This window comes from Schistocerca gregaria, unplaced genomic scaffold (assembly GCF_023897955.1).
Source record: "Schistocerca gregaria isolate iqSchGreg1 unplaced genomic scaffold, iqSchGreg1.2 ptg000454l, whole genome shotgun sequence".
Taxonomy (NCBI): Eukaryota; Metazoa; Arthropoda; class Insecta; order Orthoptera; family Acrididae; genus Schistocerca; species Schistocerca gregaria.
In genome coordinates, this window is record NW_026061873.1 from 607786 (window position 1) to 679874 (window position 72089).

Genomic DNA, 72089 nt, shown 5'->3' on the forward strand with positions numbered 1-72089 from the left:
CATCCTCTTTCATTTCCATAACATTGTCCTCAATTACATTGCCCTTGTATAGACCCTCTATATACTCCTTCCACCTTTCTGCTTTCCCTTCTTTGCTTAGAACTGGGTTTCCATCTGAGCTCTTGATATCCATGCAAGTGGTTCTCCTTTCTCCTTTCTTCCTGTAGGCAGTATCTATCTTACCCCTAGTGAGATGAGCCCTCTACATTCTTACATTTGTCGTCTAGCCATCCCTGCTTAGCCATTTTGCACTTCCTGCCGATCTCATTTTTGAGACGTTTCTATTCCTTTTTGCCCGCTTCATTTACTGCATTTTTATATTTTCTCCTTTCATCAATTAAATTCAATATTTCTTCTGTTACCCAAAGATTTCTAGCATCTCTCGTCTTTTTACCTACCTGATCCTCTGCTGCCTTGACTACTTCATCCCTCAGAGCTACCCATTATTCTTCTGCTGTATTTCTTTTCCCCCATTCTTGTCAATTGTGCCCCTATGCTCTCCCTAAAACTCTGTACAATCTCTGGTTTAGTCAGTTTATCCACGGTCCCATCTCCTTAAATTCTCCCCTTTTCGCAGTTTCTTCAGTTTTAATCTGCAATTCATAACCAATAGATTGTGGTCAGAGTCCACATCTACCCCTGAAAATGCCTTACAATTTGTCGGCCTGAGTGGCCGAGCGGTTCTAGGTGCTACAGTCTGGAACCGCGCGACCGCTACTGTCGCAGTTTCGAATTTTGGCTCGGGCATGGATGTGTGTGATGTCCTTAGGTTAGTTAGGTTTATTTATTTCGGATTTCTAGGGGACTGATGACCTCAGATTTTAAGTCCCATTGTGCTCAGAGCCATTTGAACTTTTTTTTTTTTTCATTAAAATTTAAAACCTGGTTCCTAAATCTCTGTCTTACCATTATATAATCTATCTGATACCTTCTAGTATCTCTAAGCTTCTTCCATGTATACAACCTTCTTTCATGATTCTTGAACCAATTTATATTCACTCATAGGGGGAAATATTTGAAATATTAGAATGATTAGAATTATTTAGATTTTCTGTAAATACTTCTCGCCGTCGTTTACGAGAGCTTGGAAAATTTTGATGGTGACAATGTAGTTCGGAATATTTAAACAATTGTGGCGCTTTATTATCCCAATTGTGCAAGGAATTCCATCAACATAACTCACCAAGCGTTATTACACTGTTGAAAATCCTTTTCATCAACCTCATAGCACTGTGCGACCACACCTCCAACCACTTCGCGAGGCTGGCCATTTCGCCTATTTCTTCATGCGGAGGCTGCACTACTCCCACTCAGGTCCATGACTGGCTACTGGCAGAGCGGAAGTTGCACTAATCCCTAAACAAAAGCTTCAGCTGGTGGCAAAGTTTCGATATTTGATACCTGAGAAATTCCTGTTGAAGCACATGCTCTCTCTCTCTCTCTCTCTCTCTCTCTCTCTCTCTCTCTCTCTCTCTCTCTCTCTCAAGCAGTCACGTCATGTAGTGTGCCACTGCCAGGACTGTACGCACCGTTACCTGGTAAACCCCAGGTGTGGATGTCTTGGAAATATTCCCGCACTCTATCTGACTGATTGAGTAATTAATTACATCGATACCCTTTTTGTGGACAGTTTTTCCTTGCTTCCTATTGGTGGATAATAGAACTGGAATATTTGATGGGATGTTATCCTACAACCTCCCAGCCGGCCGGAGTGACCGAGCGTTTCTAGGCGCTTCAGTCTGGAACCGCGCGACTGCTACGGCCGCAGGTTCGAATCCGGCCTCGAGCATGGATGTGTGTGATGTCCTTAGGTTAGTTAGGTTTAAGTAGTTCTAAGTTCTAGGGGACGTCCTGAGCTGTTAAGTCCCATAGTGCTCACAGCCATTTTTACAACCTCCCAGTATGCAAACCCTACTGTTATTTTTTTCACTTGCCTCCTATCGGTCGATACTAGTACAGTTACGTCATTTGGTAGAAAGTCCATTAAGTTGAAGGTAACTGAAAATTTCGAAGTTCAGTTCAGTTGCACGCTATGTCTATAAACAATCTGTGGAGGGTTTGTACTGGTGCTACAATGAGATGGAGATGGAGGAGAACGAGAAGGAAGGGTCTACTGCCTGATATGATAGAGACAACAGCAAATACCACTGAAAGACAGAGATCACTGTGATGTATTGAGAAGCACTAAACCTGACACACTTAAACCACCTCCTGATCGTCCACACGCAGCGCACCTGTCCCGTCGTACACCGCCATTGCCAACGCTCAGAGGCCAGAGAAAACTGTAGCAGCCATGGATGTGCGTGTATACCAGAATGCACCATCCAAGCCATGGGCGGCGTCCAGGGATAATTGGAGTGGTAGGACTTCGGATTTCATCAATGCGTTCAGGACCAACACTTGGCAGTGATAAATACTGAATTGTTCAATTGTCCATGGAGAATACATGCAACACACGCGATCGAAAAGACAGCTCAACTCGTACTGAGTATCAGTTCGCTATTCAGCTATCCAGAGGGCATAATCGCCGGGAGCTGTCCTGCAGCTGTGCGCAAAAAACGACTAGTCCGCTGGCCTGAACTTTTCCTTGTCTCTACCACTCGCAAGAGCTTTTAGCCAGCAAACCCATTTGTTCTGGCCACAGTCTACCTCTGCCACGTGCTCCTCATGACGAACTTTGTCGTCCTAGGAAACCAGCGACGTATTTATCACTGTAATTACAATCACATAGTTCGATTGCAGCCCCAACCTGATAAGATTAAAAAGAGATCGAAGTAACAGAAACACCTCCTCCTGAAGACTGTGGCTCTGGAAATATCAGTAACCCTCTTATGACTGGGCACCTCCTTATGGCTATCGATGCCTTGAAACTGCAATCCCCCATGTCAAACCCATATCTCCCTTATGACTGGACACAGCCGTTTTCTTTGTACATGTTGAAACAATAACCACAGTCACTTCACACCCCCAAAACTAGCTTTATAAACCTGCCATTCACACCGCCTACTAAGTACAATACTTCGCCAGTAACTGAATGCTGTTGGCTCCAAGCAATATTCAGTGGAAAACAGCGATGGATCGACATGCCTCATTTGTTTACCTTGCATGTGTGTCTTAGGAAGAGAGGCATAATCGTCCTATGAGCTACCAGATATTAAAAACACGATCGCAAAGATCGTGTTATTGTAACCCCGCATAAAAATCGGTCTTCGTTCTACAGACACCCAAGTATCAACAACGATATCCATGCTGAAAAGTATACCTTCCTTATAAGTCGAGGTATGCTAGTGCTTCTGAATAAAGTAGTCTTCCGCACAAATACCAAGATATTGAACGTGGATAGTGATTGCGGTTTCTGTATTAACAGACCGAAAGTGTAGGTGCACATTGCTAGCGATGTAAGCCCGTAATAAAATCAACACTATCACCGAATTTAGAAAGTGATGCAGCTAAGAAACATGGTACTAGTCCAATATTTGCAACTGCTTCTTGCAGCTGCTACGTATTTGTCACACTAACAAACAGTATTTGTAGCGTCTTCTATATCGATAGTATGTAGACAGTGTAACAGAGGTTCTGCGATATATCCACGTGGTTATAGGGGAGGTTGATGGTTGATTGAGAATGATCACATACAGTGGATGGTATGTTATATGAGCAATCACTTAAAAATGCATCACTAGATGGACCTCATAAAATATGTATAAAATCCCATGACTTCTCAGGTCTTTAGTGTCAAGCTTTCAGCCAGAAATGCTGTCTGGAATTTAGTACCATTCAGCCACATATTTTGGGTGCATCCTATCGCGTTGTCTTAATGATTACACCGTCCAGTCCCGGTAGCTGAGTGGTCAGCTCGACAGAATGTCAATCCTAAGCGACAGGGTTCGATTCCCGGCTGGACTGGAGATTTTTTTCCGCTCAGGGACTGGATGTTGTGTTGTTCTAACCATCATCATTTCATCCCCCATCGACGCGCAACTCGTCGAAGTGGCGTCAAACCGAAAATGTCGTCCTAACCGCCGTCTGCTTCACGTCTGCTGTGCAGCGAGCTACGTTATTTAAGTATTAACTGTATTTTTCTTACTTGTCACTTCTTTTACCGTGTGTTTTTTCTTTTAGGAAGCTTTAATAGTCGACTGCTATTAATAGTGTTCCATAGATTTCGTGTTAGTTTTGAATACAGTCAGAGAGAGTCCCTTTAGTGAGCCATAGTGCCAGTAGTGCTAGTGTTTGTTTTCAATACAGTCCAGAGACGGGTAGTGCTATTTTCATTGTTTTCTACAAGAAGTGGCTAGCAATCACAGTTTAGTCAATAATCAGCCGCCTTTAGTGAATTAGCAGTCTAGTTAAAAGTTTATTAAGTCTCTTCAGTAAATTAATTCCTTAGGATGGATAGGATGTGTGACTGCTGTGTACGGACGCACGAGGAGCTGGCCACTCTTCGCGAACAGCTGAGCGTGTTGATGGCCGCGGTCATCCGACTTCAGGCTGCTACCTCGGAGTGTAGCGGCAGTGGGGAGTCTGGAGCGTCTCAAGGTACACCCCAGGTGTTACATGCTTCACCCACTGTCCCTGCTGTCAAGATATCTTCTCGGGTACCGGGCGCGGTTGGGCCACCCTCTCCGCAAGGGGAGTGGCGGGTTCAGTGGCGTTCGCGGCGCACGAGGCGGAGGGTCAATGTGGAGGCTGGCCGTGTGGCATCACCCGCTCTGTCTGTGAGTGGACATGTGGCTGCTCCTTCAGCAAGGTCCGAGCAGGCACACGGGGGGAGGGGTTTATTAGTTATTGGGAGCTCCAACGTTAGGGGGGGGGGGGTGATGGAGCCCCTTAGGAAAATAGCGGAAAGGTCGGGGAAGAAGGCCAGTGTTCACTCTGTCTGCTTGCCGGGGGGTCTCATCCGAGATGTGAAGGAGGCCCTACCGGCGGCGATAGAGAGCACTGGGTGCACCTGACTGCAAATTGTTGCTCATGTCGGCACGAATGACTCCTGCCGTCTGGGTTGAGGGGTCATCCTCAGTTCGTACAGGCGGTTGGCGGAATTGGTGAAGGCGGAAAGCCTCGCTCGCGGGGTGGAATCTGAGCTAACTATTTGTAGTATCGTTCCCAGAACCGATCGCGGTCCTCTGGTTTGGAGCCGAGTGGAAGGCTTAAACCAGAGGCTCAGACGATTCTGCGGAGAGCTGGGGTGCAAGTTTCTTGACCTCCGCTATCGGATGCAGAAATGTAGGGTCCCCCTGAATAGGTCAGGCGTGCACTACAGGCCGGAAGCGGCTACAATGGTAGCGGAGTACGTGTGGAGTGCACATGGGGGTTTTTAGGTTAGAGAATTCCCTCCCTAGGCCCGACAAGACGCCTCCTGAGACGCGGCAAGGTAGGAGTAGGCAAAATGCAACAGGGAATAACAATATTAATGTGCTAATAGTAAACTGCAAGAGCGTCTATAGAAAGGTCCCAGAACTGCTCTCATTAATAAACGGTCACAGCGCCCATATAGTACTAGGGACAGAAAGTTGGCTGAAACCAGACGTAAACAGTAATGAAATCCTAAACTCAGATTGGAATGTATACCGCAGAGACAGGCTGGACAGTGAACGGGGAGGCGTGTTTATAGCGATAAGAAGTGCAATAGTATCGAAGGAAATTGACGGAGATCCGAATTGTCAAATGATTTGGGTGAGGGTCAAGGATAAAGCAGGCTCAGACATCGTAATTGGATGTCTCTATAGGACCCCGGGCTCAGCACATGAAGAATAATTTGGAAAACATTTCGAGTACATTTCCCCACCATGTTAGAGTTCTGGGTGGAGATTTTAATTTGCCGGATACAGACTGGGTGACTCAAACGTTCATAACGCGTGGCAGGGACAAAGAATCCAGTGAAATTTTTTTAAGTGCTTTATCTGAAAACTACCTTGAGCAGTTAAACAGAGAACCGACTCGTGGCGATAACATATTAGACCTTCTGGTGACAAACAGACCCGAACTATTTGAATCAGTTAATGCAGAACAGGGAATCAGCGATCATAAAGCGGTTACTGCATCGATGATTTCAGCCGTAAATAGAAATATTAAAAAAGGTAGGAAGATTTTTCTGTTTAGCAAAAGTGACGAAACGCAGATTACAAAGTACCTGATGGCTCAACATAAAAGTTTTGTCTCAAATACAGATAGTGTTGAGAATCAGTAGACAAAGTTGAAAACCATCGTACACTATGCGTTAGATGAGTATGTGCCAAGCAAGATCGTAAGCGATGGAAAAGAGCCATCGTGGTACAACAAGCGAGTTAGAAAACTGCTGCGGAAGCAAAGGGAACTTCACAGCAAACATAAACATAGCCAAAGCCTTCCAGACAAACAAAAATTACGCGAAGCGAAAGGTAGTGTGAGGAGGGCTATGCGAGAGGCGTTCAATGAATTCGAAAGTAAAGTTCTATGTACTGACTTGGCAGAAATCCTAAGAAATGTTGGTCCTATGTCAAAGCGGTAGGTGGATCAAAACAAAATGTCCACTCTGTGATCAAAATGGTACTGAAACAGAGGATGACAGACTAAAGGCCGAAATACTAAATGTCTTCTTCCAAAGCTGTTTCACAGAGGAAGACTGCACTGTACTTCCTTCTCTAGATTGTCGCACAGTTGACAAAATGGTAGATATCGAAGTAGACGACAGAGGGATAGAGAAACAATTAAAATTGCTCAAAAGGGGAAAGGCCGCTGGACCTGATGGGATACCAGTTTGATTTTACACAGAGTACGCGAAGGAACTTGCCCCCCTTCTTGCAGCAGTGTACCGTAGGTCTCTAGAAGAGCGAAGCGTTCCAAAGGATTGGAAAAGGGCACAGGTCCTCCCCGTTTTCAAGAAGGGACATCGAACAGATGTGCAGAACTATAGACCTATATCTCTAACGTCGATCAGTTGTAGAATATTGAAACACGTATTATGTTCGAGTACAATGTATTTTCTGGAGACTAGAAATCTACTCTGTGGGAATCAGCAATGGTTTCGAAAAAGACGGTCGTTTGAAACCCAGCTCGCGCTATTCGTCCACGAGACTCAGAGGGCCACAGACACTGGTTCACAGGCAGATGCCCTGTTTCTTGACTTCCGCAAGGCGTTCGACACAGTTCCCCACAGTCGTTTAACGAACAAAGTAAGAGCATACGGACTATCAGACCAATTGTGTGATTGGATTTAGGAGTTCCTAGATAACAGAACGCAACATGTCATTCTCAATGGAGAGAAGTGTTCCGAAGTAAGAGTGATTTCAGGTGTGCCGCTGGGGAGTGTCATAGGACCGTTGCTTTTCACAATAAATGACCTGGTGGATGACATCGGAAGTTCACTGAGGCTTTTTGCAGGTGATACTGTGGTGTATCGAGAGGTTGCAACAATGGAAAATTGTACTGAAATGCAGGAGGATCTGCAGCGAATTGACGCATGGTGCAAGGAATGGCAATTGAATCTCAATGTAGACAAGTGTAATGTGCTGCGAATACATAGAAAGATAGATCCCTTATTTATCTACAAAATAGGTCAGCGACTGGAAGCAGTTAATTGCATAAATTATCTGGGAGTACGCATTAGGAGTGATTTAAAATGGAATGATCATATAAAGTTGATCGTCGGTAAAGCAGATGCCAGACTGAGATACGTTGGAAGAATCCCAAGGAAATGCAATCCGAAAAAAAAGGAAGTAGGCTGCAGTACGCTTGTTCGCCCACTGCTTGAATACTGCTCAGCAGTGTGGGATCCGCACCAGATAGGTTTGATAGAAGAGACAGAGAAGATCCAACGGAGAGCAGCGCGCTTCGTTACAGGATCATTTAGTAATCGCGAAAGCGTTACGGGATGAAAGATAAACTCCAGTGGAAGACTCTGCAGGAGAAACGCTCAGTAGCTCGGTACGGGCTTTTGTTAAAGTTTCGAGAACATACCTTCACCGAAGTGTCAAGCAGTATATTGCTCCCTCCTACGTATATCTCGCGAAGAGACCATGAGGATAAAATCAGAAAGATTAGAACCCCCACAGAAGCATACCGACAACCCTTCTTTCTACGAACAATACAAGACTGGAGTAGAAGGGAGAACCGATAGAGGTACTCAGGGTACCCTCCTCCACACACCGTCAGGTGGCTTGCGGAGTATGAATGTAGATGTAGAAAGACTTGCACCCGGCGAACACTCTACCCGACGGGAGGCCATAGTGACACGAGATTCACATTTTCATGATTACAGCCACTGGTAGATTATATTCACGGCACTCTCCTATCTCAAAACTAGTTACCTCTTTCGATCCTGTCTGCTAAGGACCCTGTACGGCAAAACTCCATCGTGATTTTAATCAGTCCCTCTGCACCTTGTAACTCTCCCTCGGTCTCTGCCACGATCTCACTGCAGCCTTGTCCATGTGGTCATCACAGTTTGAGTCGTAACTGAGCCGAAGTTGGAGAGACAAACACGGAGAGCTGAGTTAATGCAACGGGACCATCTTTTTACCGTCTGGTGGAAATGGGAACATTTTGTCGTAGCTCTGCTAACCGGGTGCAATGTGTAAAGCCAGTGCCAAACAAAGCTTTCTCCTGCGACACAAGCTAGTAGGAAAGACAGTACCAGCAGTTACAGTAGTGTTTATGAGGAAAGTTAGGTAGACTCCACATAATATGTGAACTAGAAGATGGACAATGATTTTGCTACAGCTTTGAGGGATGTTTTCAAACTACAAATGGTTCAAATGGCTCTGAGCACTATGCGACTTAACTTCTGAGCTCATCAGTCGCCAAGAACTTAGTTTAGTTAGGTTTAATTAGTTTTAAGGACATCACACACACATCCATGCCCGAGACAGGATTCTAACTTGCGACGGTAGCGGTCTCTCGGCTCCAGACTGTAGCGCCTAGAACGCACGGCCACTCCGGCCGCCAGCGGCGGACTTAGCGCACAGCATCCCTCAGGGTGCATTTCTATCTGTCACGAAAACGTTATCTCTATCTTCGTTATTTTGTACCATCCAATAGAAAGAAACTATGAGCTATAAAAACTTCACTCTCACCCAATAGAGAATTTGATAAGGTGTTACTGTGTTCCTCTCTTCCGATATGTCAAAAACAAGTACCGTCTGTGTGCTATGTGGAGATCCTACTGAAAATATACAGGTACTGCTCGACTGGAGCAGGTAACCAGTGATCGAAGTCGCTTCAGGACCTGCACTGTAGGACCACCATATCCCACAGACTATCAATTAAAAAAGAGTGTCATTGGGCCTTTGTTTGATATATTGCTTTCCGCTGTAACACATCGAAGTAGTATATGTCTGCAGCTTTGTACACCGCCATACCTTTTTTTTTTTTTTTTATCCACCATGACTTCAAGGTCTGTGTCAGGTGTTAAACCGACATAAACACATTTCGATCCATTGGCTCTCACAGAAAGCTGGACATTGCATGGTGTAAACTATGATGCTGTTCTCACAGCACACAGGATGGTAGAAATAAGAGAGAGGCGGTGTTTCTTACTGACAAAAATGTGGAAAACATCACAACATGTGGAAACTGGAAGAGTTTGCGGCATTGTGGAGCGTTTCCAAACAGGTATACAGAGGTGATGACCTGTACATTTAATCTCATCTTCAATAGTGATGGGGGTAGCAGACGTCTTGGTGTTCCATTATGATTGAAACAGATATCACGTACATAGCTGCAATATAAGGAATCAGTGCTGGTCATCCCTGGAACGTGTTGCTCTCATAAAGACTCTCTCCCCCTCAAACAGGTGGAGTCGGTCAATCATTATGTGGTAATCAACCATGTACCAGTAGATGGAAAAGATGCCACCGATGCACTGTAATAAGCACCACAGTTGGTGGTGCTATCAATTTCAGCAATATTATCAGTTTTTCCATAATGTCAACGCGGACCAGTGACATGGTAGCATGTTTCCCAGGTTCTGCATCATCACTAAACTGCCCCCCCTCTACTTTTCGAGTACCATTGCGAATGTAGATAGATGACTGGTGCATATGTACAAGAATTATCGATGAATGGATGTACTGCACAAAGTAGACCAGACAGCATCTCTACTCATGAAGTTAGGTTACCTACATATTTCTAGCAGTTTGATCATACTGCGTAATTTAGTATTACGATTGCCCATCTTTCCCTGCGTGGATGTGGGTCACAGACTATTCTTGCATTGATTAGATAAAGTTGGATATTGAAAGGTCTCCTTGCACTGTCTTTGACCAACCCTCCCTAAAAACTGGCTCCTATTTAATTTTCAACTGACTAGAAGTAGGAGGTTATTATACCCATTAAACCCCAGGTCTCGTGAAGGAACAGAGAGAGCTGAATCCGTAACAGGTGTTCAGGGAGACTATTCACAACCAATCGTACTCACAGCGCATCTCCAGATGCAGACATGTGGAAGAGGTTAGCACCCCTTATCGGTGTATGGTAGATATGAAAGTGTTGTGATGATATAACAGATGATCGTAAAGAAGAAATTTGTGCATGATTGAGCTCCAGACGAATGTAGTTTAGAACTGGTAGCACAGTAGATTCATATAAAATATTCCAAATTATTGGTCCTGTGTTTGGCGCCCATACAAGTAAGGTATCAGAAAGAGAGAAATGATCGTGGAACATAAACACATTCCAAGGACTACATGGTCCTGCACTAAACACGCTATATTGCTAGAGCTGTGCTGCTTGTGACTTCTGAGTCGTGTGGAATACAACGCTGTTAATATTCCAGTGCAATAAAGCGCATGATATACATTCTTCCTGTGAGTTTCTTTATGGTGAACTATGGTGACGCACTGTAAGGTGCTAAAACTACTACTTATCACGCCAAAGAAGGCATTAATTCTTTGTAAAACAAACACTCCAACTTTGTAAACACCTGGTGTCATACACCTCTGTAAAAGTATGAAGGCCAATTACAGTTCAGAAATTGTGATCTTTTCACAACAGTCCCATAAAATGGTCGTCAGCAGGCAAAAATGCATACGAAGGAACAGCGACAGCTTACAAGGAAATAAGCACTACAGGCAGTGCCAGAGAATGTGTAACAGTCCTACAGTTTACCATAGCCCCTTGTAACCTTCCTCTTGCACACAGATATCATGGTTCGATCTTAGGTTGTATTGCTCATGTGCACGATAATATTGCCATCTCCGCTATTAAGGTGTCTTTATGTAGCGCCATTCTACCACCCTCCTCCAGAATATGCAGTCCTATTGATTTCGCTAGCTTCATATCTCATGGCATTCTTCTCTAATTTTGTATATTTAACTAGTTTTTCGTGATTTTACATATTTTATCGCATTTCCCTCAATTTCAACGTATTTCACATCAGTATTTCGTGATGAAATCGGTAAAATTCGAGAAAAACCTCGTATAATGCGTTATTCAATTTTTCGTCAAAGTTTCCCATAGGTGTGGTCGTAGTGCTGACATCCCATGTACTGTCTGATATTCTACAAGAATATTTGCGTTTATTGTACACCAAACTATTAAAAATCCCAAGACTTGCCCTTTCCCTTATGGTCCACATGCATGAATTTTGGATAGGCCGATCATTAAAAATATAGTAGCAGTCGATTAGTACCTGTATGAGACTCCACTACATCCATCATCCGCGCCAGCCGTTGAAAAACAATTCCATGTGCTGATATGATCCATGAGAGAGGCTGTCTGCAGACTCATGTAGTGCAGCTCCCGTGGCTTTAGATATTGACTTGTGTTGTGCAACAAATCGCCTCCTTTGCTTTTTCTAATGTTTAGAATTAGCATTCAGTGTAATAGATAGTCTGAACACAAATCAAATGTGCTAATCAGACCCCTGCTGCAAGTATCGAGTCTCAACATCTGCATCTCTTGTAGATGCCCTGTGACACCGTTTGACGCTGATCCAAATCATCAACCTCCCTTCACTGGATATTTGTCTGCCGGCATTTACTTCTCACCATTCAGAACTTGTAGACTGACCTTAAACCCCTGTCTTCCCTCCATCCTCTGTTAGGACACCACAACATTTAAATTCGTGCTGCTAAAGATCATACCTATTTCGATATAACTTATATTACCAATATTTGTGCAAGACATTTCCAGGGGCAGATTTGGACTCTGGCCACAATCTATTGGTTATGAAATGAAGATTAAAGCTGAAGAAATTGCAAAAAGGAGGGAATTTAAGGACATGAGACCTGGATAAACTGAAAGAACCAGAGGTTGTACAGAGTTTCAGGGAGAGCATAACAGAACAATTGACAGGAATGGGGGAATGAAATACAGTCGAAGAAGAATGGGTAGCTTTGAGGGATGAAATAGTCAAGGCAGCAGAGGATCAAGTAGGTTAAAACACGAGGGCTAGTAGAAATCCTTGGGTAACAGAAGAAATACTCAATTTAACTGATGAAAGGAGAAAATATAAAAATGCAATAAATGAAACAGGCAAAAAGGAATACAAACGTCTCAAAAAGGAGATCTACAGCAAGTGGAAAATGACTAAGCAGGGATGGCTAGACTATAAATGTAAGGATATAGAGGCTTATCACACAAGGGGTATGATAGATACTGCCTACAGGAAGATTAAAGAGACCTTTGGAGAAAGGAGAACCAATTGCATGGATATCAAGAGCTCAGATGGAAACCCAGTTCTAAGCATAGAAGGGAAAGCAGAAAGGTGGAAGGAGTATATAGAGGGTCTATACAAGGGCAATGTACTTGAGGATAATATTATCGAAATCGAAGAGGATGTAGGTGAAGATGAAATAGGAGATATGATACTGCGAGTAGAGCTTGACAGAGCACTGAAAGACCTGAGTCGAAACAAGGCCCCGGGAGTAGACAAGATTCCATTAGAACTACTGACAGCCTTGGGAGAGTCAGTTCTGACAAAATTCTACCATTTGGTATGAGACAGGTGAAATACCCTCATACTTCAAGAAGAATATAATAATTCCAATCACAAAGAAAGCAGGCGTGGACAGATGTGAAAATTACCTATCAGTTTAATAAGTCACAGCTGTAAAATACTAACGTGCATTCTTTACAGACGAATGGAAAAACTTATAGAAGCCGTCGTCGGGGAAGATCACCTTGGATTCCATAGTAATGTTGGAACACGTGAGGCAATACCTACCCTAAGACGTATCTTAGAAGAAAGATTAAGGAAAGGCAAATCTACGATTCTAGCATTTGTAGACTTAGAGAAAGGTTTTGACAATGTTGGTTGTAATACTATCTTTCAAATTCTGAAGGTGGCAGGGGTAAAATACAGGGAGCGAAAGGCTATTTACAATCTGTACAGAAAGCAGATGGCAGTTATAAGAGTCGGGGGGTATGAAAGGCATGCAGTGGTTGGGAAGGGAGTGAGACAAGGTTGTAGCCTGTCCCCGTTGTTATTCAATCTGTATATTGAGCAAGCAATGAAGGAAACAAAAGAAAAGTTCGGAGTAGGTATTAAAATCCATGGAGAAGAAATAAAAACTCTGACAGAATTACAATGTCATCGGCGAACGTCAGAGACAGCAAAGGACTTGGAATAGCAGTTGAACAAAGTGGACAGTGTCTTGAAAGGAGGGTATAAGATGAACATCAACAAAAGCAAAACGAGGCTGATGCTGAGGGATTTTGATTAGGAAATGAGACACTTAAAGTTGTAAAGGAGTTTTGCTATTTGGGGAGCAAAATAACTGATGATGGCCGAAGTAGAGAGGATATAAAATATAGAATGGCAATGGCAAGGAAAGCGTTTGTGAAGAAGAAAATTTTGTTAACATCGAGTATAGATTTAAATGTCAGGAAGTGGTTTCTGAAAATATTTGTATTGGAGTGTAGCCATGTATGGATGTGAAACATGGACGATAAATAGCTTAGACAAGAAGAGAATAGAAGCTTTCGAAATGTGGTTCTACAGAAGAGTGCTGAAGATTAGATGGGTAGATCACATACTTAATGAGGAGGTATTGAATAGAATTGGGGAGAAGAGGAGCTTGTGGCACAACTTGACTAGAAGAAGGGATCGGTTGGTAGGACATGTTCTGAGACACCGAGGGATCACCAATTTAGTATCGGAGGGCAGCTTTGAGGGTAAAAAACGGCGAGGGAGACCAATAGATGAATACACTAAGCAGATTCAGAAGGATGTAGGTTGCAGTAGGTACTGGCAGATGATGAAGCTTGCACAGGATAGAGTAGCAAAGAGAGCTGCATCAGACCAGTCTCAGGACTGAAGACCAAAACAACAACCAATATTGTCTAGATTCTCCAGTAATAATAAACATGCAAGGTGTACGATTGCTCCTATCACACCTCCTTTTATACTCTAAAAATCCACAGTGATTGCACATGATCACCCCAATCAAACTGTTTTGTGAGCTGGATGTCCATTGTACTAATGCACCAATACCCCCAAGGAGGATGAAGCATTTTATGTGTTAAACTGTACCCAATTATAAGGGCGATATTTCCAGAGTCGGTGTCCAATGTTATGAGATTAGGGCTGCAAGTGTAATATTTAATTCTAATTACAGCGATAAACAAATTTTGCTGGTTTCCTAGGACGACGCGGTTTCGAATGTGAGGCGTGTGCCAGAGGAGGCATGTGGCCAGAACAAATGGGCTTTTCTGGCAATCGGTGGTTAAAACGAAAAGTTCCAGTAGGCCAGCTAGTCGGTTATTGCACACAGCTACAGGAGTAAGTCCCAGCCACAGTGCCCTTTCGATAGCTAAACAGCAAACTAATACACAGTGTGCATTGGGCTGTCTCTGTGATCGCATGTGTTGCATGTATTCCCCTTGGAAAATTGAGTCATTCAATATCGATAAGTGCCAAGTGTTGGCAATGAACGTGTTGATAACATCCTAATTCCTACCACTCCAATCACTTCCAGACGCCCTCCACGTCAGGGTGGTGCACTCTGGCGGACACACGCGTCCACCAAACTGGCTACGGCCGTCCGACCTCTGAGCGTTGGCGCTGGTTGCTCATGAGGAGATTGGCGAGTGACGTGTGGACACTGGGCATGTGCATTCAGGATGTATTTCAGCGATATCCAACATCTGGCCATGACAACTACTGCTACGGCCTGGATTGTGGTATTTTCTGTGTCTTTGTCCTACCCCCTAACACACCCTTTCTCCTCCTCCTCCTCCTCCTCCTCCTTCCGAATGTAGTGGAGAGAACCAATTTAGGAATTCTACAAAGATTTAAAAATCCAATCGCAATATCCAATCCCCGTTTAATCAATTTATTGTTGTTGCTTTATTGCGAGCACACATACCAGTCCGAAATCTCCACAGAATTTCTATGGACACAGCATGCAGCTGAGCTGAAATTTGAAATTTTCAGCTACCTCCAGGTTAATGGACTTTCTATAAATGACTTAACTGTATCAGTATACACCAATAGGAGGCAACGGGAAAAAATAACAGTAGGGTTCGGAAATTGGGAAGCTGTAGGATCGAATCCCATCAAATATTCTAATCCTAGTAATCCACCAATAGAAAGCAACGGAAAACTGTCCCACACGAAGGGCATCGATTTAATTAATTAGACAATCAATCTGATGGAGATATTACCTCACTCTAAGAAATGCACAGGTGGGGTTTACTAGGTAAATGCTGCTTTGTGTGTGATTCGATCCGACCATGGCCAATGGTGAATGCAGTCCTAGCAGGGTTACACTACAGGACATGACCGGTTGTGAGGAGGGGGGGGGGGGTGGAGGGAGAGATAGGGTGATAGGGGAAAGAGAGAGAGCGCATGTGCTTGAACAGGAATTTCTCAGCAATCAAATAATAAAGGACAGCCACCATCAGAAGCTCTTTTGTTTGGGGATTACTGCAACGTCTGCTCTCATAGTGGCCAGTCACGGACCTGAGCAGGGGTAGCGTGGCCTCCACATATAGTAATACGTGGAATGACAAGCCCAGTGAAGTGTTTGGGCGTGTGGGCTAAAAAAAAATTTCGAAGTTGTTTAATATTCCAAGTATCTTCTCACCCTCAAAGAATTTGTAGGGAATGGAATTTTGTCTATTTAAATATTTAAAGTAAATAAATGAACTGTACGATATACACTGCCTTGTATCCCTTAAATTGTTTAAATAAAGAATCTTTCACACATTGTCTTGTGTATGAGAAACTTTTTAACCCTTTATTTGGCAAATGGTGAAAATAAAAAAAAATTAAGTGCTTATATCTATTTATTATACTTAAAGAAATACAATTCAGTCAGTTTTAGAAATTTTTGACAAAAATTATGAAAATTATGAAACGTTGCTTACAAGCAACATTGCTAGCAGTAGATCACACTTATACATATTATAGGAAAAAGGAGTTTGCCGATAACCTCAAGCAAAATGTTTGCCGTACGTGAATAATTTAATTTATAAACACATTTATGCATTCCTGCTGTGTAATAGAACTGTTTCATTTTCCCTTCTTGTTCTTCTTGCAATGGAATTTTAGGAAACAGTTCCTCTTTGGATCGAAGTACAATACTAGATTGCAATTGGAACACATGACTGTAGAATATTCAGACGGACAATAACGACAACGACCTTTGGGACCGTATACAGGCCAATGCTCCATATTATCAAATCGGACATCTTGTGTAACAGTCGGAGCTGTTGCCTTCCTCCTCTTCTTTTATGGTGGTGGTTTGTCTGTTGAAGGTCTTCCTACTTTACTTTTACCTGAAAATATCAAACCATTGGCAGTATCTGCCCTAAATGACTTTGATGAGGTCTTCTTGTCCAGAGATTCTCTTCGAAAAATGCAGGCAAGCATTTAAAACACTCAGATCTAGAATAAATCCAAACCATCTCATGTACCATCGCCTAGTTTTCATTGGTACTCTGTAGAGCTCTATCAGCATACCAGCAAGATCAACTCCTCCCATGTGCTTGTTGTACTGACGTACATTACTGGGACAGGGCACATCAATTCTTTTTTGATTGCTGTCCCATCGTTTTCCTGTTGAGAGTGGTTGGACACCAAAAAACGAGCTTGCAAGTGCCACGATTTTATAGCCTGCCCACCTTACTAAAATGAGGTCTGAGTGACTGTCCTTCCTGTAGTCATAGCTGACTCGTCATTCAGTAACCGCTTCTCGTCATGTAGAGGACAGTTGTTTATTCAGTTCTTCCTTATGGTGCCCATGGACTCAATGTTTGATGTTTTTTAAGTATGTTTTAAGTTCAAGGCTGCAAAATAAATTGTCAAAATAAAAGTATTCCAATTCCATTATTTTCACGTCATCAGCAAGATCAGTTATCATCCCCTTGCCAGTATAGGGAAGAAAATCATAGACAACTCTAGACACACCAGCACGAACAAAAATCTTAAAACGCCACTTGTGTGGCTTATTTGAATATATTGGCGCAAATTACCTGCTCTTGTACCTTTATATGCAACCATCTTCTCATCTGTAGAAAATGCCGACTCTTGTTTCTGCTCACGGCAGTTCTATACAATTGACTCAAGAACAGGTCTTATTTTCAAAAGTCTGTCAGAACAGTTCACAGCATTCTCATTGCTCGTAAAATACAGGTATCGGCGGAGTTTCTGAAAGCGCTTCAAACTGAAAATGCTGGTGAATTTTTCACAGTTCATTGACTGAGACCAATAGTCAGTCTACTAAGACATAGAAACAAGACCCATGTATATCAGAAGACCGAAAAATTGTTCTATTTAAATTAAATTGCTGTTTACTGACGTGTAGTTCGTTGGTCAGAGTTTAAGTTCGTTTCCTGCACAATTAGTTCTGAATCAAAGAATCTTCTGAAATAACCCAGTGGTGTATTGCCTTCATCAGAAAACACAGGAGAGAGACTTTCTGCCCTAGCAGTTGTATCTTCCTTTACCCACATGTAAGTGACTGCTTTTGTAATTTACTTTTTCGCTTGACTGCCACTTTCACTAGAAGGATTCACTGCAGAAGGTCCTTGCACATGTTCAGCTTCTGAGATTTCACTTCCTAAATCAGAATCAGTGTCTGGTATAACTTGGTTATGGAACTGAGATTGACGCTCTGGAATATAGTCTGGATCATCATCACTACAGCCTGCAAAAACTTCGAGTGCAGTGTCTTCAGATTCACTTAGATCAGACAAAGTCGGGTTTTCTAGTGGAACTACTATTCCTCTAGCTTTTTTAATTCCATAAAATATTCTGGAATCCATTGCTAAAAAGCCCCTAAAAATAAAAACATCTTCTTTGTCACGCCGTAAACATGTGTAATATACTAATGTCACATGTCCTAACTATAGGCAATGTTGCTCACAGGCAACATAAAAGTTTTATACTACTTACGTATTTCAAAACAAAGATTGAAATATTACTGCTCTAAACACACCTCTGGGTATATCTTGCCAGTAATCATAGCAGTTTTTCTTCAATCTATTTAAATCCACTCTTTTAGAACCAAAATAAGACACCCCTGTTGCTCACACGAGGAGATCTCTGTAACACCACTGCACAAACTGCTATCTCGTGTGGAAAACCTTAAGCTATTACAAAAACTGGCGTTCGCAGTGTGTAAAGGAATGTTGCCTGGAGGCAGTAATGCCAGTGAAATGCACTGGGAAGAGTTTGTTGTCCCATAAGGCCAAGGTAAATGTGATGTTGCTTGAAAGCAACACTGCCAAATAAAGGGTTAAACAATATTCCATACACTGCAATCAATTTTCCACCTGCTAGCCAATCAATTGGGTCTTTTTCTAGACAAATTCCTGGAGGGGGAGGGGAGGGGAGGGGAGGGGAACTGCTGGGGGTGTCCCCGATAGGGAGGGGTTAATTAATTGGTCGATTTAATTAATTAGTCAAATGGGTCCATATCATAATTGTGCTTGTATTGCGAGACAATTTCCAGAGGGGTGGTGGAGAAGGAGGAGAAGTGGGGAGAAGGAGAGGGAAGGGAGGAGTGTGGAGGGTTTCTTGGAATGACGGATTATCCTCAGATGGACATAATCCACTTAGCAAAATAGTAAGTTAAGGACTTGTCAATCAAAAGAGACCAATAGGTTTTCCACTGAATGTATGCTTGCTCCTGATGTAGGCAACCTGCGCTAACAAAATGTGCTGATCCTTTCCTTACCCAACTACTCCTGTTCACAGACAAATGTGAGTTCACTGGGGAGGGATTGTGTTCTGAATTCGCTAAACAGCCATGTCTGGCAGCCAAAAAGCCCCATGCTAAGCACATTCCGAGGCTTCGGTGCCTGTTGGATATTTGTTTGTTGGCAGGCATTCCAGACTGTCGTGTAACTGGGCCGTACCTCCTTCCACTCTAACTGGTCTTGCATCTCTTATGTCTCTACAAAAGATATTGGGGCCGTTCTTGAAAGCTGTGCCTCTGATTGCCCATCAGGAAATGTGGTTTCAGCATGATGATGCACCAATTCGCTTGTATCGTGCAGTTCGCAGACATCTGAACAAACGATATGGTGACAGATGGACAGGGCGAGGAGTCTTAACACAAACAAATGTGCTTAAGTGATAAACAGGTGTTCCGTTATGTTTCATTTCGAATTGTTTTGTATTGCCTTATGTGTAATTTAATCCCTCAAACAGAAGTGGATGAGTTAAAAATCGAAGTTGAAATCATTGTAGAACTGAAACGGTACATTCCCGGGCATGGGTTTGTACTCAAAATATTCTTTCCTGTCTCCCTTCTACAAGTCCTAGAAGTTTGTCCGAACACCCGGCATTCAGATTTTTAGTTCGACTATCGATCGTTTATATGCTTGGACAGCGTTTTGTGTTTGTTCTTAGTTTTGACAATTATTAGCGAAAAGTGTTTTACCGTGGAACACACTTCAGACTTTCACACTTTAATAGACCTTTACTCCATTTTGTTATTCTATTTTGAAATGACAGCATTCACTTTAGGAGTGGTGCACTTTCTTTCTGAAATTACAATTACTCCCGAAAAGTAAGATTTTTGACAAATGAGAGACTGTTCCAAGATACAACATGGTCATGTACCTAGGTACAAATATCAGTTCAAATCGTTGCAATCGAGAAAAAATTTTGTCAGTAGTGTATTTCTCTATGAGAAATGTCTTACGTTATTACTCTACTACACAAGAATAATCAGCAAGCGAAATCAATCGTTTTATCAAAAACCAGTTAGAAGTTAACAACGATCTGAAATAGAAGCTGTTGCAGCTATCACAAATTTCCCTTTTCGAGACAGGTAACTTCGTTAATACATTACATAAACATACTTCTTTTGCAAATCTCATATACTCCATGGTCCAAGGTCTTCCGTTTGAAGGTACGAGATGGTTTGTGACCCACGAACTATAACTTATTCATCCACGCGTTATGTAACTAGTCAAAATTAAACAATATTTTATTCACCACAAAATTCTTTAACCATAGAACAGACAGTATCCTCCAAATATCTTTAATATATTACACAACACTAAATATGTAGAACTCGTTATATTTGCAAACCCTGCAGAAAACAAAAACCTCAGGCCCCACAACAGCAGCAGTCGAAAATGCCAGGAACTACTTACCGCGTCCTCTAGTACGCGTTGCTTCATATAGTTCTAAAATCGGTGACTAACTGAAACACCGACCAAGAAAGAAGATGTGTTTGTAGGTACACTATCCTATGCCCCCCCCCCCCCCCCCTATTCTCATATTGTCATAAATGGAGCACCAGAAACCGATATTGCTTACATACAGTTGTAGTCAGTTTCGTATTCTAGGATCCCAGTCACATTTCTTTATAATAGTAAATAGCGTTTGCAGGAGCTCTTTATTTTAGTCTCTGAAAGTACCGGTTCACATGCGATTAACTTTAATCTTCAGCATATACTCGACAAATGAAGATCAAGTACTTTCAACTAAATTCAGTCCTTCATACAATAAAGGAGCCGCCACAGTGGTATGGAATCAGCCCCCGTGGTCTCACTTCACCCCAATAGACCCCGTCAGACATTTTTCGTTTTCGATTATAGTGCTTTGCGAAACTCCGGGCCAAAGTAACTTTCACATGTTGTGTCACTGTCAAGCAAAATAGAAATAATTGCTGCTGCATGGTACAGATGGTAACAAAGAAACATGCAATGATACGAACATAACTGACGTTTTTGTTCAAAGACAGTAGTCACATTGCAAAAGGCGGAACGTGTTCTCCATAAAGCATGTGATCACCAAACACAGCTGTGCGTGCTCTGTAACCAGCTCCCAAGCTGGGCACGAGGTTGGTAAGGAAATGTGGTAGAGCGTTCCATTCCTCAACAAGTTTGACTGAGAACTCTGGATGGTCGCTGTAACATGTAGGCGAGCTGCGGTATGCATCCCCAATGCATAACGACGTGGCCCACGGTGTTTAAGTTTGCCGAACATCCACTCATTCAAAGACCTCCTACACCAGTGCTTTCGATGCGATCACGCATTGTCGTCCTTAAAAGTACAGTGAGGGTCGCATACAGCCTGAAAAGATACGCATGGGAAACGAATGCAGTGTCACAATGCCGCTGACCTGCAAGTGTATGATCAATTTGCCCAACCAACGGTATGCCTCTCCAAAACATAACACGTGAGCGCATCGGAACCATTATATGGACAATTCTCGTCGTACCCTCATATGGCCAGAAGTGGGAGCACGTAATGCACCCAGGAACGTCGCCGAATTTCAAGATCACTTACTGCCCTCCAGTTTTTGAGGGGCAAGACTACCCGCAAATAATAACTATAACCTCTTCTATTCGTAAGCTGTTCATCGCAAGGAGACGGTATTTGCGTTGTGCACAGCGGCCAAAATGAACGATCAGTTACTTAACACAATTCGCTCGTGTTGTATGATTATAGAGATCGTTTATTTATTGGCGAGAGATAGTGATTTCGATTTTCCCTTGGTTTGTATTGTTTCAAGATACAGAGATCACAGCTTCCGCAGCAAAAGGAGCAAAAAAGGTCATGCGGACATATGGCCAGAAATGCGTTCCCAGTGAGGTAGGCCATTTTGATGGCGAAGGTAAGAGATCATTGTCAGAGAAGGTATCAATGACACTTGAGAGCGCACCAGACGAATGGGAATGTTCTGCCTCTATCAGTGTTCCAGCTGCACACTCTAGGGGGCGCAATGTTATCCACGAGGGCGGTGCACTCGCACTTTGTTATCAGGGGCAACGGCCGTGCACCGCAAAGTTATGTGCAGACTGTGAACGTAACTATACAGCCGATTTTGGTAGGCTTTACGTTAGTCAAATATTCGAATCAGTTACATTTTCTGAAAATTTGAAGCAAGCCATGTTAATAAGCCAGTATCTTTCACTAATACCTCATTTATCGCTTTTGCCGGCCGTTGTGGCCGATCGTTTCTAGGCGCTTCAGTCCGGAACCGCGCTGCTGCTACGGTTGCAGGTTCGAATCCTGCCTCGGGCATGGATGTGTGTGCTGTCCTTAGAACTACTTAAACCTAACTACCCTAGGTATAGGGGACTGATGACCTCAGATGTTAAGTCCCATAGTACTCAGAGCCATTTGAACCATTTATCACTATCTCTGTTGGTGTCTTGTTGTTTACATTGACAATAATTCATTAAGATCATAAGAAAGAACTAATTCATTGACCAGAGACTGTTGAATGACGTAAGTCTGTCACCTGTCATAATGTTTTTATTGTACACTAGCTGACAGCCGGCACTGTCGGTCGGGGTGTTCACTTTGCTAGTTTTCCACAACGAGGAACCTTGCACGCACACCTGCCAGTAGGCTCGGCGTGGGATGATGCGCTTGGCACAGCTGCTTCGAGTATCTGCACGCCTCTGTGGCGAGGCCTACAACCGTTTGCGCCTCATAGTTGAAAGCTGCCAAAAGCGCTGCCTGGAGTCACTTCACTCGACTGCACGAGTGGCTCGGCAGTAAAGAGTCCTACAACGATGCATTCATGTAGGCGCATTCAGCGGCGTATGTCGATACCGTCAGCAAAATATGTTGCTAACAGAGTGAGCAGCAAGGATAAATATAAACATTAGGCACACTCCGGCAGTTCTTCACACATCTTGGTGTTCATGACGTCGGATCTCCCAAATCATGTGTGGCATCATGATATAGTTTTGTATGTGCCTTTCGCTGCGAATGTCTGCGAAATTTGTTACGAATAGAGTTAGTAGTACAGAAGCAAATTTCAACATCAGGCATGGTGCGGCTGATTTTCATGCATCTCATCGTTTATGATGCCGCACCTCCTGAATTATGATTGTTACCTGTCAGTAAGTGGTATGTGCACAAACTTTGGTCCATATCAGTCCAGTGGTCTAGGGGGAGATGTGCCACATACGTACATACATCAATTTTTTGTAATATGTGTGGGTTCTTTCCACGTAAACAGTGCAGTTACAATCGTCTACTGTGTGTATCTGAATAACCCAATTCCTTCTGTCCTTCACTTGAGACAGTTCCACACCACCAGTCAGAGACGTTAATCTCACCTACCGTTATCTATTTCATGGAGACTACGAAAATATTCAGATTTCGTAAGTCCCCCAAATAAAAAATAAGAGTAGTCATAACATTTGTGAGAGAACTAGTTCTGTACTTGTTTTTCGCATTTACCACTATATATTTCCCGTGTGTCTTTCCTAAAATAAGCTCGTATAGCATATTGAAATAGTACTGTGTTTACGACACAATAAATTCTTTTAAAGCTGAGGGCCTCATGAGCTAAATGAAGAAGAGAGTTTGAACTACAGGGTGAGGCATAATAAAGAGCGATTTTTGAAAAGCTGTTAAATAAAGACACTTTTTCTATTTCATAATCTTATAATATACGAAAAAGTGTTTTCTGTAACAGTAAAACGTCAGTTACTTTTTCACCGAGTGAGGTGGCGCAGTGGTTAGCACACTGGACTCGCATTCGGGAGGACGACGGTTCAATCCCGTCTCCGGCCGTCCTGATTTAGGTTTTCCCTGATTTCCCTAAATCGCTTCAGGCAAATGTCGGGATGGTTCCTTTGAAGGGCACGGCCGATTTCCTTCTCCATCCTTCCCTCACCCGAGCTGGCGCTCCGTCTCTAATGACCTCGTTGTCGACGGGACGTTAAACACTAATGTCCTCCTCCTCCTCCTCAGTTACTTTTTCAAGATAACTGTCTTATTATGGCGTCCGCTTAGAAGCACGCATTCCTCCAGCCAGACCTTCTACTGACTCATCACACTTCCTGTCGCGTCCACTCTTTCAGGGCTTCAGTTGTTCGAGGTGGGTTATCTTGCTAAACTTTCCGCTTCAGATAACCCCAAAGAAAAAGTCACAAACATGTGACGTCCAGTGAACAAGAGGGCCATGCAATGTACCCATTTCGGGAGGCCATATCTTTGGAAACAAACGACTGACAATATTCATGCTTACTAGCGTATCTCTGCGAAGTCACTGTTACAACTTAAAAATCGTTTGGCCTTATGATCCCTAATTGAAGACATTACGAACCACACAGTAACTTTTGCCCAGTGCAGTGGTTGCTGATGCAGTTCTCTAGTATTAACGTCACTGCAAAATCGAAAGTTCTGCTTGTTCACATAACTGGAGAGACGGAAGTGAGCTTCATCCCTCATCCACAAACGGTTTACAATATCCTGGTCCCGAATAATCATGACCAAAACTTTTAATTAGAAGCGGCTGCGGATCACATAATCTATTCCCTTAAGGACCTGTACCGTTTAGATTTTGTAGGGGTGAAAGTGCAAATCCTGGGGTAAAATCCTTCCTACCGTTCTCTTTGAAATCCCAAGTGTAGCGCTGTGCCGGCGAACTGAGCGACGAGTGTGTCTCTCAATGGCAACTCTAAAGGCTAGGCGCAGCGCAGCGCGCGTTTTTGCAACTTCACAGGTTCAAATGGGACCGCGCAAACTGCGACGCGACGCGACTGGGACGCGACACGCGCCTGCGCCAGGTCGCGCGGCTTTGTGGTAGCGGCGCAGTTTCTCGCGCCGCGCGTCACGCGGGTACTGACGGATGTGTGAGGCGGGGAGCGGGAGGGCAGTTCTGCCATATACTCACTTCGGCATGGCGCATACGGGCAGTGGAAGTATTGTCCATCCGAAGAGTACGGCCTGTAATGTAAACTGAAGTTTTCTATCACTGAGCAGTGTTCTTTTTTTCGCTGTTTAAGCGCTCCGTCCATTTTCGTTAGCACGTAATAGTTTTCATTTACATACATATGTACAGTTCTTTTGTTTTGTATATTCTTTGTCAAAAAACCCAATGCACAGTTCAATAACCGGTGAGCCATTAGCCACTGAAAGTATATCGTCTGCCTCCACAATTTTTTCAGAACGTAAGAAGGGACAGACGATTTACCGTGAGGGTAGTGAATAAGGAAGTAAGGAATATTATAAAATCGTGTCATCTAGAAGCAAGACAGGAAAGTAAAACAAGGTTACCTACTTGCTGCCTCTTATGCTGAAGTATCTCTGCGATCCATTACAAAAAGTCGGAAAGGCATAATTTCCACAGGTATGACCCCTTTGCGCTCCTGGTAAAAAGCGTCCGAGATAGTAAAACTTAAGTACTTCATATCATCATGTGGATATGGGTCTAATAAGAGACGTTATACTTCGTACATGTGGACGTGACATTTCCATTGCAAGCCCGAAATAGTCGAGAAGCCCTCGTAAATAACGATGTTTTAATCGGCTCGTCGTGACGAGGAAAAGTATTTCAGTGGTTGCATACACGCTATCAGCATTAATAAACTAATTACACAACAGGCTACACAAAGGAATTAGTGGTCGGTACTATTATAAAAGTAGGAATATCCTGAAAGAGTGTGGTGATATGTAGAAATGTAATGGTGACAATGTTTTCGGAACGATGTGAACTCTTCCTCTCACAAAGCACACTTGCTGGCTTCCGCATTCCTGTCGCGCGATTTATTCGCAGCTGCTGACGATACACTGGCCATTGTGTTGTGCCACGTATCAGTTGTTTACTTTTCTCAGTAACAACTATTTTATTCGCGAACCACGGTCTGTCAGTTTGGCAAGGCGTTGGTGAGGAACCGGCATCAGTAGTGTGCGTGGTATCCCGCCTGAAGACCACGCTCTTCATTACTTTGCTATTGCTCAGATGAAGGAAAGGAATAAAACTCTTTGGTAAGTTTCCATTTCAGTCGCTCGGTGTTAAAAATAAAATGGGTTGTGAGATTCAACAAAAATTCCAACAGAATTAGCGATTTATTTTCGTGTGAGTTGTTAACCTCGTCTCATTCGAAGATGCAATACCATTTGCGAGTAACGGCCACACTTCTCTTGTTGAAGGGTTTGAGAGCACTTCTTTTGCCAAAACACAATATGATTTGCATAAACTCATTTTTGCAGCAGTTACTGTGACACACTGTTTTAGAAATCTGTCTCATTAAACAAGTAATTGGCGACCAGAGAGCCGAATATCTTACCAAAAAACTCATTGTGACGGTTTGTGGCAACATAAGAGAAGAAATTTCATGTTTACTTTCTTATTAGGACACTCTTGTCTCACTAGCTGTCGATAACTCTAAAAAAAATAGACAGTGGAATGAAAAAAAAAATAAATAGGGAAGTGTAACTACTGATATACCGTGATAGATAAGAAAGCTCAGTGTGTTTACGACGTGGCAAAGTATGGTTCAAATGGCTCTGAACACTATGGGACTTAAAATCTGAGGTCATCAGTCCCATAGAACTTAGAACTACTTAAACCTAACTAACCTAGGGGCATGACACACATCCATTCCCGAGGCAGGATTCGAACCTGCGATCGTAGCGGTCGCGCGGTTCCAGACTGAAGCGCCTAGAACCACTTGGCCACACCGGCCGGCGTGGCAAAGTACTCTCTTCCTTGTGTCATCATTCACCAAAATCTTGTTTCGATGTCTCGAGCGGTTTAGGAAATACCAGTGATGTAGGAATATTTCATTCCCGTGGCGTAAGATTGGTAGTGAATGCTCTACATGGGATCCATTTTCTCGAAATCGAAGACAGATGGAGACCTCCTCCTAAGTCTAAACAAAAATTTAATATGTTAGCTGAATTTCATACTCATAAACATATGGTGTAATACTCACCAAACGCAAAATCATAGCGCCCCCTATTTTTCATTGCAAACTTTTTGAGTTTTGCGTAGTGACTTACTAAAATGTGTAGATCACAGTAAGCATGACTATTAGCCAGATGATAGGCACTTGGCCAAGAAGTTCACACGTAAAGCCACAAGTACGGAAAAAAATCAAATATTTCAGTGAATAGTTTCTGTAAATTATTAGAGAAAGATAAAAAGGTGCGCGCCCTACGGTTCTGTCAGCGCAGAGCGTCGCCAGTCGGCGCGTGCTAAGTACGGTGTACGTGTCGCAATATGCACTGCAGCCGCGCGACTCGTGCGGCACGTGCGTGTCGCGCTGTAGTGTCGTGTCAAATCACACGTGCTATACGCGTTTCATTTGGCGTACACGTTCGATGTTTTTCAGGCGAGCGCACAGTTTTTGGTCTCCCAGTTGGCGCCGTCTCCTCAATGTTCCCCAGCCACATTTTAATCGCCCAGGCAGGTGCAGCGGCCAATTTCGATTAACGCTGAAGTGGTTGCGGATTGCACGTCGTGCTAGCTGGTACGAACTACCGTTTTGATAAAATGCTTTGACAGTGTACGCTCCATTATGACTAAATGCTATTTCGCGTCAAACGTAACTGAAGCTATCCCCTCCACCTCTATCCGACGCAGCTTGATTCACTCGCTTTTTAAAATCGCTAGATATTATATCTCACAGTGCATAAAACTATAAAAAGGTAGCACGTGCAAGAATGTAATGAATCATGAAGAAATCCCAAGAAAGATCATCGAAATGCCAGCAAGATTATTACCGAAGTAGACGCCTTGTGATTAACCGAAGAACCTTAACTTGGAAGCAACGGTCACATTATTTGCTACTTGTGGATGTCTGCTCATGTCCGAGAAAAGTGAACTAATAATACAAATTAAGCCCATAATACTGAAGTAGCCAGATCAGTTATTCATGTTTTCCGAGTGAGCTACGTGGTGTGCTTACAATTTAAAGCCACAGTGGCCACAAGACGGCAGCCTTTTCTGATGAACGGAGTGCTCCAGTATTCATCTACAGACAAGAAAACGAAGTAAACGCGCTCTCATACGGCTTCTATTTGACTTTCTCTGCAGGAAAGCCACAACAAACGACAAGACTGAAAAAATACTTGCATTAAGGTCTATGTCCATTCTGTTTGAATGTTTTTTGTTTTGTCATATTTTGCCTGATAATGGCTCTGAGCACTATGGGTCTCAACTGCTGTGGTTATCAGTCCCCTAGAACTTAGAACTACTTAAACCTAACTAACCTAAGGACATTACACACATCCATGCCCGAGGCAGAATTCGAACCTGCGGCCGTAGCAGTCGCACGGTTCCGGACTGCGCGCCTAGAACCGCGAGACCACCGCGGCCGGCTTGCCTGATAAAGAGGTGATAGCTCGAAACGCGTTGCAATATTAAATAAGTTAAGTAAGTGAACTGGTAGGAATTTCTGAAAAACCTGTTTGTAAAGTCCTGTGATAATATTCTTTTGTACTCGCTTTCGAAAGATGTATTCGAATCCAGACCGATTGCTTCGGTTTACGCTTTCGAGGGCACCACCTCAGAATGGGTTTTTGATGTCGCCGTAGAGAACGTCACAACTACTTCTCACCTCAGTTGTGTACAAAACGGTGGGACCCCGAGTGAGTAAACAAAAGAGTTACTATAACGGATTCAGTTTTTAGACTACAATAACGCACCGATAACTGATTACCGCCCGAATGCACGGTTATAGGTTGCGGGACTGAATACACGCAAAAGATAACAGCAGGAACGAATCGCCTTACGTAACAGGTTAAAGAGTGACTGATACGGCGCACTCGGAGTGTCTCTTAAAAACAGTGTAAATTACCAGTCTGTGTGAGAGGATCTCTTGAAAAATACTCAGCCAGTAAGCAACTATGTCGTTGCACTATACGATAGGTATCGACTGGCTTTATTACCTCATTCTGCCTGAAGTAAAACGTGTGAAAATGTAATTTTATTTACGTTTCGTACTCCTAACACAAAGTACCTCTTAGAAAGCCACCGAATGGTTTTATAAAATAAGGGCAACAAAATATATTAGGAAAATACTTTAATCGGTCTTCATGATCAACTCCATTAGCCACGATACACTTCTGGCTACATTTATAAAGCTGGAACTGTTCTTCGGACAGATTGAAGCATTACCGCCACACTACTTCGGATGTCTGTTCGGATACCAACCACACAGCTATACCCAAGTACCGTAAAGGCTACCTAAACCGTTCTGGATTGAACTATTAGTACTACGTTTTTTTGAGGATCAACCTCAATAGCCACGAGGCTAACGATGTAGCTTGGATTCATATGGGAAACGATTTCGATAAGGGAGAAACCACGAATAGATCTTACATCAAACCCCCTCCATCCTTTCTGGTGCGATAGAAACGCTTGCATATAATTTTATATGCAGGGAACAAAACCAGATCTAGACGTAGGGTGGAAAAAAGTTAGCATAAATCAAGAGAACCACCCACAACGTTAATAAATATTGAAGGCATCTTATGTTCGTCACTCTTCTTTTAACCTGTAGTGCAAAGTGTCGAATATTTCGAGAGGTGGGACTGTCCCCCAAAACAAGAAAAAAAATCCATTACACGTTGTAACATTACAGGACATATTGGGACATATTGAAGTATTCGATACTGTAGGCTTTTAGGGGATGTCAATACAGATATGCAAAATGTAAAGGGAAACCTTGGTGATGTTTAAATATTGTACTGTGTCAATATTAGGACATTTTGCACAGAAAGAACAAAAATAGAATTAATGTAAATATATATTAGTGTTAGTAACCTAATTTCATTCAATTTTGTAATTATATTTCATTTTGTAAAAGAAAGACTCACTGTTTGCTGTAGCTCTGATTAATTGTATAAATTATCAGTTTTGAGCTAAATTATTTCGTATAATATGGACAAGATACTTTTAAAAACTCACCAGCTAAAGAGAAAGTCTGGAAATGAACGTTTAATGCACACTTCTGGAACTTTCAATGGAGAAATTGTATATTATGATCGCAAAAATAGGAAAACTTGTGAAAACTGTTTCATAACCTAATTTCGAAAGACGATTTGTATCAAGAAATATTGCTAAAAAGATTTATTTACGTTTTGAAACACGATTTAAATCATTTTACATATAAATAGTTGTTCTAAATCACTCAAGAAATATCCAGAATCAAATGTCAAGATATTTCTGGAAACACCGTTACAAATCTGGTGAAGGTTATCCAGAAGCTGGTAGAAAAATGTTATAAAATCTATTTGGAAATTATGCTTGTAAGAATTTATATGTACTGATCCTCTTACTTACTTTAATCTGTACTAAAATTCTGTGATGTCTAATTTAGTTTTAAGTCGTGAATTGCTATCGTATTGTAAACAAAACATTGTCAAAGACTCTCATTGTTTGGAAAGATATTAATACACCTAGGAGTTGTCAGTTGCCAGTTCGGATATGCAGTGCGGTTAGCTCGGAGAGTCAGTTGTTGAGTCTGTGAAGTCTGTCAGTTCTGTTTGTATATAAACGTCTGTAACGAAGAATTACTTGTTGTCGTCAGTATGAACTCAAGACCTTTTGCACGAAGCAGACACCTCCTAATGCAACGTTTTAACTTGGTGTTGAGGAGCTGAAAAGTTATAATTTGGTGCAGAAAGTCCTGGGACGTTATAATTTGGTTGAGGAAGCTGGGATGTCATAATTTGGTGGAGGCGCTGGAGCTGGGATATTTTAATTTGGTGGAGGAAGCAGACGATTTGACGACCACCCAGTGATTCTTCAAAATAAAATACGTCTCTTCTCGGATCACAAGAAGTAAATACGTCGATTCTGGGGTCACAAGAAGAGAAGTGAATCAACCGAGTGAAACCATCCTGGAATTGAAGAAATTTCGCAAAACACGGACACCAACGACCGCCGACAGACACTAAGATAAGTAACTGCTTCCTAAAATAATGGAAAAAGACGCAGATTTCAGTATTGACAGCGGTGTAGCGAGTACACCTATTAGGGAAAGTGCTTCTGACAGTGTAGGAATGTTGGAAATGTTAAAACAAATGTTTTCAGAGTTAAACTCGAAGATGGACGATTCTCGTGCCGAATTACGTCAACAAATTGAACAGACACAACAACAGATGGACAGGTCGATTTCGAAGGTTGTGTGTGATTTAAAATCAGAAATAAACTCAAATTGAGAACAGATTGCTCACACTAATCAGGTTCTCGAAGAATGGCGAATTACTTTTGAGTCAAACCAAAAAGAACTTAGTTGTCGTGTGGACACGGTTGAGAGCAAAATTCCTGTCCTTGAAACTGATTTAAGTAACGAAATTTCAAATAACCAGTCAAAACTTAAAAACGTTGTTGATTTTGTAAATGAGGAAAATTCTCAATTGAGAAACGAATTTGACCAGACAAAACGATTTTTTGAAAACGAAATTGAATCTTTCAAATCTGATACGGAATCTGATATGGACAAAAAGGTCACAGAAATTTGTAGTAGAGTAGGTAATGTCGAAAAAACTGGAGACAGAAAATTTGTAGAAATACAAGAAACTATGTTTCAAAAAGGTTTTAGTAATAGTTGTAATGGGGTATGGGGAAATTTTCCAATTAAACTTATCCCGGTGACAAGAATATACACCCAAAAGACTTCATGCAATTCTGCAAGGAGCAGTTCACGTCCATAATGACAGATAGTGTTAAGATAAAATTTGTAAAGAAATTACTTGATGGTGAGGCGCTTTCGTGGGCCAATCAGAATTGTTATACGGAAATGTCCTTTGAAGATTTCGAAAAATGTTTTCTAACCAAATTTTGGTCTGAAACTGAGCAAGCTCGAATCAAAAGTGAATTCTTGAATGGTCCTAGTTACAGAGAATCTGATGGGTCAATGAAAGCCTATTGTGAGAAACAGTTGCAAAAATTAGTGCATCTGGATATGCCATTTGATGAGCTAACTCAAATTGATGCTCTAAACCGGAGACTTCCGAAAAGAGTACAATGGGGTTTAGTATATGGTCCAGATGAGTCCATAGAACAATTCTTGAAATATGTGGACAAACTTGATAGAGCCTTTGAACAAAACAACACATTCAACGACTTTGTAAGTTCATCACACAGAGGGTGGGAACCGAACCGTGCAAATAATAACAGTAATAGTGAACGAAGAAACTTTAACAACAACAGGGATAATTATAATAGCAATGACAGAAGAAATTTTGGTAGGAATGATCAGCACTTTAATTCAAACAGAGAATGGGAAAATCGAAACAGGTCCTGGGGTAATGACATGAGAGAAGGTAACCCGAGGCAGAGAAACGACAGACATAGGCCTTTAAACGACTAAATGCTCCACTGGGAGTCTGTCAGTTTGGGGCAAGGAATTTTCAAAATCAGGCTAATTTCACCCGGAACAGACAGCACTATAATCAGAGACCTAACCGGTATAGACAGTATGCTATGATCGATCTGTAGATAGAGGTAATGAAAAAATTAAATTTGACAGGAAATTTTGGAATGTCATCAGAGAAAATACTAGAAACAACTGTAATAGGAACCAGGCTACCGTTGATGAAGTAGGCCTAGAAGATGATATAATTGCAAATTTATATAATCAAGAAGAAGCACCCAATGCTGAAATGAGAGGTAAGGATAACTTTGATAATTTTGGATTGTACAAACTTATGTGTGGTGATGCTTTAGATGTAAGTTGTCATAATGATGTTCGTACTGAAGTTTCTGGAAAGTCTGATATTCATGTGGATGTGGTTGGTGAAGATGGTGTTGTGAGTAATGTTGGTGATACTAGTAGTGTTTGTAGTGTAAGCTCAGGCAATGATGATGATAATGTTGATGTTAAGGCTAATGGTGATTATGTACTAGAAGATTTTGATGGTGAATTGGATGGAATAGTTTATGTTGAGGTTAAGGAGGATGTTATAAGCAATAGTGTTGAGCATAGTTGTGCCAGGAACTCTAACTACATTCCACATGAGAATCAGATTGTGCCAGTTCAGCTTAGTAATACATCAGGAGACAGGGGGGTTGATTGTGCTGATGCATCTGTGATTATTTTGAAATCTGTTTGGGACAAATTTAAAGATTACAGTGATGACAATGATGTTAAGATCAAATTAAGGGAAATTTGTGAACCAGTTTCTGCTTTTAAGCCTAATGAAATCATCAAACGGGGTACTAGTCAGGATGTGAGTGAGGTAAATAGTAATCCAGACATTCCAGTAAATTCCAGTAGACCTAGAAGTTTGAAGAAAGTATTGCCTAATAAAGGAAACCTAAATATGGAACAGAGGTATGATGAGATAGCAGAAGATCTTTTGTATGAAGAACAGGAAGAAAGGGAAAACACCACTATGGGTTGTCCGTACATAAAAATTAAAGCTGCAGGTTGGGAAGGGTATTGTTTGATTGACACATGGAGTCCAATTAGTGCCATTTCAAGCAAATTAAGAGATATAATTAACCATGATCCTGACTTTGTTGAATTACCTGTTGTTGGAATAAAAATTAGAGGCATTACTGGCAAACTGAGCAAAATTGTTAATAGACAGATGTTGTTGTCCTTCAGTATAAATGATGTACAGTTTACTCAAGGATGTCCTGTAATAAGTGACCTAAATGAGAATGTACTGTTGGGTATGGACTGGATATTAAAAGCTAATGCAGCATTTGATTGGGAAAAGAGTTTGTTTACCTTTATTGATCCTAAGACGAGAGTATGTTCCAGTACTGACATGTCGGTTCAAAACTGTGCTCATAAGGGAATTGAAATTAGGGACGTTACATTTTCTAAAGACAGTGGTTATTGTGTAGAGGAAATTACTGAGGAGTATGATGATGGAGAATATGGGGATATAGTTCAAGAAAAATTACGGGAATCAGATAATTTGAACCAAGAACAGAAGGTAGAGTTAGAAAGATTATTGTGGAATTACTGTGATGTTTTTGATGATAGACCTGGCAGAGTAAAGAATTACCAATGTAAACTCAGGTTAAAACCACATGAGCCATTCTTTATAAAACCTTATAGTGTACCCATTGCAAAGAGAAAAGATGTAGAAAAGGAACTTCAAAAGATGGAAGAGTGGGGCATCATTGAGAGAAGTAAGAGCCAATACAATAATCCTTTGGTAGTGGTTGCAAAACGTGATGGCAGTGTCAGGCTTGTACTAGATTCAAGACACCTAAATAAGTATGTGGAAAGAGAGACCGATCATCTCGAGAATATGGACGAACTACTTCATAAATTTGAAAGAATGAAATACATGACCAGTTTAGATCTCACACCAGGATTTCACCAAGTAGAATTAGAAAATGATTCCAAAAAGTATACTGCCTTTTTGTATGGGGGAAGATGTTACCAGTATTGTGTGGTACCATTTGGGCTGAATGTCTCAGTAGCCGAATTCATTAGAGCACTTGACTTTGTTTTGAGAAAAGATCTTTTATCAAAATTAACTGTGTATGTAGATGACATTTTGATCACTGGAGAAACTTGGGAAGAACATGTTAATACTTTGAGGGAGGTTTGCAATAGATTAAGGAAAGGGGGAATGTCACTTAAATTATCTAAATGTAAGTTTGGTATGAAAAAATTGAAGTTTCTGGGGCACAGTATTTCTGAGGAAGGTATTTTGCCAGATCCTGAAAAACTCAAGGCAATTGCAAAATTCCCAATTCCAAAAACCAAGAAACAACTCAAGTCAATTTTCGGGATGTGCGGTTACTACAGAAAGTTCATTAGTACCCAAGCTCTAATTGCTCCAAGTCTTAACAGATTGCTGAAGAAAAACGCAATGTGGGTTTGGGATCAGGAATGTGAAGCTGCTTTTGAAGAAATAAAAACACAGTTATGTAACAGTAAAATTTTGTACCATCCTGATTTAAGTTTACCTTTTTACATTATGGCAGATAGTAGTGATTATGGCCTAGGTGCTCACCTTTTCCAAGAAGTAAATATAAATGAGAAAATAGAACACAGGTCTATTGCTTTTGCTAGTCGAACCTTGAAAAAACATGAGAGGCAATACACTGTTACCGAGAAAGAGCTTTTGGCCATTTACTGGGCATTTTCTAAATTCAGAAATTGTTTATTGGGAAACCAGGTAGTTGTCTACACAGACCATAAGGCATTAATTTATATTCAAGAATGTAGGTTGCATCATGGAATGATTACCAGGTGGGCACTCTTGTTACAACAATTTAATTACTCAATAAAATATCTTAGAGGACCCGATAATGTAGTTGCTGATGCTTTATCTAGACTACCTGTGGGGGGTGACTTTGAAGATGACAGTGGGGAATGTGAAAAAGAATTCAAAATTATGTATTTAAGAGGGGTGGACAATGAACAAGAAATCAGAGACATTAGTAATGACATCCGACAGAATCAGAAACACGATGAGAACTGTAAATTGGTCAAAAGTTATTTAGGGAAAAAGGGACATGAAAAAGTGGGAGATTATTACAAAATCTACAAAGGAATTCTATTCAAGAGAAACAGTGTAGATAGCGATGTATGGAAATTATGTTGGCCTGAATAGTACATCAATGTACTCATCAAGTACATTGATGAAAGTTTTGGTCATTGTGGGATTCAAAAGTGTATCCAGAAAATCCAAGAAAATGTGTACTTTAACAACATAGCCAGGAGGGTTAGAAAAATTTAAACGGGTTGTGACAGGTGCCAAAGAGTAAAAGTATCCAACCAAACTTGTCGAGGATTGATGCAAAACATCTTACCGAAAGAACAACACGAGTTTGTCGCTGTCGACTTATATGGACCATTACCAAAGACCAGAGGAGGCTATTGCTACATTTTTGTTATGGTTGATGTTTTTTTCAAAATTCATTAAGTCATACCCTCTTCGCAAGGCAAACAGTAAGAGCATTATTTCAAAAATCAGAGGAGACTATTTTGGCAGGGTTGGAAAACCTCAGAAAATCTTATCAGACAATGGGACTCAATTTACTTCTGGAGTATGGAAAGCTTTTGTTGAAGATGAAAATATAAGTCACATTCTTATTTCAGCTTATCATCTGTCAGGAAACCCTTCGGAGAGATACATGAGGGAAATTGGGCGATTCTTTAGAACCTACTGCAATACTGATCATGCTAGTTGGATTGACTATGTTGAGAAATTCGAAGATGTTGTGAACAGCCTACAGCATTAGTGTTTTCGCCTTATGAAATACAGTATAATAGCAAACCACCACATCCAATTAGTGATTTCATTGATTTTCCAGTCTGCAAACCATTAAGTACTCAAGAGAGAGAGAGGAAATAGTGAGAAAGACCATGAAATCTCAAGGTGGTAAGAGGAAATGTAGACATGACAAAAGATTGAAGCGTACTCAATTTAAAATTGAAGACTTGGTCCTTGTTGAAACACAAGAGAAGTCTAAAGCCATCAGTGGTGAATTAAAAAAGTTTTTTGACATATACATTGGACCTTTCAAGATTCAGGACAATCCTCATCCGAAAGCTTACCGTCTAGTCTATCCAAATTCTGGCAGACTGTTTGGCCTACGAAACGTGATCGAACTGAAATTGTCTAAAAAAATGTAAAAAGTATTTTAGATAATAGATGTTTATAGACTTTTACATGTAATCTTACCAGGATATTTTTGTATACTTTGTTATGTTGTATTTATCTGATTCCTCAGGGGAGCATACATTCTTTGTGTGCTAAGTGTTTGGCGAGCACTAGGTCCCCTAGCTATGCAATTGTCATATTTCATGTTCGTATTATGGCATTGCATCTTACACTTATTCTGTGATCCTGTATAATCAATTTTCTCCACCTGTCAGTCTATCCTCTCTTAACTTTAAGAAATCATTTAGAGTAAATTTTCTTGAGTAATTAGACTTTAGAGAATTCAAATTTCTGTGTCCTTAAAAACCAGTGCACCGACTATTAAATGCTTTTGCTAATGTTTAACTGGGTTTGACCACTGTGTGCTGTATATTCATAGCAGACTGTGCTATTGCAGCCTGTGATAGCATGCAGTGTATATGGAAACCATACGGACTGTGAAGATGAGACTGAAATACAGTGTGCGGCATTGAGGTACACCGACATTTAAGGAAGAAAATCACCGACCTTCAAGAAAGAAGATCATCGGTCTTCAAGAAAGAAGACACCAAAGATATGTGTAAAACTTTTCTGTTTTGTAATGTAAGGACGTCAACCCTTCCGTGTTTCACGTGGAAGTGCTGATGGGGGGGTTGTGTAACATTACAGGACATATTGGGACATATTGAAGTATTCGATACTGTAGACTTTTAGGGGATGTCGATACAGATATGCAAAATGTAAAGGGAAACTTTGGTGATGTTTAAATATTGTACTGTGTCAATATTAGAACATTTTGAACAGAAAGAACAAAAATAGAATTAATGTAAATATATATTAGTGTTAGTAACCTATTTTCATTCAATTTTGTAATTATATTTCATTTTGTAAAAGAAAGACTCACTGTTTGCTGTAGTTCTGATTAATAGTATAAATTATCAGTTTTGAGCTAAATTATTTCGTATAATATGGACAAGATACTTTTAAAAACTCACCAGCTAAAGAGAAAGTCTGTAAATGAACGTATAATGCACACTTCTAGAACTTTCAATGGAGAAATTCTATATTATGATAGCAAACATACGAAAACTTGTGAAAACCGTTTCATAACCTGATTTCGAAAGACGATTTGTATCAAGAAATATTGCTAAAAAGATTTATTTACGTTTTGAAACACGATTTAAATCATTTTACATATAAATAGTTGTTCTAAATCACTCAAGAAATATCCAGAATCAAATGTCAAGATATTTCTGGAAACACCGGTACAAATCTGGTGAAGGTTATCCAGAAGCTGGTAGAAAAATGTTATAAAATCTATTTGGAAATTATGCTTGTAAAAATTTATATGTACTGTTCCTCTTACTTACTTTAATCTGTACTAAAATTCTGTGATGTCTAATTTAGTTTTAAGTCGTGAATTGCTATCGTATTGTAAACAAAACATTGTCAAAGACTCTCATTGTTTGGAAAGATATTAATACACCTAGGAGTTGTCAGTTGCCAGTTCGGATATGCAGTGCGGTTAGCTCGGAGAGTCAGTTGTTGAGTCTGTGAAGTCTGTCAGTTCTGCTTGTAAATAAATGTCTGTAATGAAGAATTACTTGTTGTCGTCAATATGAACTCAAGACCTTTTACACGAAGCAGACACCTCCTAATGCAACGTTTTAACTTGGTGTTGAGGAGCTGAAAAGTTATAATTTGGTGCAGAAAGTCCTGGGACGTTATAATTTGGTTGAGGAAGCTGGGATGTTATAACGTGGATCGGGAAACGCATACTTTCTGTGATCTGCACACTTGTCCATAGGAGCCGTCCATCCTGATATCCGTTAATGACATTTCTCATATGAGGTGCTCAACGTGACGTTCCTCCAATGGCAATGTATCGCTCTGCTCCTCAGCTTAAGAGATCACGCACTCTCCGAAATACGCTTGCTCGTTGTTGCGTCGAAGACGCGATCCTGTAGTGTCTGGGTATCATTGACCGGCGTGGCGTCGGCTGAAATGTTACAAGCAATCTGGGTTGCTCCATCCATTGATAAAGTAACACCATCCGCTCCTTATGACGGAGAAATGCTGGAACACGATTCTCATCACTTTATTAAACTCTCATTAATATACTTGATTTTCACTATTGTGCCTGATAAAAATTCCAGAGGTTGTGTGTCTTAACTTACATCACTTCAGCTGAGAGAATTCGTGGGAACCTCGGAGTTCGTTTCCCCAAGAGTTGTAGAACATCCGAGGCACACAACAATGGGAATAAGGGAGGGACAGCCTGCTCACCGCTCAGAGCATTGAGTCCGGCAGGGCAGCTACATTGGGGCCCGCAGTGGTCACGCGGAGGAGGGTGGGATCTTTGGTGTTGCGTGCGCCACTGGCGGCTAGCAGGTCTGAGTCTCAAGACCCGGCGTTAATTCCTTAGCTTTCTGGGATTGTGACTCGCGACGTCGCGCCAAAGGTACCCAGTGCTGCCGCTAGGTGTCACACTCAGCGAGTTGGCACCAGAGACGGAGAGAGAGAGAGAGAGAGAAAGAGAGAGAGAGAGAGAGAGAGAGAGGCCAACGCCGCGACTGTGCGGCAACCGGGTTTCTCTCCAAAAATGTAGCGGAACATACGAATGGATGACAGCCAAGCGCAAACTCTGTTGTTGTACCTCTGACACTGAGGCAAGAACGTAAGATCAAATTGCGGAAAATGAGGTAGTAAACGAGTTTTGAAGTATTGTACGCTTACTGAATCTATAATGCACCTCCCTAGCGCTATTTACGCTAACAGTGTATACAGTTCTGTACAGACAAAGTAAAAATGTACATACATCAAAAACGTTTCGCATCACCTCGGCTCCAGGAACTCCGGAACCTGTACACAAAATTGGAATTGAGATCAACATGAATATCCTTTGCACCCTTTTTATTGCTAATGAAAGTCAGGCATTGCATCTTGTACCACCATACAGGGACACCTTCGGAGGTGGTGGTCAACATTGCTGTACACACCTCTCCCTCTAATAGCCAGTAGCACGTCCTATTGCATTGATTCGTGCCTGTATTCGTAGTGGCATTTTAGCCATAAGTTCATCAAGGCACTGTTGGTCAAGATTGTCCCACTTCTCAACGGCGATTGGGCGTAGATCACTGAGAGTGGTTGGTGCGTCACGTCTTCCACAAACAGCACTTTTCAATTTATCCCAGACATGTTCTATAGCGTTCATGTCTGGAGAAGGTGCTGGCCACCCTAATCGAGCGATGTCGTTATCCTGAAGGAAGTCATTCACAGGATGTGCACGATGGGGGCGCGAACTGTCGTCCATGAAGTCGAATGCCTCGCCAATATGCTGCCGACATGGTTGTACTATCGGTCGGAAGGTGGTATTCACGTATTGTACAGCCGTTACGGCGCATTCCATGACCACCAACGACGTACGTCCGCCCTCCATAATGCCATCCCAAAAGAGAAGGGAACCTCCACCTTGCTGCACTCGCTGGACAGTGTATCTTGAGGCATTCATCCTCCTCCGACGATTGTCTGGTTGAAGGCATATGCGACACTCATCGGTGGATAGAACGTGATGCCAATCCTCAGCGGTCCATTCTGCGTGTTGATGGGCCCACCTGTACTGCAAAATGTCGTGGTTGCAAAGATCGATTTCGCCATGGACGTCGGAAGTGAAGTTGCGCATCATGCAGCCTGTAGCGCAAAGTTTGAGTCGTAACAAGACGTCCTGTGGCTGCACGAAGAGCATTATTCAACATGGTGGCGTTGCTGTCAGAGTTCCTCCGAGCCATAATCCGTAGGATACGGTCATCCACTGCCGTAGTAGTCCTTGGACGGTCTGAACGAGGGATTTCCTCTCTCTCTGTGTATCTCCTCCATACCCGAACAACATAGCTTTGGCTCACTCCGAGACGCCTGACCCCTCCCTTGTTGAGAGACCTTCTTGGCACAAAGTAACAATGCGGACGCGATAAAATACGGTATTGACCGTCTAGGCATGGTTGAATTACAGACAAGACGAGCCGTGTACCTCCTTACTCGTGGAATGACTGGAACTGATCTGCTGTGGGATTTCCAGCTATTTTGGTGGAACGAATTATGTTTGCAGAAACAAAATAATATAGTCACATAAAACTCTCAGAGTTCATGTGAATAAAGTGAAAGACCAAATAAATATCGTGATAAGCATCCTTCACAGAAATAGATTCTAGTACTTAAAAATTCAAAAGGATAGACTGTATGTGCAGAACGATCTGCTGGTCAACTGCAAATGTGTATTGATTGCCCTTTTTGTACATACTCTAGTCACTGTGAATGTCGAGTAATTCTTTTTTCTCCATTACATGGAGAAGCGAACATATAAAGCGCACCAGTATTACTGATGGAACCTTCTGGCAGATTATTCTAGTTCTGAGAGGACGTTTCATCGCAGCGCACTCTCTGCTGCAGAGTGATATTCTTTCTGGGAGTTTTATTAGTATAGACAAGTCATTTCACATGTCTGAATCAAATTTTAATTTATTTGATTTGACTCAAATAAAATCGTATTTTCATTAGAATATTATAATTCAGTATTTCCAGTTGACAAAAAAATACAATATTAATACAATTTAAAAAAATGCTGAATATGAGGTTCTAACCTCGACACTGTTTCAATATGAAACTCAAATACTTACGAATAGATTTGTATTTAACTGAGCCGGAAAAATATCTCCCTTTTTTTAGAATTAACATTTTTGCGTTTTTTTAAAATTGTCACGTTGTTTTAGTAAACTGATGTCTGGGCACAGATTTTCGAATTACATAAATGTAGGTAAAGGAAATCGAACAGGGCCAGTCCACAAGCTCCGCTAGCCACATAACAACGTATATATACGCTCACAAGCGTAAAATCTATACCAGCTGCTGTCTGAGCAGGGTGAAAGCACATACAGAGCGCATAACAAATCGGGCAATAACTCACGCATTACAGTCATTTTCACGCCTTGAAGAAGAAAGTTTTTCCGAGTCTGACATCCAGTGGCACACATAGTGACGTCACGAGTCACGACACCAGGAAGCTCAGAATTTGACGCTGAGTGTCTTACCCGGTAACATCTGGAGAGAACTGACCAGTTCTTGACGAGGAGCGGCCTGCTGCTGTGTGAACCTGACCTGGTGGGGTTCCAGCGGCGTTTGCTTGGCTTGTTGGAAATTCTGAGTTGTTTATACAAGGCTCTGATTCGTCTGCTGTCATTGGACAGAAGTACATAACGTTTTACCTGACATGCTTGTTGCCATGACGGCCCAAACTGAGGAGTTGGATGTGGATGATCGAACACTCTTGGGTAGAGGAGACTTCTCGTGCTCGATCGCTGAAGGGGGGGGGGGGGGGGGGCGATCATTCTGGTGTTCCGCACTGGGAAGTCGTCCTGACAACTTAACTCGGTCCACAAGTTCCATGGGGGCGCAGATCTCGTGTTGACGCAAACATCTTAGTGTTACAGGCCCTTTGCTGTTCCTTATCCGTATAAACGATTTGCGAGACAATCTGAGCAGTCGCTTAGGTTGTTTGCAGATGACGCTGTCGGTTATCGACTAATAAAGTCATCAGAAGATCAAAACACATTGCAAAGAAATAGATAAATGGCTCTGAGCACTATGGGACTTAACATCTGTGGTCATCAGTCCCCTAGAACATAGAACTACTTAAACCTAACTATCTTACGGACATCACACATATCCATGCCCGAGGCAGGATTCGAACCTGCGATCGTAGCTGTCACGTGGTTCCAGACTGTAGCGCCTAGAACTGCACGGCCAAACCGACCGGCAAACAAATTGCAACGACCATAAATAACGAAAAGTGTGGGGTCATCCACATGAGTGCTAAAAGTAATCCGTTAAACTTCCGTCACACGATAAGTCAGTCAAATCTAAAGGCCATACATTCAACTAAATACCTAGTAATTACAATTATGAACAACTTAAATTGTAAGGAACACACAGAAAATCATGTGGGGAAGGCTGACCCAACACTGCGTTTTATTAGCAGGTACATCGAAAAAGTGCAAAGATGGTAGCATGTTTTGCATCAACGCGAAATAGGGGGGAGAGTGTCACTGAAATGATGGAGGATTTGTGATGGAGATTATTAAAACAAAGGCATTTTTCGTTGCGGAACAATCTTCTCACGAAATTCCGGTCACCAGCTTTCTCCTCTGAAAGCGAAAATATTTTGTTGACGCCGATCTAGATAGGAAGAAACGATCACTATGATAAAATAAGGGAAGTCAGAGCTCGTACAGCCGGTCGCTGTGGCCAACCGGTTCTAGGCGCTTCGGTCTGGAACGGCGCTTCTGCTACGGTCGCAGGTTCGAATCCTGCCGCGGGCATGGATGTGTGTGTGTGGTTAGGTTCGTTAATGTTTAAGTAATTCTAGGTCTAGGGGACTGATGACCTCAGATGTTAAGTTCCATAGAGCTTAGAGCCATTTGAACCATTTGAAGGGCACGTACGAAAAAGATGTAGGTGTTCGTTATTTCCGCGCGCTATACGACATTTGGAGAATAGAGAATTTTGAAGGTGGTTCGAAGAACCCTCTGCAAGGCACTTCAACGTAATTAGCAGAGTATCGATGTAGATGTGGATGTAGATCGAGATGGCTAGTGATTGGTGAGCACATTGTAGCGGCACCAATTTGCTGGGAGATTACCATTTTATAGTTGTACACCACCGCAGTACCGTAAGATTCCGGATACGAAGAGAGGTTCTTTTCATTTTAGTCCCGACAAGGAACCACTACATAGTAAAATTCAGATTCGTAGGGTTTATTCACATTGTAATGACACATTCCGACGCAGAGACATACAACACCTTAAAGGCTGCGCCAAAGATCAAATTGAGAGGGATGTAGAATATAATCTCTGTAATGTTCAAATTGGATTCTCTTTTGTTTCATACTCCACGAAGGAGCTGAGAGACACTTTCGATTGTTGCCTTGTGGAGGACGGACGTAATTTCGGACTGTGCGGAAAGGCAGCCATGTTGTTAGTAATCATGATTTGTGCGACGAGCAGAGCAAGTCTTGTTGTCTTGTGAATAAATAATTTTCGTAACACTTCGATACTTCTCACTATTTTTTAAAGTGACGTAGCATTGTATTTCCTTGGTTTCCACCGTCTTCGTGAAGTGTACCGATGCCGACTTAGGAAGGTACACACGGTCAACAAAGAGAAGAACATCGAGGATGACTAATGAATTAATATTGTGGCAGAAGGACTAATTCTACGTCTAAGGTGAGAATTCTGATTAAATCAACAGTGACGTAGAATTCAAAAATGTAATTAATCGGAATGGTAAATTATATTACAGGCATATTCCACGCAGCACTGAATTTGTCCGCATTCAAGCTGGTCAATACAGCCCGTAAAAAAAGAAAGGCATTTCAAAAATTCTGAAGTTACAATTCCATGTCCACAATTTTTCCTCTTTACAAAAAACCAAGAAATTTAATTTTTTTATTTATTTCGCCTCAACATCGTGGAGGGAATGTGCAGCATGAACACATTATCCTTCCCTGGACATTATGCTTTTGCTGATTGTCAGTATTAGTCTAACATGATAGACAGTTAGTCTATTGGTTTTCTTGTGTACGAAGAAGACTTTTTGCAATAAATCACCAGTTCATTTTTTACTTGAATTTCATTTAAAGAATTTAGTGTTCCTTTCATTCGATTTGCATTATTAATTGTTTTTAAAATACAGTTATTAAGTAATTTTATACAAATTGTTCACCCTAGGACCTCATGTAAGGGCCAAATTTCAAGTAGCATATTTCCATTGTATTATGTATATCAAAACTGTATCTAAAGGGATTTGTCAGAGTCTAAATAGTCTCCGACTCTGGTAACGATTTCTAATTTCACATACATGTGGTACTGCAAGACTAACGCCTTGAACTGTTCCCATAACCAAAACTACAGAGGACTGAAGTCGAGGGAACAGGGGACCAAGGTGTGCCCCCTCCGCCCCAACCATTCCAAAAGACATGAAGCGTCAGCATCCGATATTCACACTCATTGCAGATGAAATGTGACATAATGCATAAACCACATCGGTAGTCTTTACTGATGTGGTACCTCCTCAGACAAGGTAAGCAAAATGTTAACAAGAAGTTGACGATAATGAGCTCCATTAAATGTTTGGAGTAGGATATATGGCCCTAGTAACTTATCACCAAGAATGTCTATCCATTAGTCGACGGAGAAATGAGGTTGATGTACTCTTTGTACAGCAGCATAGGGGTTTTCATAAGCCCACACGTGCTGAGTATGGAAGTTCACAGCACGACCCTTTGTGAACCGCACAGGATCAGAGAAATAAATTCTTCGTCGAAAACAGTGGACCTGCAGCACGCTTCTGTATGGGCCAATGACACAACTATGATAGGCTATCGTGGTCCTCTGGCATTAGTGCCTGGATGTGTTGAAGGTGTTACGGATACAGCAATAGCTCAAGCAGTACCAGCCGGACAACAGGATGACTTATGCCTTCTGTTGGTGTCAATCGCCAAATCCCCACACTGCTGTTGCACGTCTTTCGTCCAGCAAATCTGGTATGTCCTCCTGCATCTGAGGTGTGTGAACTGACTCATTCGGTCCACCATTCGTCTTTTGGAAGCTAGAAAATCCGTGTCCTTAAGAAGCCGAAAACTTTGGGTCAACAACTTATCGCATGGTACTCTGAAACGTGGGTATTTTTCTGCGTAGTGGGAACGTGCTTACGGCCTATTTCCAATTGCTAACCCATAGGAGATAATTATATCCGTCATGTCACTTTATGAGTAGTACGCTTCCATTGTTAACAAGCAGAAGAGAAATGGAAAATTTACCAACCTATTCGTGCACAGTGCAGTACAAATATCACAGTGACAGTAAACATTGCGATATGACTTACAGGGACTAGATGTTTGTCTGTGAAAGCATGTAATATAGAATAACGTGATGCAATTCTGAAATGTACTTAAATGCCATACTCCGAATAAATAAATGCGATACATACCCATAGTTGCAAGCAATTTACTACAAAATAACACACACTAACAACGCTAAAACTATAGTACATGCAACACAACTGCCTGTAGATTACCCAGTGCTCAGACTTGTGTACACTGGAGTACGTCAATACGGAAAGACACGTACAGTAGTGAACGCTATTGACGGATCATGGGTTGGGGTTCGGTTGTTTGGGGAAGGAGAGCTGACAGTGAGGTCATCGGTCTCATCGGATTAGGGAAGAACGGGGAAGAAAGTCGGCCGTGCCCTTTCAAAGGAACCATCCCGGCATTTGCCTGGAGTGATTTAGGGAAACCACGGAAAACCTAAATCAGGATGGACGGACGCGGGATTGAACCGTCGTCCTCCCGAATGCGAGTCCAGTGTGCAAGCCACTGCGTCACCTCGCTCGGTTCACGGATCATGGGGGCAGCACCTGTGGCCATACATCACTTGTTTATTTAATATCTACCTTGCGTGTCAGGCGGACATATTCACACCCGAACGTCTTCAGCCACTATGGACAAGTGTAGAGATCTCACAAAGTATGCATTTCCAGACCCACGTTCAAGGTATTTTTTTTCTTGTTCTTGTGGTTGGTATCACCTATCAAAATATTTGCCACTATTTCTCCAATATTCTGTTTAGGTATTCCACCCAAGAGTTCTTCAGGCGCATTTGCTCTGGTGTTCCGACAGATATTTTCAATTTCGTGTTTGGAATGTGTAGGTGGAGTCAGTCGAAATTAATACTGTTCATTACGCCTGTAATGATGTGCCACTGTCGCCGCAAAGCGTCGGTTTGTTCCCCGTTAAAAAAAATAATTTATTTTCAAAGCGGAATTTCACGTACCCATTCGGATGGACGGGCCACAAACTAGTCTACGTCATTCGCTTCATCCATTTGTATTAACAGGAGCGGGAAAACTCTAAGAATAACCGATACTCTAACAGCGACAACAAGGCCCTGGCCCAAATTGATAGCTACCGCCACTCTCCGTTTTCCAGTTTTCCTGCTAATACGTATCGCTAAAACGAATACCAAGCTGGACTAATCTCGGGCCGCTCTAACGAATGAGAATGTAAAATTCCGCTTCAAACAGCATTTCGCGTGTAACGGAAACAAACCGAAGCTTTCCGTCGACGTGATGACCAGTACACGTTTGGACTGACTGCATCTACACATTTAAAATATCTACTGAAAAACCAGAAGAAATGTGCCTGAAGACTTTTAAGAGAGACATCCGGTACATTTATACACTGAAGTAGCAAAAGTCACGGAGCACGTCGTTTCATCGTGTCGGACCTCGTTTCACCCAGTACAGAGCATCATCTTCGTGTGGCGTGTACTCAAAAAGTCGATAGAAGTCCCTTGCAGAAATATTGCACGCTGCCTCTGTAGCCACACATAGTTACGAAACACTGCCTCACCTGTAATAGAACACAGGCAGATGCAGCTCAAGTGCGTTCTGGGTACTGATACTCTAATAGAGGTGGTGATATCTGGCATAAAAGCTGAAACCTTACTGCCTGCAGCCTCCTGTAACAAATCGTCCCGTGTGCTGGATTTTTCCACGTGTAGAACATTCGCACTTACCTTGCTCAGAGATCCGTCCTGTTCCGCACCATTCTGTCGCGAGAGTTCCCGCCACTCATTGTCGTTAAGTGGATTATGTTGTGGATCAGCGGGTTCGATTTTCTCCAACTGTGGTGGTCCCGCCAAGGCATTCCTATTCTGCTCACGGTCCCCTCAGGAGCAGTCTCTGCTTTCGTGGTGTAACGTTCTCTGGCAGCATGCATCCAAAGTGAAAGTTAAAAGAACATTTCGATGTATAATGTTCATTGCAACAAATAATTTATATGTGTTTCTGTTAATTGTATTTCAAAAGGACATTTAAAAGATAATTATGAATTTTGCTATTATAAATGATTATTCAAAGACTGTTAAATACTATCTGTGGCGGAGGATGTGAAAACCGCTACAGAAGAAAGGATATGTTATCAGAAACGACAAAGACTGTACAAAAATTAGGTAAGATATAAATTGGCAATATATTGTAGTAGAATCGCTTGCCTTCTGCACAGACTGAATGGGAGAGGAACCCGTAACGTTGCATTAGGCTCTTACGTAGTCTTCATTTGTCATAAGTCGATGATCGACGCCATTTGTAGCTGGGATTGTAAACGGTGTGTAAAGATTTTAATTGTTTCTGTTAAAATACATTTATCTAGTAAAATCTGTTTGTCACAATTACTGCAAAGTTCGCACCGGACATTACCCATTTTATTTTAGAATTTCCAGCATTTTATTGGATATCGCTGGCAGTACGGAGCTGCACCGTGAGCGAGCATTCTGGAACAGCGGCAGATTAAAATATACCATCGCAATAACGACCACATCCTAAAAAGGGTACAGGTAGAGGTGAACGAAAATAAAAACGTGTTTCTTTTCACAGCATTCCATAGGCAGAATACAAAGAGATAGTAGATTTTATCTTGTGCATTCACAGGTGGTTACAAGCTGCAGCTCTTTTAAATTTTCATTCAAAAAGTGATAAATTCTGAACATAACGTGAAGTGTATTTAAAAGTGGATAATTCTTCAGGAGAGCTTAGAAATATAAAAAAGAATTCATAAAGTAAAGATAGTCTTATGCTTCAAAGCTAGTCGGGCTATATCCAGTAAAAAAAATCCAGTGCAACGTGAAAATCTTTGCTAAGTTCGATGGAAAATTATATTTTCATTCTTGTACAAACAGCTGTAGTCCTTGAATAAAAATAAAACTTGAACATTATTTTGGGAACATTCAAAGAAATTCGTTTTTATTAATCTGCAATAGAATATTTCATATGTAAAGTAATAATCATAGATGAAAAATTTATTGCAACCTTTGAAACCTCCCTTTAGAAAAATTTATGAATGATTGTGCTGATAATCTCCTTTACGTTATTTGATTTTCAAACAGCTGAGCAAAACTCAACGTACTCAGACATTTCTCTTCACTTACTCTGATCATCACTAAACGGACTCACAATATTTTAGCGCAACGCAATCTGACTTATATAATCCCCACAAAAGAATGGCCCCGACTAACAATAACCTATACCTTTCACGAATCACTAACCTCATAAAAATCTTCCTTACTCGAACTACTGCAATATAGCGAGCGCCAGTACTGCCAGCTACATAAAAGATTCTAACTATTGAAGGCACTAAGTAGAAATCCAGTCCTACAAATTTACTCTGATGGACACACGTCCAGATCATCCGCTCTCAAAACTCTGTCATCTCTCTCCCCACATCCAACACTGCTGGCGGCTCACCTCCAACTGCGCTACGCTAAGCGCTGTTCACATCCAACTGCCCAACACTACAATAGCGAATATTTCAACAATGCCAACCAGCCACAGACTGCACATAGCACAATCAGTGATTTTCATACAGAGCGCTATGTGGCGTTACCAACATAAAAACCTAAACAGCCTACTTACACCTTTCATTTCTCATGTCCATCCACGTATATGTTAAGTTTAATCTCAACGGTTTCCCAATCAAATTAAACGCAGAAAACAAAGTTTAAAACCAAACGGTCAGCTCCCGAATAATTAAAACAGACAGAAAGGCATTAAAGTGGTTTCTGATCCCACTGCTTCCAGGGTTTTGTGATTGCGTTCGCGTGTCTCTTCATTCCTGTACTGATTTGCCCTATCTTTTTCTATTCCCCAGATGTTCCCAAATCACCGCCACCCGTTATTGCTATCACCACTCAGCTGATTCCAGCCCCGTAATCGAACTCACTACGACCGCCCGTTGTTGTCGCTACTACATCTACATTTATACTGATCAAGCCACCCAACGGTGTGTGGCGGAGGGCACTTTACGTGCCACTCTCATTACCTCCCTTTTCTGTTCCAGTCGCGTATGGTTCGCAGGAAGAACGACTGCCGGAAAGCCTCCGTGCGCGATCGAATCTCTCTAATTTTACATTCGTGATCTCCTCGGGAGGTATAAGCGGGGGGAAGCAATATATTCGATACCTCATCCAGAAACGCACCCTCTCAAAACCTGGACAGCAAGCTACACCGTGATGCACAGCGCCTCTCTTGCAGACTCTGCCACTTGAGTTTGCTAAACATCTCCGTAACGCTATCACGCTTAATAACCCTGTGACGAAACGCGACGCTCTTCTTCGGATCTTCTCTATCTCCTCCGTCAACCCAATCTGGTACGGATCCCACACTGATGAGCAATACTCAAGTATAGGTCGAACGAGTGTTTTGTAAGCCACCTCCTTTGTTGATGGACTACATTTTCTAAGGACTCTCCCAATGAATCTCAACCTGGTGACCGCCTTACCAAAAATTAATTTTATATGATCATTCCACTTCAAATCGTTCCGCACGCACACTCCGATATTTTACAGACAGAAATGCATAAAAATGGTTTTTGATCCCACTGCTTCCAGGGTTCTCGTGACCGCGTACGTGTGCCCCTTCATTCGTGTACTGATTTACCCTACGTTTTTCTATTCCCCAGTTGTTCCCAAAGGAACTAAGGTGGCCGCGTACAGTCAGTCACTCTGGTCTAGGTTTTCGACTGCGCCCGCAACTGGAATCGTGCGTTTGCGCACCGCGTGACTAGATCGTATACTTAGACACATAGTCCCCCAAATCGTACTCGAACTCTTATTGCACCGCTTTAAATGCTTCCACATCATCCTTTCATTTTGCAAAACGATGAGGTATCAGTCCCCTATAACTTAGAACTACTTAAACCTAACTAACCAAATGACATCACACTGAAGCGCCTAGAACCTCATGGCCACGACCTTTAGATTTTTCTGATTTTTTGTGTAACCGAAGTTTAACGGATTACGTTTAGCACTCACGTGGATGACCTCACACTTTCCGTTATTTAGGGTCAATTGCCAATTTTCGCACCATCCAGATACCTTTTCTAAATGGCTTTGCAATTTGTTTTGATCTTCTGATGACTTTATTAGCCGATAAACGACAGTGTCATCTGCAAACAATCAAAGACGGATGCTCAGATTGTCTCCCAAATCGTTTATAGAGATGAGGAACAGCAAAGGACCCTGGAGAACGCCAGGAATCACTTCTGTTTTACTCGATGACTTGCACCTCCAAACTCTGATAGGAACCTAATTGGTATACACTCTGGGCCAGAAGACATGCGTTTATTAAGTAATTCAAGTTGCTTCACTACTCCAAGGATATCTACTTCGACGTTACTCATGTTGACACCTGATCTTGTTTCGAATTCTTGAATATTTACTTCGTGTTCCTTTGTGAAGGCATTTCGGATAACTGTGTTTAGTTGCTCTGTTTTGGCAGCACTGTCTTCGATAGTATCTCCATTGCTATCGCGCAGAGAAGGCATTGATTGTGTCTTGCCGCTAGCATACTTCACATACGAACAGAATCTGACTGAATTTTCTGCCAGGTTTGGAGATAAAGTTTCGTTGTGGAAACTATTATAAGCATGTCGCATTGAAGTCAGCGCTAAATTTCGAGTCTCTTTAAAAGATCGCCAATGTTGGAGATTTTGTTTCCGTTTAAATTTGGCAGGTTTGTTTCGTTGTTTCTGCAACAGTGTTTTGACGCGTTTGGCGTACCAATGAGGATGAACTGCGTCGTTTGTTAATTTATTTGGTGTAAATCTCTGAATTGCCGCCGATACTATTTCTTTGCATTCAAGTCACATCTGGTCTGCAGTGACATTATTAATGTGGAAGGAGTGGAGGAAGATGTTATGTGAATTTTTATGTGCTTTTTTGAACAGGTATATATTTCGTTTATTTGTGGAGGACTTGGGGGTCTGGGTACGTTCAATAATACCAGTATCCGTTTTAATCCTCGTTACTAGTTCAGGATTATTCCGTGTTAACAGGTAAAGCGCGGTTTTCACAACCTTTTACTATTCATGAAGTAACTGCTCGAAATAGTTGTCGGAGAAAGCGTTTAGCAAAATTTCGGATGATGTTTTATGCGTACCTCCGGAATTAAACATGTATTTTCACTAACATATCGAGGATAGATTAAAGGCACCACGAACTATATTTGTATGAGTCGGGTACGCGTTTGAAATTAAACTCAACTCGTCTTTGAACCTTTCAGCTACTGTATCATCTAAATTGGGAGGTCGGTAAAAGGATCCAGTTATTATTAGATTCCGGTTGCCAAGAATGTCCTCTGTGCATACTAATTCGCAGGAACTGTCTACTTCAATTTCGGGACAACCTGCTTTGAGGTGAGCCACACGTTTCTTCAAGTCACGAGCTACGTATCGTCCCCTCTGGACCAAACCTGGGTGTTGCTCACAGTAGCCGGCAGTCTGTTGCTTTATCGCCACCGCCTGCGGCCGAACTGGTGCTCGCTGTCTCTGCGACGTTAACTCCCGGCTCTCGGCAGCTCTTAGGAACAGGAACTCGGGCGCAGCAAAAGACAGAGTACGTATCGCGCTGATTCTCTGCTCTGCCTGACCCTTCGTGGCTTCCAAACGCCCGGCAGCCGCTCTCTCAGCTCGGGACAGTAGCTCTACGCGTTCACTTTGGGCAGCCACGAACGTCGCCATAACCCTGCTCTCCTGTTCTTCGAGCACTCTGTTTAGCGGCAACTGCTCGCTTTCAGCTTCACAGACGCTTCTCGACGACCCTCGACGTTTTCGCTAACTCGATCACTATTTCATCCCGTAGCATCTTCTAAAGTCATTCGCTTTACTTTCCACGTTCCGTTCGAGCTTAAGATTCGCAGCTTCTAAGTCATCAAATAGCTTTTCATTCACTTTCCTCGGCTCATTAAATTTCTCTTCAGTCCCTTCGTGAGTTCACCAACCGGCACAGAGGTTGTTTGAGCATAGTGGAAAAAAAATTTGCATGCAGTTAATGCAATACTAAATCTAACCATAGTACATAACATCGTTAAATGAACCTGTATAATTAATCAATGGATTGTGAATTTGGCACATTAGTTCTACTCATTCCTCTCTCTGGGTACTTCGTTATCACTGTCTTTTTGTGCAGCATATAAAAATCAGGCTAATATTTCAAAGAAAGAAGCCGTTAAGAGCATCGAGTTGCAAGTCTGGCAGCTATTTGGTGCGTTCTGAAGTAGTTAGAGGACACACGATTTGAGTTTTCATGAAACACATTTATTCAAAAATAGCCACAAAGAATTATGGGTGGACATTCTGTAGATATACTTAAGTTGTGCCTGAACACGAAATAAACTAATCTGATCTGGCAAGAAGAAATTACATAGCGCAATTTAACTATGCATACGTGAGGGAAAAGAGAGGAAAGGGAACAGAAACATATGACTTCAGTTATCCAATGAAGCTTCACACGAAAACGACGAAATTCAGAGGAACATTACCTGCATTGCGTGCATGCACTAACATCAAAGGGGTTTACACCGATTGAAACATCTTGTTACAGCAAATACACCACCTGAGAATTCACGCAAGCATCATGGAAAGAAGTCACCTGAGTTGCACATCCAACTGTTTCAAACAGATGTGAGTGAAAATCGCTAAATGTATAAATCAATGAGAGTACACCACTGTAACAACGAATAGATCATGAATCACACCGAATTCATAATAAAACCATCAAGGCGGAAGGCCCCAATGATTCGAGAAACATATGGCCCCCATTAAACAAAGGCAGCTGCTACACGTTCCCACAAAACACGGAAATGCAGTAACGCAAATATTCACCCATCACTTATCAGTTAAAATAACACGGACCAACTATTGAGATTCAGTAATAGAGCGCAACGCTCACAGAATAAAGACAACTCGAGATCACAGCAGAAAATAGAACATGTGATAAACTACAATACATAAAAAGAAATATCGCACATACACGAAAACACAAGTTCTGTCATATTCACAAAGCTTTAAAGCACATTAACTCAGGCTAACCATATCCCGTAGAGCGCATTGACACCACAATAGTAGAAAGGAACAAAGCAAACTCCGGACACTGACAAAATCATAGACTCAAGCATTGCCTATCAAGAGCAATATAAAGCAAGAAGTAATCGAAACACTTCATTCAGGCCAAGAGCTTTTCCGAACGGCTCCACGCATGAAGACCGCGTTTGAAGCTACGACCTATCTCATCACTGGCAGGAGAGGGCTCACTTAAGAGCACAGCTACATCCACCGAGTTCAGTACGGAACCGCGCGACTGCTACGGTTGCAGGTTCGAATCCTGCCTCGGACATGGATGTGTGTGATGTCCTTAGGTTAGTTAGGTTTAAGTAGTTCTAAGTTCTTGGGGACTGATGACCTCAGATGTTACGTCCCATAGCGCTCAGAGCCATACATCCACCGACAGCCACCGCTCTGCTCGGAGCGCATGGAAAGCCCACACGGGAAACGGACAATACCAACTTGACAACCACGAAGCTGTCGAACAGCACCGATAGACCTCTTTGCCCACGTAAGAGGTACAAAATTGGTTATCCTGTGCTTCTAGCAGACGAAAAGCAGCTCAAGTACCAAACCCAAGACAAACCTGAAAAGACACATAAAAAGACCTGGTCACACAAGATAGGCTAATGGACGAACTTTATAAATATGGGGCTCGATTACACATGGAATATTAATGGATCACTTAAAGTACTGACATACTGATGCGCAGAACGAGTTGCTTGCACTTAACGTCAGATTATCACTGAAACTTCTCAGTCCTTCTGGGAGAGTTAGTAGAACCAACTGCAGACAAACAGAATCAAACAGGGCAACAGTCTTATGAAGCGACTCTACACAGACATTTCAACATATCATAAACACACTAATTATAATCCTTCATGCAGTGATTTTTGCGTTTTCTCCTGTGGAGTTACGGGGTACTTTTATTGATATGAGCGTCCACTGTCTACATCTATATCTACATGGGTAGACTGCAAATCACACTTAAGTGCCTGGCAGAGGGTTTATCGAACCACCTTCACAATAATTCTCTATTATTCCAATCTCGAACAGCGTGGTGGGATAACTAACACGTATATCTGTCAGTGCGTGCTCTTATTTCCCTTATTTTATTATGATGATCGTTTCTCCCTATGTAGGTCAGCGTTAACAAAATATTTTCACGTTCGGAGAAGAAAGTTAATGACTGAAATTCCGTGAGAAGATTCCGCCGCAACGAAAAACGCCTTCGTTTTGATGACGTCCTCCCCTAACTGTGTATCATGCAGTGACACTCTCTCCCCTATTCCATATTAATACAAAACGAGCAGCGCTTCTTTGAAGTTTCTCGATGTACTCCGTTAATTCCATCTGGTAACAATCCCACACCGCGCAGCAGTACTTCGAAAGGAGACGGACAACCACAGTGTAGCTAGACTCATCAGTAGATCTGTTACATATTCTAACTGTTCCGCCAAAAAAACGCAGTCTTTGGTTTGTCTTCCCCGCATCATTTTCTCTCTCTTTTTTCCACTTAAGTAGTTCGTAACTGTAATTCTTAGGTATTAATTTAAAATTACGGCTTTTAGATTTGATTTATCGTGTAGCCGATGTTTAACGGATTTCTAGTAGCACTCTTGCGGATAACCCCACACTTTTCTTAACTTTGCGCTAATTGCCAACTGCCAACTTTCGAACCATACAGATATCTTTACTAAATCTTTTTGCAACCGATTTCGATCTTCTAATGACTTTACTAGACATTACCTACAAACAGTGATCGTAGATGGCAACTACTCATGATCGCAACAGAGTTGCACTGGACACGGGGAGAAGAACATTTTTCCATAACACATCCGTCAGTAGTTCTCTTTGATGAACAGGATGTGCTTCACTTCAGCAACTGCTTCATTTCTGCACTACAATAGGGTGTCTCACGGAGACCTAGGAGCTATAAAGGGCTTGGAAAATCTCTGTCGGCTAGTCTCATAGTCTTTAAACCGGAGATGCTTATTTTGCTGTAATTGGTTTTGTGGAACCGAGAATTCATTAAGATCTTCTCTTGCAATGCTGCGTGGTGATTGCCCTTTAATCGCCTCAATGAGCTCCGGTCTTATTGCCAAAGGTAATTCAAACTGAGTTCGTGGATGTTATAAATGCATAAGATCCAAAGATAATGAGATGTAGATTGTTTACATAGGAAAGTATCACTTTGCTTATGTCACCGAGAAATACTGGCAATGAGTGTTGTGTATAGAGTGACTAACTTATACTTCTCCACAGTACTGCTTGTGAGTCAGGTAGATCTGTGGTACATCTACATCTACATCTACATCTACATGACTACTCTGCAATTCACATTTAAGTGCTTGGCAGAGGGTTCATCGAACCACAATCATACTATCTCTCTACTATTCCACTCGCGAACAGCGAGCGGGAAAAACGAACACGTAAACCTTTCTGTTCGAGCTCTGATTTCTCTTATTTTATTTTGATGATCATTCCTACCTATGTAGGTTGGGCTCAACAAAATATTTTCGCATTCGGAAGAGAAAGTTGTTGACTGAAATTTCGTAAAAAGGTCTCGCCGCGACGAAAAACGTCTGTGCTGTAATGACTTCCATCCCAACTCGTGTATCATATCTGCCACACTCTCTCCCCTATAACGTGATAATACAAAACGAGCTGCCCTTTTTTGCACCCTTTCGATGTCCTCCGTCAATCCCACCTGGTAAGGATCCCACACCGCGCAGCAATATTCTAACAGAGGACGAACGAGTGTAGTGTAAGCTGTCTCTTTAGTGGACTTGTTGCATCTTCTAAGTGTCCTGCCAATGAAACGCAACCTTTGGCTCGCCTTCCCGACAATATTATCTATGTGGTCCTTCCAACTGAAGTTGTTCGTAATTTTAACACCCAGGTACTTAGTTGAATTGACAGCCTTGAGAATTGTACTATTTATCGAGTAATCGAATTCCAACGGATTTCTTTTGGAACTCATGTGGATCATCTCACACTTTTCGTTATTTAGCGTCAACTGCCACCTTACACACCATACAGCAATCTTTTCTAAATCGCTTTGCAACTGATACTGGTCTTCGGATGACCTTACTAGACGGTAAATTACAGCATCATCTGCGAACAGTCTAAGAGGACTGCTCAGATTGTCACCCAGGTCATTTATATAGATCAGGAACAGTAGAGGTCCCAGGACGCTTCCCTGGGGAACACCTGATATCACTTCAGTTTTACTCGATGATTTGCCGTCTATTACTACGAACTGCGACCTTCCTGACAGGAAATCACGAATCCAGTCGCACAACTGAGACGATACCCCATAGCTCCGCAGCTTGATTAGAAGTCGCTTTTGAGGAACGGTGTCAAAAGCTTTCCATAAATCTAGAAATACGGAGTCAACTTGAGATCCCCTGTCGATAGCGGCCATTACTTCGTGCGAATAAAGAGCTAGCTGCGTTGCACAAGAGCGATGTTTTCTGAAGCCATGCTGATTACGTGTCAATAGATCGTTCCCTTCGAGGTGATTCATAATGTTTGAATACAGTATATGCTCCAAAACCCTACTGCAAACCGACGTCAATGATATAGGTCTGTAGTTAAATGGATTACTCCTACTACCCTTCTTGAACACTGGTGCGACCTGCGCAATTTTCCAATCTGTAGGTACAGATCTATCGGTGAGCGAGCGGTTGTATATGAGTGCTAAGTAGGGAGCTATAGTATCAGCGTAATCTGAAAGGAACCTAATCGGTATACAATCTGGACCTGAAGACTTGCCCGTATCAAGCGATTAGAGTTGCTTCGCAACCCCTAAGGTAATTACTTCTAAGAGACTCATGCTAGCAGATGTTCGTGTTTCAAATTCTGGAATATCCCATTCGTCTTCCTTGGTGAAGGAATTTCGGAAAACTGCGTTCAATAACTCCGCTTTAGCGGCACAGTCGTCGATAACAGTACCATCGGCACTGCGCAGCGAAGGTATTGACTGCGTCTTGCGGCTTGTGTACTTTACATCGACCAGAATTTCTTCGGATTTTCTACCAAATTTCGAGACAAAGTTTCGTTGTGGAACCTATTAAAGGCATCTCGCATCGAAGTACGTGCCAAATTTCGCGCGTCTGTAAATATTAGACCACCTTCGGGATTTCGCGTTCTTCTGAACTTCGCATGATTTTTCCGTTGCCTCTGCAACAGCGTTCGGACCTTTTTTGTGTACCACGGGGGATCCGTTCCATCTCTTACCAATTTATGAGGTATAAATATCTCAATTGCTGTTGCTACTATATCTTTGAATTTGAGCCACATCTCGTCTACATTCGCATAGTCAGTTCGGAAGGAATGGAAATTGTCTGTTAGGAAGGCTTCTAGTGGCACTTTATCCGCTTTATTAAATAAAATTATTTTGCGTTTGTTTCTGATGGATTTGGAAGAAATGGTATTGAGCCTAGCTACAATGACCTTGTGATCACTAATCCCTGTATCAGTCATGATGTTCTCTATCAGCTCTGGATTGTTTGTGGCTAAGAGGTCAAGTGTGTTTTCGCAACCATTTACAATTCGCGTGGGTTCGTGGACTAACTGCTCGAAATAATTTTCGGAGAAAGCATTTAGGACAATCTCCGCAGACGTTTTCTGCCTACCACCGGTTTTGAACAAGTATTTTTGCCAACATACCAACTATAACCGTATGACTGGGGTATTTATTTGTTACGAGACTCAAACTTTCTCTCAACTGTTCCGCAACTGTATCATCGGAGTCTGGGGGTCGGTAGAAGGAGCCAGTTATTAACTTAATTCGGCTGTTAAGTATAACCTCCACAGACACCAATTCGCACGGAGTATCTACTTCGACTTCACTACAAGATAAACCACAACTGACAGACACAAACACTCCACCACCAATTCTGCCTGATCTATCTTTCCTGAACACCGTCTGAGACTTCGTAAAAATTTCTGCGGAACTTATTTCAGGCTTTAGCCAGCTTTCTGTACCTATAACGATATCAGCTTCTCTGCTTTCTATTAGCGCTTGAAGCTCAGGGACTTTTCCAGCGCAACTACAACAATTTACAACTATAATTCCGACTGTTCCTTGATCCAAGCACGTCCTGTATTTGCCAAGCACCCTTTGGCATTGCAGCCCATCCCGCACTTTCCCGAGGCCATCTAACCTAAAAAACCGCCCAGTCCACGCCACACAGCCTCTGCTACCCATGTAGCCGCCAGATGAGTGTAGTGAACTCCTGACCTATTCAGCGGAACCCGAAACCCCACCAACCTATGGCGCAAGTCAAGGAATCTGCAGCCAATACGGTCGCCAAACCGTCTGAGCCTTTGATTCAGACCCTCCACCCGGCTCTGCACCAAAGGTCCGCAGTCGGTTCTGTCAACGATGCTGCAGATGGTGAGCTCTGCCTTCATCTCGTAAGCAAGACCGGCAGCCTTCTCCAAATCAGATAGCCGCTGGAATCCAGAGAGAATTTCCTCAGATCCAAAGCGACACACGTCATTAGTGCCGACATGTGCCACCACCTGCAGCTGGCTGCACCCTGTGCTCTTCATGGCATCCGGAAGGACCCTTTCCACATCAGGAATGACTCCTCCCGGAATGCACACGGAGTGCACACTGGATTTCTTCCCCTCCTCAGCCGCCGTATCCCTAAGGGGCCCCATTACGCGCCTAACATTGGATCTCCCAACTACCAGTAAGCCCACCCTCTGCGATTGCCCGGACCTTGAAGGCTGACAATGATCCTCTGAAATAGGGCAGGCAGCTGCATCTGGCTCAGCCAGAGACAGTGCCTGAAACCGGTTTGTCAGACACACCGGGGAGGCTTTCTGATCAGCCTACGGGGACGCCTTTCGCTGCCTGCCAGGCCTTGGAACGATCTCCCAATCAACCACAGGCGAGGGCTCAGCGCCACTGCGGGCGGCAACCGGGGCAACCACAGCGGCAGACCAATAACTTAGGTTATCTGAACATGAGAGAAACTACAGATTAAGAAAGAAAGGTTAAACCTTTGCTAATTATCTGATAACAGAAAACTAATCGCTCAAATTATGTTGATTGTAAGATTTTACATTCTGTAAAGAATATCAAAAGGATGATCCACCTGGAAATACTTGAAATGAAGAAACATATGACTCAGAATGCCATGTTAGTATTAAATGACAAAACTCAGTTTCCTTGGGTCTCTGAGTGGAGGACCATCCTGCAGGTGATGTGCTGTTCATTAGGTAGGTTTGTTGCAGATACTGCTCACCTCTCCAGAGGCATATTTTGTAGTGCTGTTGTACAAACACAGTAGCTTTGATTGGAAGCATCAATATATCGCTATGACATCACACAATCTGACGATGTATTTGGTATTTATGTATCACAGTGTGGTATTTGTTATACATAGAATATCTTTGGTTAGAAATTCTTTATTATGTATTAGACGAGACGTCACTATTTCTACCAATTTCTTCATTTCTAACACTATGACGTAACACACACACTAGTAATGGAGTGTTGGCTTAGCAGTGATCCGTAAATCGGAACCACGCTGGACTGTGATTGGCAGATAGAGTCACAATGGCGACGTGACGCCGGGAAAAGTGTGGTGGAAAATACGTAAAATTGTGGAAAATCTGGTAGCAATAAGAAAAAGAAAGAAAAATACATAAAACTGAGGAATACACAAAAAAATATGAAAATGGGTGAAAACTACAAAAAAATATGGAACAATGAGAGTACTTCCTGGATGCGGCATCCGCTGGTGCCTCTAATTATATAATACTGGTATTAACAAATATAACTCAAGTGACATGACTTAATGTAATTCGTTACAAACAAATAGCCATTGGCTGATGCCCCCCCCCCCCCCCCCCCCGTGCTTTACAGCTCTGGAGTAGCCCCTCGCACTCAAGTGTCTCAGTTATAAAAGAGGGGAGGAGGTAATGCTTGATCCTCATTGCTTAGAGGGGAGAGTAAGTGAGCCGGTTGTCGTCACCTTTGTCACATGACAAAGTTGCCTCGATGACTACTCTGGGGACTTTAATCAATTCTCACTGGTTCTCGGGGAATAGGGAGGGGGGGGGGGGGGAGTTTACCAAGCATTGGTTACCTGACACCTAATGTAAGATATTTGCAGATTCAACACACCTATCCTGCAGTCCTCCATTGCCTCAATAGACATCTCTGCTGGCCAACGTCCCGTACTGAACAGAAAGACTTGCTATGTGGGTCCCATTAAATAATGTAGACGGCATTAGCACATCTGCATCTTAGCAGGATGACCAACTGAAAATAGAATGTTTGCAGTGGTGCACATGTACATTTAGATTGGAGATCTGCATATCAAGATTGCACATAGACCGAGTATTGGGGACTGAAGACGCCAAATAAACTGTTTCAGCGCAGTGGCTCCGGGGTAAACTGACCTTATGGCATCTTCCTCAACCGAATCAGTGCATGGCAGCTAGGAGAGAAGGAGCGCAACGTCAAACTGATAAATGGGCTCATACTGTCAAGTTCTTTGTAACTTGACAGTATTATGTAATCACTGAAATAGCGTCACACATGCAGTAACCACTCACAGACAGCAAGTGCAGCTCTAGCAGTGGAGGGTGTACGCATAGCGTGTCAGGGGACGCGGAAAACGGTGCAGTCGTTGATAGGAAAAGGAGAAACTGAATTGGCGACCAAAAGGGCACGACAATTGTTTTTCGAGCCAGGGATGGAAGCGGCTAAGTTTAAAAATTGTTCGCTGTCACCGTGGCTGAAGCATGAAGTCAACGGTAAGACGGCGCTAACCAAACCTGGCGCCAGTGGAAGTGTAGTGCAGCGCGCCCCACAGATGACAGGAGTGAATGATGGCTGTGGAGACGTGTACGGCCGAAGAGACGAGCAGCTGTTGAGCAGCTGGCCGCCCATCTTAGCCGAGGGGCTGCCGACTGCGTCTCCTCAGCGGCCGTTCACCACACGATGCTGTGTCTGAACCTCTACAGCAGGCGCCCGCTTCAGGTCAGCATGCTGACCGCTGTTCGTCGTCGACAGAGGCTGGAATTCGCAGCCCAGTACCGTAATTGGACGTCCACCCAGTGGCAACAGATGGCCTCATCACGTGGTTCCCGTTTTTATGGTCCACTAGACTGACGGCTGCTGGCGTTTATGGCTAGAAACATCTAAAAGAAAACACCCGGCAACAGTCGTCAGTAGAGTCCAGGCCAGAGGCGGGAGCGTTGTGGTATTGGGAACGTTTTCATGGCAAACCCTGAACAGTTTTGTGAACGAAACGGCATTCGTCATCTAACAAGTGCTCCGTTTCACCCGCAGACCAGCGGACAAGCAGATCGCTTCATACGGACTTGCAAACAACAGTGGCCAAGCTTCTCACCACCTACACATTTACTATAATACAGAATAAAATATGATTAATAGTTTAAATTAAAAACCTCGGAATGGTGTTTTATTGTAAAATTATTAAGATTCTAATTCGGAACAGGCGCTGCAACTCTTTTCCGCCTCCTATAGCTCACACCCACGAGACGGACCATCACTGCCGGAACTTCTGCACGGCCGCAGCCATAGGTCAGTGCTTCAGTTGCTACACCCACCACAGCACCCGGTGCCGCGAATGGGCCGCAGGTACCGCTTCGTGCCGCGTAATCTTGTTTTTTTTTTTTTTTGTACTGTTTATGGCAACAGTGAGCGCTGGTGCAAGAGGCGTGGTTCAGGAACGCATTGGCTCTTTACATATTTGATTGCAGCTTCGAATGGTTTGCACCGTCGCCATCAGTACCAAATTCGTGCGTGTCATCTCTCCACCATTCTGCTGCTTTTCTTCCCCCATGTTCACTGCCTCACAGGGGCGCACGGCCTTCGCAGATGCCCGCTGGTGCCACCAAGAAACAGATGGACGATACGCCCTCGCCCTACCGTACCCGCTCGCCGACCCAATGGAGGTGGACATGGCATCAGCATCGCCGTCGCCCTCGTCGCCCCAGGACACGCCCTTAGGCCAGGATGTGCGGCCTGGCAGCAGTTTTCTGGAGTGCGTTGCTGTTGCCTCACAAGCCAGAAGGCAGGGTACAGCCAGAAGCACGCCATTCTCCACAGCTACGGCTCCTCGCTCATCTCTACGTCCAGCATCCTGCCTCCCTCCCCATTGTCATTAACTGCCTCACTACACGGCAACGGTGTGCCATTTCGGGGGGAGGGGGGGGGGAGGTAATGTGCTGGCATAAGATCTCGCCAGCACAGCAGGTGACACAGAGGTTGTGAGAAGATTGATTGTAGTCACCGGAGCAAGCGAGCCTATCGGGAGAGAGGCCAAAGACGCACTCGCAAACAATGTGCCGCCAGCGCCCTCTCGACCTCCAGTATTTAGATCGCCGCCGCAGATTTGGGGTGGAGAGGGGGGTAGTCAGCAGGCGTCCAGTGAGTCAACGAACTGAGTCATCAGTCACAGCCTAATGGGAGTCGAAATCGCAGTTAGCTCAGCCTCTAGCTCGCAGTCTGTACCTAGCCATCAGAATAGTGTGCATAGTCCAGGTCTTGTGTGAAGTAAAAGTCGGCCGTCTTAAGTAACTTCTTGTTCTTATAAGTAAAGAACCCTGTTAATACACCCATGCACCTTTTGTTATAGAAGAGGATACTGGCCACCAAACAACATGCTCTCCTTGCTTCCCACAGTACAAGTCTACAGTGACAACAAGACGACACAAAATTCCTTGAATGATCTTGTCATTCTGGAAGCCACAGTGGATCAACACAAATATGCGTCGATGTCAACCTCTACATGCAGTTTGTTTTTCCTAAGCGCGATGGCATCTACCAGCAGGACAATGCAACGAGTCACACAGCTCACAGTGTACGAGTGGTTTCAAAGAGTGGCTGGATGGGGCTGCTCGTTCCATGCTTGCTCAGCTGAGACAAGTAGCCAGGCTGGCCACGGCTGTAGACTTGGCACGGCTCCACATCCCTGCCGGTACCTTCCAGAACCTCAGCGACTCTCTTCCCACGCGTCTCCCAGCACTCTTAGCCGCAAAGTCATCCGACAGATGGTCATATTAATGTGAGTGCACATTGGAAGTCACAGGCAGCACTGCAGCCCTGCACGCCTTAGAGCTGAAGAGTGGGAAGCAATCAGGGCACCATGGTTCTCAGACACATTGTACCTCCTGTAAACCTCCAGAGGCAAAGAAGTAAGGAAGGCTGCATAGCACTGGCGTAACGGGATATTAAGGTTTGTGTTGGGATAGCAACATTCTAACGAAATACGACACAATTAAATAAGAAACACCTCGAATATGTCGCTCTTGAATATCATAAGAATTCTCTTCATTATTAAGTACCGTACAAAAAATTTATTACCATTAACGTATTCACTGGCATTGAAATGCATAGTGTAAAGGCATTGGCCATGTATGTGTGTAATGTCCTTAGAACTACTTAAAACCAACTAACCCAAGTTCTAAGGGACTGATGACCTCAGATGTTAAGTCCCACAGTGCTCAGAGCCATTTCGTAGAGGCCTGTAAGCGTAAAATCGTTAGTTCGAATTTCGCTATTAGCATTCACTTTTACTTTTATTTAAATACCGAATTTATGATAATATGGAAACGTTTCTTATCAAGTATCGAATCACATTTTTTAATAAAAATAACGTACTTTTTAAAATTTATTGGGTACAAAAATGCGAAACATCAGATACAAAATAAACCCTATTTTCATTTCTAGAGATTGAACTGCGTTGTTGATGTACAACTTTCTTATTTAATAAACGCGTTTCGCCTCTCTATATCAAATTTTTACGCGGTCAGTAATTCGAAATGGAGAGATTTTATTATCATTAAAGACTATGAGATAATGTCAGTTAATAACATTTTCATTTGTTAATAAATGTGAAACATAAATACTAAAAATAGACATTGCTACTAGCAAGATTCGAATCACAGCTACGCTCCTTTTTACTTTTCCCATTTAGCTCCGTCTTACGTTCACCATAAAAGAATTCCTAAGTTGATGGAGGCTTGTAGCTCGTAACGGTATTTTCCTCACAGGATTCGACCTGATTCCTCTTCCAGAATGCTTAAGTAACCCTCTCAAAACTATAACCTGGTCTTTGTACAAGGTGAGCTGCTTCGTGAAAAGCAGAGAAACAACTTCTTCATGCAAAAGAATGGAATAAACTGTGAAGTAACACTCCTCTTCGCAAAATTGTTAAACATCGTCACGCGAAGAATGGAAGTTATAACAAATTACTCTGGAAGACAACAAGAAAAAGGCTCCTCTTCACAGGAAAAACAAGCAATAACTTCTTAAAAAAAACAATCAAAATACATGTACATCGGCCATTAATCTATTTTACTGGGAGAAATTTCTAGAAAATTGCAGGAAAATTATTTCTATTTCTGTTGTAAGTTGGTTATTAAAACTACTGTTGCATATTTAAGTAGTCACTAACGCCCGTTGTGTCTCTCGTTGAAGTGAGTATGTAAGGGACAATGTGAGTCACGTACCACACGCAAATGTTATGTTAGAACTGCCAATCCGATGGTAATATACACTGAAGAGCCAAAGAAACTGGTACACCTGCCTAATATCGTGTAGGTCCCCCACGAACACACAAGTGCCGCAACACGACGTGGCATGGACTCGACTAACGTCTGAAGTAATGCCGTACAGAACTGACGCTGTGAATCCTGCAGGGCTGTCCATAAATCCATAAGAATACGAGGGGGTGGAGATCTCTTCTGAACAGCACGTTGCAAGGCATCCCAGATATGCTCAATAATTTTCGTGGCTGCGCACCTTGGTGGCCAACGTAAGTGTTTAAATTCAGAAAAGTGTTCCTGGAGCCACTCTGAGGCAATTCTGGACGTGTAGGGTGTCGCACTGTCCTGCTGAAATTGCCCACGACCGTCGGAAAGCACAATGAAAGTGAACGGATGCAGGTGATCAGACAGGATGCTTAGGAACGAGTCAGAGTAGTATCTAGACGTATCAGGGGCCCCATATCACTCCAACTGCATTGAAATTTGCAGCAATTTTCGGAAGGACTGCACTTCTGTCACATTGAACGATTCTCTTCGGTCGTCGTTGGTCCCGTTCTTGCCGAATATTTTTCCGGCCACAGCGATGTCGGGAATTATATGTTTTGCCGGATTTCTGATATTCACGGTACCCTCGTGAAATCCTCGTACGGGAAAATCCCCAATTCTTCGCTACCTCGGAGATGCTGTGTCCCATCGCTCGTGCGTGGACAGTAACATCCCGTTCAAACTCACAATCATGACCTATTGTAGCAGCCTTGACAGGTCTAACGACTGCGCGAAACACTTGTCTTACGTAGGCGTTGCCGACCGCAGCGCCGTATTCTCCCTGTTTACATACCTCTCTGTTTGAATACGCATGCCTATACCAGTTTCTTTGGTGCTTCAGTCTATTTTCTAGCGGTATGGTTGAAGGCGCCGTGTGCGTGACACGGGCCAATCATTTCGCTGCACACTCACTTGCGGAGGAATATATTAAGAAGATAACTATAAGAGTTCTGTGAAGGTTACAGAACTTCCGAGTATATTAAGCAAAGGCGATATTTCAACCTTTTTTGAGAACTGTGTCGTACTATACGTACGCAAGGAAGTACACGTGCGACACTGACCTTGAACTGCGGTAGGTATGAAGGAAGTGGCAGAGGGCAATTCAGCAAGGTCCTCTCGTCTGCCTCAGAGCAGGTTACAGCAACGGAGCGTATCCGGTATCGGGACATCATTGTCGTTTCTTTCGTGTCAGAAGCGCTACTTGAAATTTCTCTATAGAGCGTAAGAACACGTTTGCAAGAAATTGTTGGTCCACTTTATCAGTTTTGATGCAATTTTTGTGATGGCGTAGTGGCGCTATCGCAGGTCAAAAACGACACACTCAGAAAATGTTCGTTAAAAGAAATCGTTACTAATGCGAGCAATATCGTTTCTTTTTTGCGAGTTAGTAGTATATCGGTCAAATATAATAATGGAAATCCTAATCACTTACAGTCTTGACCAGTAACCCTCGCAATACTCGCATTACCAGGGGGGGGGGGGGGGGGGGTACTTTGTACCCACCTTTTGAAAATATTGAAATCTACTCGGGTACTTTATTTTCTTAAGTTTTGTAAAAAATGTTTGTTGTCTTTGATGAAATCTTCTTACAGATTTTATGATTGTTTTACATTTTTCGTTTAAGCTTAATCCGAAATTTTAAGTTGAAGGGAGGTGGTCATAATGTCTTACCCCCTTGGTAGTAGATGAGACTTCCACAATGTTTGTCTTACTCCACAAGTAACAGCATTATATGACCTTAGAACACATGGAAATTATATTTCTCTGGACTGATAGCAACAATGGTCCCAACAATGATTCATTTCCCTTTGTTTCTTTATTGTTTCCTGTTCAGTGGCACTTGGTTCAGTCTTAATACAACTGTGCTTCAAAACTTGTCGACATTCACTTACTGATGGAGAAATATCACAGATTTTGGAAGAAGCTACGGCTTCTCAAATGGAATCTGATCAAACTGAAGCTGTAGTGGGTGGACCTGAAGAGGATTGTGTTGTGCGCTAGGATGTGGACAGTGATAGAGCACTTACAGAAGCTGATGATGAACTCTGGGTACCTGAAACTGATGACGTCGCAGTTTGCGAGGTTAGTGACAAGGATATTACAAGCACTGGAAAAATTTATACCTCCAAACCACCTCAAATTAGAAGACGAGTAGCAGAAAACACAGTGAAAGAAAGAGAAGGCATAAGAGACGAAGGTAAACTAGGAACAATAACAGACATATTTGAAGAGTTTTTGTCTCCAGAAATTGTCAACATCATAATAAAGCATACCAATCAAGAAGCATTGAGGCAGAAAATACCCAAGACAGACAGACAGACCTGCGTTCATAGCGTATATAGGACTATTTATTATAATGGGGAAGGAAAACGACAGTAAGTCATCATTTATAGATTTATGGTTCTATACTTAAGGAATGTTTGTTTATACTGCTACAAGTCGTACCAGATTCGAGCAGCTTACTAAAGTAATAAGATTTGATCACAGAGAGTCACGAAGCGATCGCAATAAACGTGATAAGTTTGCTGCAATACAAGAAGTTTTTGATAAAAAGAATGAATTTTGTCCAAAATATTATTCTGTTGGGATGCACACTGTTATTGATAAAAAGTTTCCATTGTTCCGTGGCAGGTGTCCCGTCAAGGTCTTCGTGAAGGAAAAGCATGGTAAATACGGTGTACTTACACGCATGCTCACAGACGCTAAAACCAGATATGTTATCTGCACGGAGCCTTATGCTGGGAAAAGAAATAATGGTACACAGCACTCAAATTCCGCTGCAGCTGTGGTCAAACGCCTGAAAGTTCCTATACATAATTCAGTGAGAAAGGTCACCACATATAGATATTACACTTCAATTGATTTGGCCGAAGATCTATAGAGGAATCACAAGCTGACTGTCGTGGGAACATTACAAGCTAATTGGAAACACATACCTCAAGAACTGAGAGACATCTCAAGACGAGAATTACATATTAGTGTTGGAAATATTCCAATCACAATTGTATCCCCCGTAAAAAACCCAAAAGAAATCTGCTATTTCTATCATCTGATCATAAATTTATACTATAATGAGACTAAAGGTGGCGTTGACACGATAGATCAAATGGTGAGGAAATATTCAACTAAGAGGGCTACAAGAAGGTGGGCGCTATCTCTTTTCTGTACTCTTGTGTACATAGCAGTGGTGAATAGGTCTACACTATTTTTGTTGAACTTGCCGGACTGGGATAAGAAGAACCTAGTAAGTGACGACTTATTCTTCAAGAACTTGGACTACAGCTCGCGAAACCATACACTGAAGAAAGGGCTAAAATATTTCTGGACTGCCAAAGCCTGTAGTTTCAAGAATGGAGGGTATTCTCAGAGGAAAATCCAGCAGGACTACGGTGCAAAGGAAGCTCATGGAGGTAAAGGTAGATGTCTTTTGTGTGTTAGTGAAAGCCTTTCAAAAGCAGAAAAGTACAACAAAGTGAACAAAACAATAATAGTCTGCCACAATTGTAAGAGGTACATATGTGCAAAACAGCAAAAAACTGTTGTATGTTCCAAGCCCAAGAAAGTCGTGAATAATTACTCTCACGACACTATGTTATGTACATAACATATATTTCTATATTACCTCAGGTATTTGTAACTATTTTAATTATAGTAAAGTACACTTCAATAGTATTATAACGACTTTTACTACTAATTTTTCTCAAGATAATTAGACTTACTTAACTTAGAAGTGAAGTAAGTGAAAGGTTAAAACTGTTTTCAAAAATGCATTTTATAAGACATATTGAGGTACTGGATCCTGACTATGTTCAATAGATCTTTCAAAAGTATGCTATTAACGCAATTTAAAAACAATTAATGAAACGTTTTTATTTTATAAATTCTTTACGGTGGGTACAAAGTAGCCCCCCGCCCCCCTCTCTTTGGTAATACACGTTACTGAAAATGGCTTGGTATTTCGAGTGTTAAAACTGCACTGGAAGGACAGTAAATAACTAAATCTTCTCACTGTGTACTTCACACAAATTATATACATGTTTATATGTATACGTGTATGTATGTATGTTCGTTAAACACACCTGCCTAAACCACAGGACGAATTTCAACCAAACTTGGTGCACGTATCATTTACTGAGTGGAAAGGAGCACTGTGGTGGTAAGGACCACAAGGGGTGGGGGTGGGGGATGGGAGTGCAAAACCAGCGCAGCCCACGAGCGAGAACACCCACTCTTCAGTCATCCAGCATTTGTAGCTCAGATCACTTACAGACTTGCAATAAACTTGACACATAATTTCAAATCTTTACGAAACTTTTTCTCTCTCATAACACCAAAAAATAATGAAAACAAAAAAAAATGTCGCTTACTACAGTGTTGCTGTTCACTTGGCAAGTGACGTTTTAATTAATTGGGTATTTGTTGCTAACGCTTTCGTGGCAAATTTTTTATGCAGACAGTATTCGCCTATAGCTCTGAATGTAGCAGAAAATTACATCGTGGAACGACATTTACACTCCTGGAAATTGAAATAAGAACACCGTGAATTCATTGTCCCAGGAAGGGGAAACTTTTTTGACACATTCCTGGGCTCAGATACATTACATGATCACACTGACAGAACCACAGGCACATCGACATAGGCAACAGAGCATGCACAATGTCGGCACCAGTACAGTGTATATCCACCTTTCGCAGCAATGCAGGCTGCTATTCTCCCATGGAGACGATCGTAGAGATGCTGGATGTAGTCCTGTGGAACGGCTTGCCATGCCATTTCCACCTGGCGCCTCAGTTGGACCAGCGTTCGTGCTGGACGTGCAGACCGCGTGAGACGACGCTTAATCCAGTCCCAAACATGCTCAATGGGGAACAGATCCGGAGATCTTGCTGGCCAGGGTAGTTCACTTACACCTTCTAGAGTACGTTGGGTCGATCGGGATACATGCGGACTTGCATTGTCCTGTTGGAACAGCAAGTTCCCTTGCTGGTCTAGGAATGGCAGAACGATGGGTTCGATGACGGTTTGGATGTACTGTGCAATATTCAGTGTCCCCTCGACGATCACTAGAGGTGTACGGCCAGTGTAGGAGATCGCTCCCTACACCATGATGCCGGGTGTTGGCCCTGTGTGCCTCGGTCGTATGCAGTCCTGATTGTGGCGCTCACCTGCACGGCACCAAACACGCATACGACCATCATTGGCACCAAGGCAGAAGCGACTCTCATCGCTGAAGACGACACGTCTCCATTCGTCCCTCCATTCACGCCTGTCGTGACACCACTGGAGGCGGGCTGCACGATGTTGGGGCGTGAGCGGAAGACGGCCTAAAAGTGTGCGGGACCGTAGCCCAGCTTCGTGGAGACGGTTGCGAATGGTCCTCGCCGATACCCCAGGAGCAACAGTGTCCCTAATTTGCTTGGAAGTGGCGGTGCGGTCCCCTACGGCACTGCGTAGGATCCTACGGTCTTGGCGTGCATCCGTGCGTCGCTGCGGTCCGGTCCCATGTCGACGGGCACGTGCACCTTCCGCCGACCACTGGCAACAACATCGATGTACCGTGGAGACCTCACGCCCCACGTGTTGAGCAATTCGGCGGTACGTCCACCCGGCCTCCCGCATGCCCACTATACGCCCTCGCCCAAAGTCCGTCAGCTGCACATACGGTTCACGTCCACGCTGTCGCGGCATGCTACCAGTGTTAAAGACTGCGATGGAGCTCCGTATGCCACGGCAAAATGGCTGACACTGACGGCGGCGGTGCACAAATGCTGCGCAGCTAGCGCCATTCGACGGCCAACACCGCGGTTCCTGGTGTGTCCGCTGTGCCGTGCGTGTGATCATTGCTTGTACAGCCCTCTCGCAGTGTCCGGAGCAAGTATGGTGGCGACAAGACTTCATAAACACTGACTGCGTGGAAAACTACCATATCATGTAAGACGTTTAAATCTATTACTTAGTTGCTACTTATTCTATTCGCAACATTTTTTACAGACAATATCCACATTTGTCGCTGAATGTACCTACAATATATAATTCTACAACTCATCTCAGTATTTGACATGTCTCCTGAACCATGAGTGAAAAACCTTCAGATTATGCATGACGTTTTAATTTATCACTTATTTGAAACCAACTCTAGTCGCAAACATCATCCATATATGCCGCTCAACGTACCTACAAAAATATATAATTTTATAACAAATAGTTCAAGAGATATTACGTCATAAACAGTGAGATGCGCGAGAAACTGTCAGATGATGTGTGACGTTTTAATTTATTACCTCTTTACTGCCAACTGTGTTCACAACGCATTTCGCAGATAGTGGCCACGTATACTGCTGGATCTACCTGGAAAATTATCTTTTTGTACAACACATATTTCAGGATATACGACGTCATAAACATTTAGCTATATGAAAACACAACAGCAGGGTGAAAATTCGCTAGGCATACAGGTGAAATATGTATACAAATATGATCGAAATTTGTCTGAAATTAGGTGACGTGTACATATACGAGCAAACTAGCGGTAAAATTCTCATCCTAATCCTTGGAACGACTTCAGTCATATTTGGCACACATATTAGTCGCTGTCTAGAATGAAGAGCTAAAAACCACCAGCTTCCTGCTGGGGTGAGCGTGATAGCGTGGAGAGGGACGAGGGGAGGAGGAGGAGGAGGAGGACATGGACAGCAGAAGAGAGGAAATGGACAGAGAGAGGGGAGAGGACGAGATGGCAAGAGACAGGGGAGGTGTGGAGGCCGTGGATAAAGGAGGGACGGGAGAGAAGAGTGGATAAAGAGAGAGAG